This window comes from Mesoplodon densirostris, chromosome 2 (assembly GCF_025265405.1).
Source record: "Mesoplodon densirostris isolate mMesDen1 chromosome 2, mMesDen1 primary haplotype, whole genome shotgun sequence".
NCBI lineage: Eukaryota > Metazoa > Chordata > Mammalia > Artiodactyla > Ziphiidae > Mesoplodon > Mesoplodon densirostris.
The window spans coordinates 169949846-170020806 of record NC_082662.1 but is presented as its reverse complement, the minus strand read 5'-3'; the positions used below and the strand labels follow the sequence as shown (position 1 = coordinate 170020806).

The 70961-nt window shown below is 49.5% G+C and overlaps 1 protein-coding gene across 2 annotated transcripts; it reads left to right on the top strand.

Annotated features, from left to right (window-relative positions):
* Nucleotides 1–11554: 11554 nt before the first annotated feature.
* Nucleotides 11555–65268, top strand: STUM (stum, mechanosensory transduction mediator homolog). Of its 2 annotated transcripts, XM_060088623.1 has the most exons (4): nt 11555–11762; nt 60423–60602; nt 63946–63954; nt 65234–65268. In XM_060088623.1, the coding sequence occupies exons 1-4, from the start codon at nt 11555–11557 to the stop codon at nt 65266–65268; spliced, it is 432 nt and encodes a 143-aa protein (XP_059944606.1). The 2 variants fall into 2 exon arrangements, with proteins under 2 accessions (XP_059944606.1, XP_059944607.1); XM_060088624.1 differs by lacking the exon at nt 63946–63954.
* Nucleotides 65269–70961: the final 5693 nt, after the last annotated feature.

The window sequence follows — 70961 nt, the reverse complement described above, 5'->3', positions numbered from 1 at the left end:
TGGTAATTGAGCACTTGCCATGTGCCAGGCGTCATGCTCAGCACTCTCTATGCAGCCCTCAGGGCAACGTTATGAGGTGGACACTATTACTGGCCCCCTTTACAAGTGTGGGAACAGAGTCTCTGAGAGCCTGTCCCTTGCCCCAGCTTGCACAGCTGGTGAGTGACAGAAGTAGGATTGCACCCCCTGGAATGTCTGACCCCAGAGGCCACGCAACGGCCTCTCGAGAGCCCGAGTGTACACCCTTGTGTCCTGGGTACTGAGCATGCATGTGCACACCTCCCAGGGCGCGGCCCCCCTGGGGCTCTCTGAGGCTCCCCCGGGACCCTGGGCGAGTGGGGGTGGGGACGGGGTGCAGGCCTGAGAGGCCTCCTTCAATCCCTCTGACATCAGTGCTGGGTGGTTACCAGAGAGACAAACCAACCTACACCTGGGGACTAAGGGCCGACAGAGCCCAGTCTGTGGTGCCTGCCAGAGCAACAGAGCTTCGTGTCCCCATGTGTCATCACAGGAAGCAGGAGACCAGGCACCTGTGCAAAAGCAGGCTGGGACCCAGGGAGGGGCCCCCGGAAGGCGGACAGAGGGGCCAGGAAGCAAGAGCCAGCCAGCCAGGACGCTGGTGAGTGGCCGCAGGGCTAGGCCTCCCAGTTTAGGTCCAGAGGCAGTTCAGCTGACGGGCTCGGAACCAGGTCAGTAAGAAGACACTGGGTCTCAGCTCTGACCCACCTTCAGTGATTTGAGGGTGTCCAGGGCTGACAGTGCCTGCCTGCTAGGTTGGCTGGGCTTTGTGGTTGCCTTTCTCTGTTTTGTTTTCTAGTCTGTTAGTCTCTTAGTTAAATGCCAAGGTTGTGAGTGTAACGGCACACGATCCACCCTTGGGCCCTGGTTCAGATCACCTTTAAGGTGAAAGGCAAGCTCCCTCAGTCTGTCTCTGTCTCTGTCTCGCCGTTCCTCTCCCAAACCCTCCTCTCCCTTTCCTTCTCTCTCATCTTCGCTATTTCTCTTTTGATTCCTTCTGGTTTCTCTCATCCTCTAGCGAGTCATCAGTTCTAGGACTCCCACTGTTTCCGAAAAGACATCAGCGAATTGGGGGATGTCTGGGACAGCCGGATAATAAAAATTGCATGTGGAGATGTATGAATTGGTTGGCACCTGAATGAGTAGGCGAATTCAATTCCCATTGATCGAACACCCGGGATGAGCCAGCCGCTGTGCTCAGGCCGGTGTGGGAGGGTATTGCAGGGAAGAGGAGTTGCCGGTGTGGGCGTGAAGGCTACAGAATCCCAAGCCGGATGGTAAGGAATCTCCATAGGAGGGCAGGAAGGAAGGTCAGCATCCCGGCCTGGACGAGGCACACTTGCTTCAACCCCGCTTGGGTTCCTGGAGAGAAAGGAGAGGCAGGTTGATTTTCAGTTTCCAAGACATCTTCCCCAGCTGTCCTTCTTAGCATCCCTGCCCCCGTCTTTGGTCCCCAAAGTTTTCAGGGCATCTTCAGCCTCTGGCCTTCTTAGCACCCCTCTCCATCTTTGGTCCCCACCAAAGGCTCACTGCTGCCTGCCGTCCCCTTCTGTCTCTGTCAGAAACAGCCAAAATCAAGTGCAGAGTTTCCAGACTACTTAGGGGACTGACACTTCTCAGAAAGTCCCACTCCCTCCCACTTCTGTACCCCAGTGGAGGGAGAGAAACCCCAGGAAACCAAAGGAGGGAGAAAGTACCCAAGACCCAGAGGAGGAGGGGTATTTGTGAACGGGAGGATGAGAGCTCTGGAAGATTCTTGCCTATCTTGGAGACCCCCTTTTTCTGTGGCCTTCAGGATCTTGACCTCCAGCCTGAGGTCAGAGGTCTGGTCTGGCCCCCATATCCTCAGGTTTGGGGACAGGTGGGGAGGGGCACAGCAGCGAGCCAGGTCATCTGTGGTCAGGCCCTGGCCAGACAGGCCACAGGAGAGAAGACATAAGGTGTTTGAGGTCACCCCATTTTTTTCTGTCAGTCAGTTTGATTCATTGCTCAGCTCCTCAGCTGTAATTACAGGGAAACGCAAACCTAATCCCTACCAGGTTTTCTCAGGAGAGTTGATTTATAGGTTGATTATAACTTAATAGATTTATTAGAAGCTGAGTGAAAGCAGCGAGTAATCGGCTGAGTAAGGCCATCCTGTTACATTGGGAGTCAGAAAAGAAGAATAGAAGCCGAAAAACCGGGGAAGGAAGGGAGAGGGTTAGGATGTGAGGAGAGAGACAGGCAGTGGAGAGAATCCAAGGAGAAGGAGAGACGGGCCTGGGCCGGGGAGAGAGGAAGAAACAGGTGGAATTTAGTGAACGGGGGAGGAAGCTTTCGGGACTTATCTAGTGCAGCTCATCACTGAACTTCTCTGAGTCACACCGTCTTCATCTGTCAAAGAGGCACAATTACTACCTCCCTCACTAGGTGGCTGTGATGGTAAAATGAGACTGTGTATGTGAAATTGGGGAGCATGGGGCCTGCTGCATAGAAGGGGGTGCAGCGGGCAGTGGGGTAGAAGGAAGAGGGAGGAAATAGGAAAGTAGGAAGAGAGAGAACGGAGAGAAAGGTTACGAGAAAGAGAACTTGGCAGAAATGGATTCCAGGGCTACCCACATAACTGCCATGGAAGAGATTGCTGCATGCCCCCAACATCCACGCTCCCTTTCTCCCATAGGAATAAACTTTAAAAAAAAATTAATTAATCATTTATTTTTGGCTGCATTGGGTCTTCGTTGCTGCGCGTGGGCTTTCTCTAGTTGCGGTGAGAGGGGGCTACTCTTCGTTGCGGTGCACGGGCTTCTCATTGGGTGGATTCTCTTGTTGTGGAGCACAGGCTCTAGGCATGCGGGCTTCAGTAGTTGCAGCACGCGGGCTCAGTAGTTGTGGCTCGTGGGCTCTAGAGAGCAGGCTCAGTATCTGTGGTGCAGGGGCTTAGTTGCTCCACTGCATGTGGGATCTTCCCGGACCAGGGATCGAACCCATGTCCCCTGCATTGGCAGGCAGCTTCTTAACCACTGCACCACCAAGGAAATCCAGGAATAAACTTTTAATTTTTCACCAGAATAAAGTTTCCCAGCTTCCCTTGTAGTTAGGTGAGGCCATGAGACAAAATGGGGCCAATGAATGAAGTGGAAGGGATTGATGCAGGCCTAGGTGATGCCTTTAAAAGAAGCTGTGGGGCTTCCCTGGTGGTGCAGTGGTTGAGAGTCCGCCTGCCGATGCAGGGGACGTGAGTTCGTGCCCTGATCCGGGAAGATCCCACATGCCATGGAGCGGCTGGGCCCGTGAGCCGTGGCCACTGAGCCTGCGCGTCCGGAGCCTGTGCTCCGCAACGGGAGAGGCCACAACAGTGAGAGGTCCATATACCGCAAAAAAAAAAAAAAAAAAAAAAAGGAGCTGCGATGCTTCATCTTTCCCTCTTCCCTTGGCTGGGGCACCGTTGTCAACCATGTGGACCAGGAAACACCCTCACAGTGGCAGAGCATCAAGATGGAAGGAACCTGGGTCTCTGACTCTGTGGACACCACATGAGCATAACTGATCTTGATGACTTTGGGGAATCGAGCTACCTTACTGATGTCGAATTTTATAAAAGAGGGAAATAAACTAATATCTTGGCTAAGCCACTCAGTGTTGCATCTTTTTAACATGCAGCTCAATCCTGCTCTAGTTCAGTGCTGTCCAATCAAAGTTTCTACGATGAGGAAAATGTTCTCTAGTTGCACCATCCAATATGGTAGCCACAAGCCACAGGTGGACACTGAGCACTTGAAATGTGGCTAGTGCAGCTGAGGAACTGAAGTTTAAGTTTTGCTGAATTTTAATTAACTTTAGGTAGCCACAGGTAGCTACAGCTCACATGTTGAGCCACATGATAGCTGCTACGTGTCCCAGGCAGGCTCTAGGTTGCTCAGTCTCTCTGGAGACAACCCTTTTACCCTTTCAACTACTTCCCCATATAGAGAAGAGGTCCCTGGGGTAGGGTCCTCTCTGCCTCTGGTGGTTCTGAATTTGGCCCACGCTTTAGCGTGCCGGAGTCTAGGAGTGCTTGGTTCTTAAGAGACTGCAAATCTGCCTGCTTTTAGATCAGAAAGGGCTTTGCTAGCTCTCCTGGTCTCTCTCTTAACAGCACTCCATATTTTTCTTAGTAATTGCAGCCTGACCAACTTTAGAAAACTGTAAAACTGTTTGCACAAGAAGTAGGACTTGGCCAGATAAAGCTCTGGCTGAGTGTCTGCTGAGGACTCTTAAAGAGATGGCAGTCTCTCCCCACCAGATCTTGCTTGTCACCTTAACGTGTTTTTCTCAGGTCATCAAGACTCTAAATTCAGTGTGATAATAATTCTTCCCTTGATCCTTAAATACTGTGCAGGGCAAGGAGCAATATTGTTTAACAGTAACTCTGGGTCCCAGGCCCTTCTTCCCCTGGGGTGGAGATGCTATGTCCAAGCTCACCTTCCCACTTGGGGGATAGGTAACTTCTGCTAGGCTTCACCCTTCCATGTGAGAGGTGACTTCCTATGAGCACTAGGTTTCCAAATTCTGTAAACAGTTAGTGTCCAAATCTAGACAGCCTGGTCTGATTATGGCCAAGGTTTCTACCATGCTTACCTATTAAATAAAAAAAAGAATACCCACAAAGGGGAGCGCCCCTCCACTAGAACAGGGACCCACACTGAGTCCAGTAGAACACTCTGGCTCCGGCATGGGAAGATGGGAGAGTGGGGGGCCCAGGCCTCCATTTCTCCGTTTGATCTTGGCCTTATAAACATTCCTTTTCTCTCATTATGTTCCTCTGCAAACCTTATACTGTTATGGCTTTGGGGGAGGCGTAGGGAGGGCAAATGTCACTTTAGGAAGGAAGATGAGAAGTTCCATCCACAGAGGAAGCAGGGAGGTGATCCACCTGATCCCAAGACCTGAAATAATACTACTGTTCTAATTTATGATCTAAATCCACACTCCTGGTCTTTTAGTGTGAGAAGGTTGGGCATGAAAATTCCTATTCAACAAATGGATAAATGGAGGCACAGAGAGATGACTTGCTCTGACTGAGATCACACAGTTGGGTAGCAGAGCAGATGTGAAGAGAAGCCAGGTTGGGCTCTGTCTTTAAGACCACAATTCACATGAGTGTGTTGTGTCTGGGAAAGGCAACCAGAAGACGTGTCAGTGGAAGTCAGCATGTGGATGGACGTCTGAACACATGACTCGTGTAGATCAAGATCAGTGACTTAGAAGGCTCATCACCACGAAGCCCACTAACAGTCTTTGCAGTAGACTGTGGTCACTACAGCTATGTTTGTCTAGCATACATCCCCAGACACCTGTTCTGGTTACCATAGCACCTCTTTTTTGGGGGGTGGTTCTACCCACTCCTTGAGGTGTGATGGGGGCTGTCAATCACAGAATCCCACTCATGACAAGCCTGGTCAAACTTAACATAGTATTCTGGCAAAAGTGATTGATCCAAAATGTGGACCAGTCAGAATCCCTTGTCTGTGGGAAAGAAAGAAGTCTCTTTCTGCTTGGTTTGATTGGGAAGATGTGAACCTAGTGTTCAGAGGCCATCTTCCTCACCACATGGGGAGAACCAGTATACAGAATGAACAGAATGAAGCCACTACACAGAGAGGGAAGCAGAGCTGAGAGATGGAGAGAGAGAGAGAGAGAGAGAGAGAGAGAGAGAGAGAGAGAGAGAAGAAAAAAGAGAGAGGAATTGATTAGATGACTCATTGTTATAGTTTGAGCCCTTCTCTGGACTTCCCAGCCATGTGAGCCCATTGTATCAGTTGGGATTCAATCAGAGAAGTAGATCCAGCAGAATCACAGATGATTGACAGATAGATAAGGATACAGATATGGATTTATTACAAGGGATTGGCTTGCACCACTGTGGGGGTTGGCTAAGCAAATCTGAGGTCCAGGCAGATAGGGAGAGAAGACCACAAGCAAGCGGGAAGCCCCTGGTAAGAGTTGAAACTTGACGTTCACAGGCTTTGGTCACAAAGGAAGATCTAGAAGGAAGGGAAAGCAACTGCTGACCTAATAGTCTCTTGGAGTTGCTCCCTCAGAGAAGGCCAAAGCCTGCTTTTAAAAGCACTTCTAAATGATTAAGTCAGACCCAGCCAGGACACGCATAGATTAACATAAGGTTGACTGATTAAGGACTTCAATCACATATGCAGAGTTGCTTTGCCACAGCACCTAGATTAGTATTTGATTAAATGCCTCAGAGGAGGTGCACGTATGGTATAAAGTGGCCACCGCCTCCATCTGTCCTTCAGCTCTTGAGAGCGATCATCATCTGTAGCCCATGCTAAATGGAAACAAATTAGAAAGGGAATTCTGGGAACTGTAATTCAGCTTTGCCACATTCATACATCAAAAAGCCATCACATCCATAAATTCCTTTTTTCCCCTCTAAGCTACATTGGAGTTGGGTTTTTCTATCACTTGGGGTGAAAAGGCTCCTGACTCAGTTGCCATTTTTTGAGTATCTTGCACATATTTTCTCCCTTAATCCCGACACATACACAAATGAGATAAGTATTATTTACAGTTTTGGAAACTGAGGCTCAGAGAAGTTAAGAGATTGTTTAAATACAGGGAGCTCCAAATAAAGTCTGTCTTTCTACTGTCAAGGCTATGGTGTAGTCTTTTCCAAAAGGAGCCATCCTGGTTGATATATGAATTCCTTGTACAGTTTGGAAGCTGACTTAAGCAAAAAAAAAAAAATTTCAGCTAAAAAGAGTTTCAAAGCTGAGGGACTTTATTCAGCTGATGACAGAACAGCCCAAACAACAGATTTTATCTTCATGACCCAATGCATGGCCTAGATGTATTTGGCTGATGTAATCAACTGTTTGATTTGTTTCCTCTGCTGTATTTGTGTCTGATTTGGGGGGGAGATTATTTTTTAAGGTTTCAACTTTTTTGGAGACCTCTTACTACCTGAAATAGCTTAGATCTTAAACTCACCTTCAAACATCAGTCATGGTCACAATGTCAAATAGATATAAACCCCTTGCAAGAGGGATTAAGAAAAAAGAGAAAGCACAAATGACCAATATCAGGACTGAAAGAGGAGACATCATTACAGATTTCACAGATATTAAAAAGATAATAAAAGGATATTATGAATAACTTTATGCTAACAAATTCAACAATTTAGGTGAAATGGGACAAATTCCTTGAAAATGGGCACAGTAGGTGAGATTTTTGAGCTGGGATTCCAGTGAGCTGAACCTCCTAACAGCCAAATCCAATAGGCACTTACGGGGTCTTACTCGATCTTTCTATGGCATTTGACACGGCTGACCGCTCCTCCTTAAAAATCTTCCTCTTTGGCTCCCATGAAACACTCTTAGTGTTTCTCCTTTAAAACCTCCTTCTCCCTCCTCCTTTCTTTCTGCTTAGTTTCAGTAGCCTCTGGTGAGTTTCCTGGAAACTCTAGTCTTCTTATTCCACATTTGCGTTACTCCACAGGGCTTTAAGTATTATTTGTATGCTGAGGGCTCCAAAATCTGCAGCCCAAATAGCTTTACTGAGACTCACACTGACTAACCGACAGTCAAGACAGATGGTTATAAAATCAACAAGCGCCCACCACCCCTTGGCTGTCCTCAGTCCCTCAAACTCAACTTTTCCACTTTGTCTGCTAATAATATCATTATTATTTGTTCATTTGGGAACTATCCCTTCCCTATTCCCCATCCATGGAGGTCAGGAAGAGTCCTCCCTCTCATGAGCCCTAATTTTACACTGTCAACTGAAGAACAAAAACAAACAAACAAAAAACCCCACAAAAAATGCACAACCTAAAAGTTGTTGGTTATGTTTTATTAGGGGACCTTACTGATGACTATAGCCTGGGAAATAGCCTCTCAGATAGCTCTGAAGGACTCTTTTAAGTTTTTTTTTTTTTTGCGGTACGCAGACCTCTCACTGTTGTGGCCTCTCCCGTTGCGGAGCACAGGCTCCGACGCGCAGGCTCAGCGGCCATGGCTCACGGGTCCAGCCGCTCCACGGCACGTGGGATCTTCCCGGACTGGGGCACGAACCCCTGTCCCCTTCATCGGCAGGTGGACTCTCAACCACTGCGCCACCAGGGAAGCCCTCAAGTTAATAATTTTAGTGCTTTTCTATGTCTGGGAAGATGCAAGAGTCTGGGCTCATTGAAATTATACCTTTGATATACATCTTAACTACCTAGGGCCAGTATCCCGTTTCCCTCCATTCTGAATTCCCCTCAGCGCGCACCGTCAGGGTGGCTACAGTAACGATGGCTTGATGGAGGGCAACATTCGTTGTTTACTGATATAACGGCAACATTTTTTTTTTTTTGTCTACAACCCCCTCGAATCCATCCTCCACACTGTTGACTGAGTGGTCCTTCCCCCAAACCGTATCTCATTAGGGTAGTTTTAAAACCAGGGCTCAAATTCTTTGACATTACTCCATTGAGAGGTATGGTGTCCTCCATTTGAATCTAAGCAGGTTTGTGACTGCTTCGACCAACAGAGCCCGCAGAACTGACACTGTGTGACTTCTGAGGTTAGGGCAGAAGGTCCACACAGCTTCCACTGGTCCTGCGCTGCCCCCTCTGGGGAAGTTTCTCCCAGAACCCAGCCACCACATTGTGAAAAGTCCACGTCACGTGGAACAGCCATGTGTAGATGCTCTATGGAACAGTCCCAGCTGAGCCAGCTGTCAAGTTATCCCAGTCAAGGTATCAGAGTTGAGAATCCTTTTGGAAGTGGACCCTCTAGCCACAGCTCTTCCAGCTGCCACCGTTTGAGTCCTCTCAGCTCCAGACATAATAAAGCAAAGAAGACCTGTCTGAGCTGCGCTCTGTCCAATTTCCTGATCCACAGAATTTGTGATCATAACAAAATAGCTGTGTCTGGGGGTAGTTTGTTACATAGTAATAGTGACTGGAATATTCAAGTCATGCCACATGCCTGCTTAAAATGTTGCAGTGGGGCTTCCCTGGTGGCGCAGTGGTTGAGAATCTGCCTGCTAATGCAGGAGACACGGTTTCGAGCCCTGGGCTGGGAGGATCCCACATGCCGCAGAGCAACTAGGCCCGTGAGCTACAATTACTGAGCCTGCGCGTCTGGAGCCTGTGCTCCGCAACAAGAGAGGCCGCGATAGTGAGAGGCCCGCGCACTGCTATGAAGAGTGGCCCCTGCTTGCCACAAGTAGAGAAAGCCCTCGCACAGAAACGAAGACCCAACACAGCAAAAATAAATAAATTAATTAATAAACTCCTACCCCCAACCTCTTCTTTAAAAAAAAAAATGTTGCAGTGATTCCATATAATCCAAATTCCTTTGCCAGTCGTTACTTGGTTCCTGCCCACCCCACCAGAGCCATCTTTAGCCCCTGCCCATACCAGCTTTAGTCCTGCCGCACTTGAATTCCTGAAATGTTCCTACTTTTCTACGTTTCCATGCCTTCATACATGCTGTTGCTCTGCCTAGATGTCTTTCTGACATCCATTCTAGATATTAAGCAAATCCTCTAGAAAACTGGAGGATGTAAATCCATTTCCCTCCCTGAAACCGTTTTAGTGGCCCTAAAACCATTCAGGTGCTTTGAAAAAGAATGTTCAAAGAATATTTACTTAACCTCTCTATGCTCCAATTTTCCTATTGGTAAAATGGGGTAATAAATAATACTTACTTCACAGAGTGTGGTAAGGATTAAATGAGTTAAAATATGTAAAGTGCTTAGCGCCCAGCAGAGTGCTTGGATAAATAAATGTTTGTTTAAAATAAAATAAATCTCCTGCAAGTAGTTAACTGTAGTCTTTGCTCAAATCTCATCCACTATCACCTTCTTTGGGAAACCTCCTGACGCCTCCCCTCTGTAGCTGTTTTCACAGATGGTCCCACGTTTTCTCAGCACCTTCAGCTTACCCAGCTACAGAATTCATCACTGTCTGTAATTCTGTCCCTTGTAGTTGTTAGTATCTATCAGTTCATCTATTAGACTCTTGAAGTCAGGGGCTGGGTTTTACTCCTTTCCCTCTCCCCAGAATCCAAGTCATATTAGGTCTTCAATAAGTAAGTATTAAACTGAATATTGCTTTGATTTTACAATCACAGTAACTCAAGCCCATAAGAGGTTAAATGAGTTCTTTTAAGTCACACAGGAAATCAGCGGCCGAATAGAGACAAACATTTCGGTCCTGCTCACTTCTGACTGCCAGGCCTAACTAGTTACTGTGTGTGTGCGCACCAGTATCACCACTACCCCCTGCTGACCATCTGCTTTTAAAATTATTTTATTCAGATACCCATAAAATAATACCCATGGTTCTTTTTAGCATCCTTCCTCGGAGTCCCTGGGCTGTTTGGGGATTATTCAATCACCATTTTTCCTGGAGAAACAGGGTTACTGAAAAGGAAGGGGATTTATGCAGACAATTTGCTGAACATCTGGATCATTCTGATTCCTTGAATCCCTCCCTAACATAAGAGGCGGTTGCTTTCGTTCACTTTTTCCAGGTGTGGAGGTGAAGGTGGCGTTATTCAGGAAATCTGATTACATATGGGGCCTTCTGCTGCCGGCTTGGACACAGCCCGGCCACATCCTTCTGCTTCTACCAATTGCTGCATTATCAACACCAGACGGCGCTGTGTCTTCGCTGGCTTTTTAAACACCAGGTCCAGCTCACAAAAGCCCCAGGTTTCTCCCAGAACTGTTCAGGAGATGGTCCCCAACACCGGTCCCCCCCCAACACACACACCCAGTTCCGCGCAACAGGCTCATTTCTTTTAGCTTTTCGCATCTGTGTGTGTGTGTGTGTGTGTGTGTAAGGAAGGGTCCCATTTAAACTAGTCTCATGGAGACCTGTTTGAAAAGCTGCGTCTCCTGCTTTCAGCTCGTTTATCGATCCTAAAATCGCTTTTTCTCTGGCTCAAGTCCATTTAAATCAGAACGAATTTAAAGCGTACTAGACACCAGGCGCGGCGCGTTCCTTGCCTCCATCTCCCTAGCGTTAAATGCATCCTCCGGAGTAAAGGACTCAACCTCGAAGCCTTTCCCCGCCGTGCCAGCCGAGTGCACACGCCCAATTCGCGGTGTCCTTGGCTGAGGTTCCCTCCCGGTTCACCTGTCTGGGGAGTGAGACGTGTGTCCATTCCTCCCAATACCTGGACACCAGCTCCCTCTGCGTTCCTCTTCTACTTTCTTCCCTCCTCCCTGATTTGTAAGTGGTATTTTGGGGGGTGGGGGCAGCGGAGGGGAGGGCGGGGAAGGGGCCCCGCGGGGAGGGGCGTCGGAGCGCTGTCACCAAGTGTCACACCGCCCTCCCCGCCCCTCCGCCGGGGGTGTGGGAGCGCAGCGGAGCGCGCGGCAGAGGGCCGGGCGCTTGGGGACTCGGGAGCGCGGGGTTCTGGGCGAGCCGCGCGGCACACCGAGCACGCTGGACGCCTGAGCTCGGCGCGGAGCCCGGAGCCCGGAGCCGGCCGCCCCCCGCCTCTTGTGCACTGGGCGGCAGTCCCGGCCGCGGCAGCCCGGCTCCCGGGGAGCGCGCCCCACCATGGAGCCTTCGCACAAAGACGCCGAGACGGCGGCAGCGGCGGCGGCGGTGGCTGCGGTGGCGGCGGCGGACCGGGGGACGTCCTCGTCCAGCGGGGTGGTGGTGCAGGTCCGCGAGAAGAAGGGCCCCCTGCGCGCCGCCATCCCCTACATGCCCTTCCCCGTGGCCGTCATCTGTCTCTTCCTCAACACTTTCGTGCCTGGACTGGGTAAGACGCGGCGGCCGCGACCCCTGCGCCCCGGGCACCGGCACGGGAGGGCGGCAGGGGAGGCGCCGGGGAGGGACCCTCGGGCGGCGCCCACGGGCGGCATGTGCTGCGCCGGCGCTCCCAGCGCCCTCTGGCAGGTGGCAGAAGCGCCTGGAGTGGGCGCCCGGAGGGAGGCGCGGCGAAGGGCTCCTGACGCACCTTTCACCTTCTCCGACCTGGGAGCCAGGTGATCCGGGCCCAAAGAGCCAGAAACTTTGCCGGGAATGTTGGATCCCGCGGGCGGCGGCCCGGGCGGCTCTCTCGGCCCCGGCTAGGTTCCCCTCCAGGCGCCCGCAAATCCTGTCTTTTCCCTCCGCCGCGCGCGCCCCCCTACGAGCTCCTCTCTCGGAGGGGCGCGGGCCCCCAGCCGGAAGACCGTTGGGGCCGCGGGTGGGGTGTGACCAAGGTCCCGGGCATTCGAGAAGTCGGCCGAGCTGGGGAAAAGCGGGGCGAGCCCGGATAGAAGGCCCCCCGCAGCCCCGCCTGCGTTCGCGCGGTGCTGGGCGTGTGTGGGCGACAGCTCTTTAGCCAGAGTCTCCCCCACCTCCTTCCCGAGTGCCCGCGATTCCGCCGGCAGCCCCGCAGGACGCCGAGGGGAAGGCGGATGCTTTTGTTAGTTTAGATGCCTGTGGGTTTGAACCGCACTTGGCCAGAGGTGACCCCATAACTCCATCCCATCACTTCCGTTCCTGAGAAAGTGGAGAGAGCGCGGTTGTCATTCGGTGTCGGACTTTGGCTGCCTGCAGGGTCCTTGATGGCACCAGTGTCCCAAATTTTAAAACCGAGGCCCATCACAGAGATGGGAGTGCCGAAGAGGGCATAAAGGGAGGAAATGCTAGGTTTTCTTGACCCTCCCTCTCCTAACCACACCCCCAAATCTGTCTGCACGCCCTCCCCCCACTCACAGCTTGCCAGCTTGGCACCGGCTGTTCTTCCGTGCTAAGAGCACCCCACCCCCCAATTCCGTGCGGGACTGGAGAGGCAGGCACCTCTGTGCCCAGGAGAAAGCTTGCCGCTGTAAGGCTCCAAGTTCCCAAGAACAGAGGTCAGCTAGAAGTGGTTTTCTATTTTGCTTTGGCCTTTCTCACGGCCCCGCTCTCAGCCAGCTCTGCAGGGTCCTCTGCAGCGCTGATAGCGAAGATCACACCCACCCACGCAGGTCGCGTTCACTTTCCCCTTCGTGCTCACCTTTCTGCCCCCTGGGGGGAGGTGGGGGGCTGTGGCCAGAGCAGCGTATCTGTCTGAGCAGGAAGTTAGGTGGTACTTAGTTGGGCGTCTGCCTTGTTGGTGCCTTCAGCAGCCTGGTTGGTGTCATCAGGGCGGCTCTCTTAGTACATTTAGACACGGTGGGGACTCAACCGACGTTAATTTAAGTTGTCAGAAATACCCACCTGCTGGAGTAAAAACACCCTGCCTGTCCATCTCTCCGGGGATGTGAAGATCATGAGCAGGGATGTGTCTCGATTCCACTTTTCTTAAAGTGGTGAAGTAAATGCCATCTTATGGTCTTTGAGGAAAGAAGCACATTGGGGCCTGGTGGGAGGAGCTACGTCGAGTCTCTGCTGGCTGAGGCCACAGCCTCTGTGCACCTGCGCCCGCCCTCCTGGGTCTGCCTCACTAGGTCCCTTTCCCACCCTTAGCCCTGCTGCCGCGCCCCCTGCCCTGGGCAACCAGCTCTTCCCTCTTCACACTTCCCTTTGTTAGATCAGAATCCTATGGGATTTTTGTAAGAAACCTTTCTAAGAACCCAGAAGAAAATAAAGAGGAAAAAAAAGCAAACTACAAAAGTAATAAAACAGGCTGAGATGAGCCATGGGTATACAGACTTAGGAATTTTCAATGACGAAATCCAGGCATTTTATCGTTTCGTTTTGACTGTCATTGTACAATGGACTGAGTGTACAGGCCCCTGCCCCTCTCCACCCTGAAGGGGTTCCAGATCCTTGTTGGTGTTTCATATCTGTGAGTCAGGGATGCCTGTCTCTCCAGGTTGCTGGGAGGATGAAATGAGATTACGTAAAGCTCAGGGTCTGGCCATTAGAGAGTGTTCCAGAGACCGTGGGTCCCTGTTGCTCTTTGTCCTTCTACAGAGCTGAGCGCTGCTCCCATCTCTGGTATGTGGGGCCGCCCCCGGGACCTTTCTTCTGAGTACTTATTGATCTATCTGTTCCCCTCGACCTGCAGTAGAGTCCTGGATGGCAAAGCAGCCCAGGCAAAACTTGCAGGCTTTTTTTTTTTTTTTTTTTTGCACTGCCCCCTCCCCAGTGGTTTGAATGGTTCCAGCTCTCAGAAATTTTCCCCTCAACCTAGATCCACCTCTCCAGGTCCTCCTGGCTTATCTGATGCTCCTGCAAAAACTGAGTATTCATGTCTGGCTCTGCCCTTTGAGGAAGCGAAGCTTCTTTTAATGCATTCAGTCATTCATTCGACAAACACAGAGCACCCACCACATGGCCGGCACTGGGGATGTGATGATGAATAAATCAGTCAAGATGTCGTAGATAGTTGAGGGAAATTGATGCAAACTTTGTTTAAGTTTGAAAGTGCTATGATGGCAGCAGGAAGAGTATTTGAGCAGTAATTGATTCTTCCAGGGTTGGTGTGGGTGTTCAGAGAAAGCCTCCCAGAAGGAGTAGTATTGGGTTAGACTTTGCTGAGTGTATCCATCACGAGGCCCCAAGCCTCCTCTTGCCATCCTCACTTCACTCCCACTCTCTGGAAACTGGTCACAGCATTGGCCCAAAGAGCTCTTCTTTTTTCTGGAAGCTTCCTTACCTGCAAGTCCTCTCCTCATTTGCAAATTGGATGAGAGTGCCCGTGTTGGGCTGAATGAAGGCATGGTTTTTCTCTGGTAGAGTGTCTCAGGTCCATCCAGTCTGCAGGACCTGCCATGGAGAAGCCCAGTCCTTACAGTTCCCTGGTGCCTTCTCCACCCAAGCAACAGTGCTGTGGGGATAACATACATAAGAGGGATGTTTCCTTTCCTGGGGAGTGGATGGGAAGGAGAAGTCATTTATGATCGCTCTGACACCTCATTGGAACAATGCAAAATAAATTTGAAAAATGGATGATGGTAATTTCCTATTCATGAAGACCATGGACCTTCATAGTCCAACTGGTAGGGCATTTATAAGTACACACAATTACTCATACATGTAATGGAAGTTCACTGTTATGCCCCCAAATGGCCAGAGGGTTTTATCTATTGGTTAGGATCCAAATTATACTTTCATATTTGAAAACTGTTATTTATCTTGATTGACTTGGTGAAATGAAAATGTTGATAACTCAGATAGTGGCAGGGAAAGTTGGACAGAGGAGAACTTCCAGTGACTGTTAACCATTCCATCAGATTAATGTTGGATATTAATCTACTGTTGAATATTCATAAATATTTAATCTGTCCCTAATATATTGCCTACTCTTTGACACTCAGCTAAGGTCTTGCTTCCCTGGTCAGAGCAGCACAGCCTGGCTCAGCTTCTCTCTCTCTTTCCTTTAAGCCCGAGCCTCTAGTTGATGACGAACCATGCCCTACCCTGTGGCATCTTTTGTATTGTTGCCTTTTTATTATTGTTTCAAGAGTATATTATTTGTCTATCTAGATAGATTGTAAGTTCCTTGAGAGCAGGAACCATTTAAAGTTTCTCCTTGATATATTATCAACATGCTATTTATGGAATGCACACTGACCAGAATTTTACTCCTTGAATAGGCATTAGAGATCATCTCGCCCAATGCCTTTATTTTATATAGAAGTGAGGCAGGCTGGAGGATGAAAGGACCAAGGAAGTTTACATCCTACTCAACCTTTTTTTTTTTTTTTTTTTTTTTGCGGTACCCAGGCCTCTCACTGCTGTGGCCTCTCCCGTTGCGGAGCACAGGCTCCGGACGCGCAGGCTCAGCGGCCATGGCTCACGGGCCCAGCCGCTCCACGGCATGTGGGATCCTCCCGGACCGGGGCACGAACCCGTGTCCCCTGCGTCGGCAGGCGGACTCTCAACCACTGCGCCACCAGGGAAGCCCCTGTTCATAGATTTTATGATGATGGTCATTCTGACTGGTGTGAGGTGATTCCTCATTGTGGTGTTGATTTGCATCTCTCTAATAATTAGTGATGCTGAGCATCTTTTCATGCATTTGTTGGCCATCTGTATGTCTTCTTTGGAGAAATGTCTATTTAGGTCTTTTGCCCATTTTGGACTGGGCTGTTTGTTTTTGTGATATTGAGCTGCATGAGCTGCTTGTATATTTTGGAGATTAATCATTTGTCAGCTGCTTCACTTGCAAATATTTTCTCCCATTCTGAGTGTTGTCTTTTCATCTTGTTTATGGTTTCCCTTGCTGTGCAAAAGCTTTTAAGTTTCATTAGGTCCCATTTGTTTATTTTTGTTTTTATTTCCCTTACTCTAGGAGGTGGGTCAAAAAGGATCTTACTGTGACTTATGTCATAGAATGTTCTGCCTATGGTTTCCTCTAAGAGTTTTATAGTGTCTAGCCTTACACTTAGGTCTTTAATCCATTTTGAGTTTATTTTTGTGTATGGTGTTAGGGTGTGTTCTAATTTCATTCTTTTACATGTAGCTGTCCATTTTTCCCAGCACCACTTATTGAAGAGGCTGTCTTTTCTCCATTATATATTCTTGCCTCCTTTATCAAAGATAAGGTGACCATATGTGCGTGGGTTTATGTCTAGGCTTTCTATCTTGTTCCATTGATCTATATTTCTGTTTTTGTGCCAATACCATACTGTCTTGATTACTGTAGTTTTGTAGTATAGCCTGAAGTCAGGGAGCCTGATTCCTCCAGCTTTTTCTTTCTCAAGATTGCTTTGGCTATTCGGGGTCTTTTGTGCTTTCATACAAATTGTAAAATTTCTTTTTTTTTAAAATTAATTAATTTTTATTTTTATTTATTTTTGGCTGTTTTGGGTCTTCATCGCCGTGTGCGGGCTTTCTCTAGTTGCAGCGAGTGGGGACTACTCTTCGTTGTGGTGCGTGGGCTTCTCATCTTGGTGGCTTCTCTTGTTGTGGAGCATGGGCTCTAGGCACGCGGGCTTCAGTAGTTGTAGCATGTGGGCTCAGTAGTTGTGGCTCACAGGCTCTAGAGCACAGGCTCAGTAGTTGTGGTGCACGGGCCTAGTTGCTCCACGGCATGTGGGATCTTCCCGGACCAGAGCTCGAACCTGTGTCCCCTGTATTGGCAGGCGGATTCTTAATCACTGTGCCACCAGGGAAGCCCACAAATTGTAAAATTTCTTGTTCTAGTTCTGTGAAAAATGGCTTTGGTAATTTGATGGGGATTGCCTTGAACCTGTAGATTGCTTTGGGTAGTATAGTCATTTTCACAATATTGATTCTTCAAGTCCAGGAGCATGGTCTATCTCTCCCTCTGTTTATGTTAGCTTTGAGTTCTTTCATCAGTGTTTTATAGTTTTCTGTGTACAGGTCTTTTGCCTCCTTGGGTAGATTTATTCCTAGGTATTTTATTCTTTTTGTTGTGATGGTAAATGGGATTGTTTCCTTAATTTCTCTTTCTGATCTTTCATTGTTAGTGTATAGGAATGCAAGAGATTTCTGTTCATTAATTTTGTATCCTGCAATGTTACCAAATTCATTGATTAGTTCTAGTAGTTTTCTGGTGGCATCTTTAGGATTTTCTGTGTATAGTATCATGTCATTGGCAAACAGTGACAGTTTTACTTCTTCTTTTCCAATTTGTATTCCTTTTATTTCTTTTTCTTCTCTGATTGCTGTGGCTAGGACTTCCAATACTATGTTGAATAACAGTGGTGAGAGTGGACATCCTTGTCTTGTTCCTGATCTTAGAGGAAATGCTTTCAATTTTTCACCATTGAGAATGATGTTTGGTGTGGGTTTGTCGTATATGGCTTTTATTATGTTGAGGTAGGTTCCCTCTATGCCCACTTTCTGGAGAGTTTTTATCATAAATGGGTGTTGAATTTTGTCAAAAGCTTTTTCTGCATCTGTTGAGATGACATATGGTTTTTATTCTTTAATTTGTTAATATGGTGTATCACATTGATTGTTTTGCATATATTGAAGAATCCTTGCATTCCTGGGATAAATCCCACTTGGTCATGGTGTGTCATCCTTTTAATGTGTTGTTGGATTCTGTTTGCTAGTATTCTGTTGAGGATTTTTGCATCTGTGTTTATCAGTGATATTGGTCTATCATTTTCTTTTTTTTTTTTTTTTTTTTTTTTTTTCCTTTTGCGGTATGCGGGCCTCTCACTGTTGTGGCCTCCCCCGTCGCGGAGCACAGGCTCCGGACGCGCAGGCTCCGGACGCGCAGGCTCAGCGGCCATGGCTCACGGGCCCAGCCGCTCCGCGGCATATGGGATCCTCCCAGACCGGGGCACGAACCCGTATCCCCTGCATCGGCAGGCGGACTCTCAACCACTTGCGCCACCAGGGAGGCCCTCATTTTCTTTTTTTGTGATATCTTTGTCTGGTGTTGGTATCAGGGTGATGGTAGCCTCATAGAACGACTTTGGGAGTGTTCCTCCCTCCACAATTTTTTGGAAGAGTTTGAGAAGGGTAAGTGTCACTCTCCTCTAAAAGTTTGATAGGATTCACCTGTGAAGCCATCTGGTCCTGGACTTTTGTTTGTTGGAAGATTTTTAATTACAGTTTCAATTTCATTACCTGTGATTGGTCTGTTTATATTTTCTAATTATTCCTGGTTCAATTTTGGAAAGCTTTACTTTTCCTAGAATTTGTCCATTTCTTTCAGGTTGTCCATTTTATTGGTGTATAGTTGCTTGTAGTAGTCTCTTATGATCTTTTGTATTTCTGTGGTGTCAGTTGTAATCTCTCCTTTTTCATTTCTAATTTTATTGATTTGCGTCCTCTCCCTCTTTTTTTTTTTTTTTTTTGATGATTCTGGCTAAAGGTTTATCAATTCTGTTTATCTTCTCAAAGAACCAGCTTTTAGTTTTACTGATCTTTGCTGTTTTCTTTGTTTCTATTTCATTTATTTCTACTCTGATCTTTATGTTTTCTTTCCTTCCACTAATTTTGGGTTTTCTTTGTTCTTCTTTTTCTAGTTGCTTTAGGTGTAAGGTTAGATTGTTTATTTGAGATTTTTCTTGTTTCTTGAGGTGAGCTTGAATTGCTATGAACTTCCCTCTTAGAACTGCTTTTGCTGCGTCCCATAGGTTTTGGATCATCGTGTTTTTGTTATCATTTGTTTCTAGGTATTTTTTGATTTCCTCTTTGATTTCTTCAGTGATCTCTTGGTTATTTAGCAGTGCACTGTTTAGCCTCCATGTATTTGTGTTTTTTCCTGTTTTTTTCCTGCAATTGATTTCTAATCACATAGCGTTGTGGTCGGAAAAGATGCCTGATACAATTTCAATTTTCTTAAATTTTCCAAGGTTTGATTTGTGACCCAAAATGTGATCTATTCTGGAGAACTTTCTGTGTGCACTTGAGAAGAAAGTGTATTCTTCCACTTTCGGGTGGAATGTCCTAAAAATATCAATTAAGTCTATCTGGTCTATTGTGTCATTTAAAGCTTGTGTTTCCTTATTTATTTTCTGTCTAGATGACCTGTCTATTGGTGTAAGTGAGGTGTTAAAGTCCCCCACTATTATTGTCTTACTGTCAATTTCTCCTTTTACGGCTGTTAGCATTTGCCTTATGTATTGAGGTGGTCCTATGTTAGGTGCATAAACATTTGTAATTGTTATGTTTTCTTCTTGGATAGATCCCTTGGTCATTATGTAGTGTTCTTCCTTATCTCTTGTAACAGTCTTTATTCTAAAGTCTATTTTATCTGATATGAGTATTGCTACTCCAGCTTTCTTGTGATTTTGATTTGCATGGATATCTTTTTCCATCCCCTCACTTTCAGTCTGTATGCGTCCCTAGGTCTGAATTGCGTCTCTTGTAGACAGCATATATAAGGGTCTTGTTTTTGTATCCATTCAGCCAGTCTATGTCTTTTGGTTGGAGCATTTAATCCATTGACATTCAAGGTGATTATCAATATGTATGTTCTTATTACCATTTTCTTAATTGATTTGGGTTTGTTTTTGTGGGTCCTTTTCCTCTCTGGTGTTTCTTGCTTAGAGAAGTTCCTTTAGCATTTGCTGTAAAGCTGGTTTGGTGGTGCTGAATTCTCATAGCTTTTGCTTTTCTGTAAAGATTTGATTTCTCCATTGAATCTAAATGAGATCCTTGCTGGGTAATCTTGGTTGTAGGTTTTTGCCTTTTATCACTTTAAGTATGTCCTGCCACTCCCTTCTGGCTTGCAGAGTTTCTGCTGAAAGATCAGCTGTTAACCTTATGGGGATTCCCTTGTGTGTTGTTTGTTACTTTTCCCTTGCTGCTTTTAATATTTCTTCTTTGTATTTAATTTTTGATAGTTTGATTAATATGTGTATCAGCATGTTTCTCTTTGGGTTTATCCTGTATGGGACTCTTTGAGCTTCCTGTATTTGATTGACTATTTCCTTTCCCATGTTAGGGAAGTTTTTGACTATAATCTCTTCAAATATTTTCTCAGTCCCTTTCTTTTTCTCTTCTTCTTCTGGGACCACTGTAATTTGAATGTTGGTGTGTTTAATGTTGTCCCAGAGGGCTCTGAGACTGTCCTCAATTCTTTTCAATTTTTTTTCTTTATTCTGCTCACTGGCAGTTATTTCCACCATTTTACCTTCCAGCTCACTTATCCGTTCTTCTGCCTCGGTTTCTGCTATTGATTCCTTCCAGAGTATTTTTAATTTCAGTTATTGTGTTGTTCCTCACTCTTTGTTTGCTCTTTAGTTCTTCTAGATCGGTGTTGAATGTTTCTTGTATTTTCTCTATTCTGTTTCTGAGATTTTGGATCATCTTTACTATCATTACTCTGAATTCTTTTTTTTTTTTTTTTTCTTTTTGCGGTATGCGGGCCTCTCACTGTTGTGGCCCCTCCCGTTGCGGAGCACAGGCTCCGGATGCGCAGGCCCAGCGGCCATGGCTCACGGGCCCAGCCGCTCCGCGGCATATGGGATCCTCCCAGACCGGGGCACGAACCCGTATCCCCTGCATCGGCAGGCAGACTCTCAACCACTGCGCCACCAGGGAGGCCCACTCTGAATTCTTTTTCAGGTAGTTTTCCTATTTCATCTTCATTTATTTGGTCTTGTAGGTTTTAACCTTGCTTCTTCATCTGTAACATTTTTTTGTCGTTTCTATGTTTTTTGTTTTTGTTTTTTTGATGGGTGCGGCTGTATTCCTGTTTTACTGGTTGTTTAGCCTGAGACTTCCAGCACTGAAGTTTGCAGGCAGTTGGATAGAGCTGGGTCTTGGTGCTGAGATGAGGACCTCCAGGAGGCCTCACTCTGATTAATATTCCCTGGAGTCCGAGGTTCTCTGTTAGTCCAGTGGTTTGGACTTGGAGCTCCCACCACAGGAGTTCAGGCCTGACCTCCGGCCTGGGAACCAAATCCCGCAAGCTGTGTGGCATGGCAAAAAAAAAAAAAAAAAAAAAAAAGGAGCAATACAATAACAAAGAATAAAAAACAAAATAAAATTAGAAAGATAAAAAAATATATTAGGAAAAATAAAAATATAATTGAAACAACTGCAACAAGGTAAAATAAAACCACAACAGAAAAAAAAAAAAGCCTTGGCTGTGGAGGCGGAGTTTAGGCAGGGGTGGAACTTAGGCAGGGGCGGGGTTAAGGGTGGGGCGGGACCTAGGCAGAGGTGGGGGGTGACGTTTGAGTGTGGGGCGGGGCATCTGCTTAGGACCTGCCTGGAAGGGGAGAGGCAGCACTGGAAAGGAGGGTCTCTGGAGTGTGGAGTTCTGGAGTTTGGAGGTAAGGCCCTGGGTGAGGGTGTGTGGGTGGGGTTTAGGCCCAGCACAATGGAGGGTGTCTCCAAGTGTAGAGGTGGGGCCCTGGGTGGGGGTGTAGCGGTGGGGCTTGGCCCCTGCACGGGAGGAGGGAGGCTCCGAGTGCAGAGGATTGGCCTGGGACCCCAACAGGCTCCCTGGTGCCCAAGTGGACAGGGAAAGCACTGGCCGCTTTCCCTTCTGTTCCTCCATGCCCCCCCAATGGTCTGCCCCAGGGTCTCCTCTGTCCCTGCTTGACCTCTAATGGTGGGTGGGTCCCACTGGGTGTAGGAACTCCTCCCCTCCCCCAGCCACCCCTCGGGGTGCTGGTCCTGTAGGTCTGGCCTGTACTTTTGCTCCCCCTTCCCTCCCTCCCACTCCCTCAGGACCCACACAGCTGGAGGGGGTCCTAGGTGGGCAGAGGATCAGGCCCGGGATCTCAGCAGGTTCCTGGGGGTCCAAGTGGGCAGGGGAAACCTGGCCACGCTCCCTTTTGATCCTTCACCCTCCCAATGGTCCCACAATGTTCCCTTCGGATGTGGGATCCCTTCCCCTCCCCCAGCCATCCCTCGGGGCACCAGTTCTGTCTGGCCTCCACTACTCCTCCCCCTTCACTCCCCCCATGCCCCACGGCCTACCGGGTCACTGGGGGTTCCTCCCGTCCCCTTAGGTATCTATGGTCCCCCACAGGTGCCTGGTAGGTGCCCTAGTTGTGCGGAGACGCGAATTCCACGTTCTCCTAGTCCGCCATCTTGACTCCGCCCTCCTCAGTTGTTTTCAACTTTTAAAACCAACCACAGGCAAAACACTGAAGAGTACTTAGTAATAGCTATAAAGGAGTGTGAAAGATTTTTTTACCTTGGCAATATAAATTTTTTTAAAAAAACAGCTTGTAGAAGTTGGCAGGTAGATTGTGACAGATTAAATTATTGTTCCCACTTATCCACTGAAAGATGATGGCGCATCTTCACTTAAAGCCCTATGGCTTGCCACGATTCCTGTGGGAGGGGACTACTTCGTTTCCTGCCCATCGATATCAGGCTTGGCCATGTGACTTGCTTTGGCCAGTTGAGTGAGTGGAAGTGACATATGCCACGCCTGAGCAGACGTTTTCAGAGGTATTGTGAGGTTCTACCCTTGTTCTTTTCCCTCTCTCATGAGAATGGCAGGTCTCAGATGGGGGCTGCTCTTTAACCTGGCTCCCAGAATAAAGAGGATATCAGAAGCAGGGCATGACATGTCACATGAGTGAGTAATAAGCCTGAGTTACTGAGATTTTTCTGTTGTTGTGTTAGTGTTGTTATTGTCTCAGCACAACCTACCAAAGCTGACTAATGTGTGGAGGGTAGAGTAGAGATGTGAATACCCTCCTCGTGTGGAGTGGGTGATCAAGACATACTGTCTGTAGTTGCTAGACCAAGAAATAAAGACTACCAAGGAAATCAACAGATGCACTGAAATACAGTAGCGATGTTTTGGGACAATGGGATAATGTGGGAACAAGAGTAAAAGGGAGATGAGGAATGGTTAAGTAAGCTAACTCTTATGTATCATAGCAGAAAGTCAATAAATGATGTCTGAAGTTGATAAAACAGAAAAAGCAATATAAGCATACTCTGGAGATTAGGAAAACACCAGGAGAATTCCCACTCTTTAAGACATCAATTTTCCTTTGTCTAGTGACTCATTATTAGCACATATACATACTGAAATTGTCTCCCATCATTTTGAAATAGGATTTCTTGATCCCACACCCACCTCTGCCCATTGCCCGTCTCTCTGTTCCCCTTTGTGGCTCAGTTCCCTGAAAGAGTTGTCTAGATTTGTTGTCATCAATCCCTCTTCCCTCATTTTCTCTTGAACCCACGCTAAGCATGTTTTTACCTCCATCAGTCACCTAAATTGTACTTATCAGTATCACCAGTCTCCTCCAGATTTTCTGAATCCAGTGGTCAATTCTGCCTTCATCTTCCTGGACCTCTCCGTCACATTGGACACAATTGCTCACTCCCTCCTCCCAACACTGTCTTCACTCGGCTTCTGGAACACCACCCTCTCCTAGTTTTCTTTATACCTCGTGACTCTTTCTCTGTTTCCTTTGCTCATCTCATCAACTTCTAAACTTGGGAGTTCCCCAGGGCACTTGATCTTGATCTTCTCTTTGATCTTGATCTCTTTTCTGCCTATACTCACCCCCTGATGTTCATGCTGAGTCTCCTGGCTTTACATTGCATCCTTGTGATGATGACTCCCAGATCCAGATCTCCAGCTCAGACCTCTCCCCTGACCTCCGGAGTTTTATATCCAACTGACTTCTCAATATCTCCCCTTGGAAAACAAAAGGCATCATAGACTTCACTTATCCAAAACCAAACTTCTGATTTTCTTCCCCAAACTTACTTCTCCCTCGTCTTTCCCCATCTCACCAAATGGCATCCTTCCAGTAGCTCAGGCCAAAAGCTGGGATTCATCCTTGACTCCTCTTTTTCTCACACCCCACGCCCAGTCTGTCAGGAAACACTTGGCTCTGCTTTCATAATGTAATCAGTATCTGACCACTTCTCACCATCTTGCGTCTACTTCACTGGTCCAAGCCTCCATCTTCTCCAGAGTGCAGTGGCCTCTTAATGGGCTGCTTGCCCTTACTGACCTCCCGTATAGTCTGTCCTCAACGTGGCAATAAGAGGGATCCTTTTAAAACACAAGTGAATCAGATAATGTTACTTTTGGGCTGGAAACCCTCCAATGGCTCTCATGTCACTCAAGTAAAAGCTCAAGTCCTCATGATGACCCACGTGGCCCTAGGCCAGAACTGTTAAAAAGAAATATAACATGAGCCACAGGTGTAATCTTAAAATTTCTGGTACCTATATTATAAAAAAAAGTACAAAGGAACAGGTGAAATTAACTTTATTAGTATATTGTACTTAACCCAGTATATCGAAAATTTCATCATTCAATGCATTTTTTTTCTTTTTTTTTGCTGCGTTGGGTCTTCATGCGGGCTTTCTCTAGTTGCGGCGAGCAGAGGCTACTCTTGTTTGCGGTGCGTGGGCTTCTCGTTGCAGCGGCTTCTCTTGAGAGCCTAGAGCATAGGTTCTAGGTGCACGGGCTTCAGTAGGTGTGGTATGTGGGCTCAGTAGTTGTGGCTCGCGGGCTTAGTTGCTCTGTGGCATGTAGGATCTTCCCGGACCAGGGCTCGAACCCGTGTCCCTTGCATTGGCAGGTGGATTCTTAACCACTGCACCACCAGGAAAGCCCTCAATGCATTTCAATCTGAGAAATTTATTTTCTCACAGTTCTGGAGGCTGGAAGCCCAAGGTCAAGGTATTAGCAGGGTTGGTTTCTCCTGAGTTCTCTCTCCTTGGCTTGTAGACAACCACTTTCCCCCATGTGTCTTTACATGGTCTTCTGTCTGTGTGTCCAGATTTCCTCTTCTTATAAGGACACCAGTCATGTGGGGTTAGGGCCCATCCTCAAGTCCTCATTTTAAGTTATTTACCTCTTTAAAGACCTTATCTCCAAACACGGTCACATTCTGAAGCACTGGGAGTTAGGACTTCAACATAGGAGTTCTGAGGGGACACAGTTCAGCCCATAACACCTTCCAGACGATCTTACTTAAAATTGTGGCTCTCCTCCTCCTCCCCAGACTCCCTATCTTTCCCTAGTTCATTTTCCTTAAGAGCACTCTCACTATCAAACATACGGTATACTGCAGAGACCCTGTCCCCTTTGACCTTGCCTCTCAGCAGGAGCACAGTGCACATCTGGGGAGTGATGTGCTGTGTAGTAGGCCCTCAGTCAACTGTCCTCTGCTCAGCACGCCCCTGGGTCTACACTTGATTGCAGCACAAACTTCCTTAGTATCACCTGCTGACTGACCACGTCCACTCCCCACAGCAGCTCCATTTCTTGCAACATCTGGGAAGAAATGTGGATGCTATTTACATTATTGAACCTGACCTGGTCACCTCTCAAAGTATCGCTGCCCAGGCTGTGACCCAACTCACTACGGGATACGTCCCATGGGAGACTCACTGAGCGAGTGTCGCTTGGCACAGTGACATTTATACATTGGTTTTTAAGTGATGCTGCAATATATAGGTAGGCAGGTAGGGTAAATACAGTGGGGTGACCTGGAGGGCACTGGACTAAATCACATCTCCAGTTGCGCATCAGATTCGTGAAGCCACGAGGTGTCGTGGAAAGGGGGTGAACTAGAAGTTAGGAGGCCCCAGAGCTAGTTCTGACTTTTCAGATGCGTGCGGCCCTGAGCCCCTTCACCTCTCTGAGCCCATTTCCCCATCTGTGAAATGGAAATAATCCCCGGTCTGCCACCTCGCAGGGTCGTTTATGTTCTGTTTAACCGCGAAGCACTCCATGGTCAGAAAGGGGTTATCACTACCAGTTAACATTAACAAAATGTCCTTTGCTCCCAAGCTCATCCTGGGCTTTTCCTCACAGTAGCATGAGGGTGAGAGGGAGAGCTGTAAGCAGGGCAGCTTTTTCAGCATCTGGTCCCATGTGGCTCAGAGCCGAGACCTGGGACCTCCTACTGGGCACTGCTGGGACCTCCCAGACCCAACACGCTGGGGGCAAGGGGGCAACAGCGCACATTCTCTAGGGCTTGGTTTACCATTTACCAGAAGGTTCTGCCATTATAACCCCCAAACCCTGGGCCTCTGAGGGGGACGTGTCTCTGAGGCCAACTCTACCATTTGGTAAAAGGCTGTGGGAGCATCAAACTGGAGAATGAACATGTGCGTGTGTATTTGGACATGCAGGCACATGCACAAATGCTCCACAAGCTTTACCTGTAGTTATCTTACTGTAAAAGTTAGACAGGTCCTAGGTCCGTGTTTGAACTTCCCAGCTTACGAGTCCAGGGAAACCGTTTATTCATCCTGGAGGCCATGTAGGTGGTTTGTAGCCCTGAAGCCCTATCACCTGGGCAAGGGGCAGAGGTCGGCCTTGGGAGGATGTATTTTTACTGAAGTTTAGTAGATTTACAATATTACATAAGTTTCAGGTGTACAACATAGTGATTCAGTGTTTTTATAGATTTAAAGTTATTACAAAGTTTTGGCTATATTCCCTGTGCTGTATAATATAGCCTTGTTGCTTATTGATTCTATACATAGTAGTTTGTATCTCTAACAGACTTGCCCCTAACTTGCCCCTCCGCCTTTCCCTCTCTCCAGTGGTAACCACTAGTTTGTTCTCTCTGTGTTTCTGCTTTGTTATATTCATTCATTTGTTTTATTTTTTTAGATTCCACATATGTGATATCATATAGTATTTGTCTTTGTCTGACATATTTCACTAAGCATAATACCCTCCAGGTCCACCCACATTGTTGCAAATAGCAGAATTTCATTTTTTAAAATTTATTTTATTGAAGTATAGTTGATTTACAGTGTTGTGTTAATTTCTGCTGTACAGCGAAGTGATTCAGTTATACATAAATATATATTCTTTTCCATTATGGTTTATCACAGGATATTGAATGTAGCTCCCTGTGCTATACAGTAAGACTTTGTTGTTTATCCATCCTATATATAGTAGTTTGCCTCTGCTAATCCCAAACTCCCAATCCTTCCCTCTCCCCCCTTCCCCCTCCTTGGCAACCACAATGCTGTTCTCTATTTCTGTGAGCCTATTTTTGTTCTGTAGATAGGTTCATTGTATCATATTTTAGATTCATATAAGTGATATCATATGGTCTTTGTCTTTCTCTTTCTGACTTACTTCACTTAGTATGATCATCTCTAGGTCCATCCATGTTGCTGCAAATGGCATTATTTCATTCTTTCTTATGGCTGAGTAATATTCCATTGTGTATATATACCACATCATCCATTTGTCTATTGATGGATACTTATAAGCATTTATTTTATGAAAGGCCTTAAATTCATTGAAGAAGTCATTTTTCTTGAAAAGAATAAAATGACATGAGACCAGGGCTGTCCTAGAACCTGGACTGTGTAGGGGCCACGGCCAGGTCTTCTGTAGGCTTTGGTCTTCACCGACTGAGAAGTTTGACCCCAAAGCCAAGCATAATTTGGTGTTTGTGGACAAGAGCCTGTCACCTGTCCTAAAACCCCAACAAAGAAAAATGGTCCCCTTTTCCCAGGGCCAGACAGCTTTAGGGCCGTCCAACCCATTCACTTTACAGAGAAGAGGTCTCCTCCCGGACCGAAGGCTCTTACCCACAGTCTCATGTCACTTACCCCAGCCCAAGGTTTTTCTTCCCACTCCAGTGCCTGCCTTGTACTGGAGGGTTAATTACTATTTGTCGAATTAAATGAGTGTGTGGCTATTATAAAGACCTGATGAGGGCTGCAGGGGACAGTACATGACTTGTCAGTGATCACATCCGATCCCACCACCTGGACCTTCTTTTTCTCACTGCCCCAGCCTTTTCCCCTTCATAACAGCTTTATTGAGATATAGCTACATAAAATAAACGTCACTCTTTCAATGTGTACAACTCAGTGGTTTTTAGCCGATTCAGAGCCTTTTGCTCCTCCGCCTGCCCTGCTTTCCAATTTCACCATTTGGCCCGTCTCCTTTGAGAACCTCAGAAGCTTAATGTGACAAGAACACCTTCAGGCAGGTGGTTTTGAGGAAGAGTGATTGTCTGGGTACCTTTTTCTCAGAGTTCTGCTAGTCAGCAATCCGCATCTCAGAAGGCGAGGCCCAGATGGGCGAGCCGCGAGCCGCTGGGAGGCTTTCGGAAAAAACATTTTTTGTGAGGTTGTCATGTTTTATTTTCTGTTTTGTTTTCAAAAGAAGCATCTCACCAAGAGGGAAAACTTTCTCAATGAAACACGTAAAAGCATGGCACCAGTAGCATAAGTTGAAACGTGGGCCATTTCCGAGGTGGAGTGAACCCCTCCCTCTGGAGACAGATGGGCTCTGGCCCTGGCTGTGGGTGTTGCATTGGCCCGAGAAGAGTCCCCCTTAGGCCAGGCGGCAGAAGGGAGTGCCCACAGCACCTCAGGCGGACGTGGGTCTTCCTGGGCCACAGCTCAGTGCACCTATGGTTTTAGTAGAATTTCTGTGCTAGCAGATTAAGCCCGTGTCTGCCCGTGGCTCAGCTCTGCCCATTTCATTCTTCTGCTCTGAAACCTTCAAGAGCTCCCTGTTGTCCACGGACCAAGTTAACGTTCCACATTAGACCCACCAGGTTTCAATGAACTTCACCTATTCTTTCCCTCCCTTTTACTGAATCAAACCGGACGACTTGCTTTTATGGCTCTGCCCATGCCTTTCTTCTCCTCTGTACCCCCGCCTGGAACACCCTTCTCCACCATCGTGTCCGAATCCTGCCCAGCTTCCAGGCCCACCTCCAGCGCCCTGCCGCTCCAAGTTTTTCTTGACCGTTTCCATGTGGGGAGCTCCTCCTTCCTGGGGCTGTCAGGCCACTTAGGACATTTCTCTTGCTCCCCTTAAATTCTATTCTGCTGTTAGTGTCTTCATCTTCTCATATGAATCATCTCCTTGAGGGTAGGGGCCGTGCTTTATCACTTCAACCACCCACAGCACCTAGCACGGCCCAGTAGGCATTTGTTGAAGGAAAGATGTGTGTGCAGACTGACTTCCGGTTGTGAAGGTGGAGTCAGGAGCAAATCCTGGCCCCGTTAGCCTAGTGAGTGTGTCTCTTACCCAAGGGACATAGGCTCTCATGTCACTTCTCAGCCTTCCCGGCTCAGAGGGAAGGATGGGATCCAGTTCTCAGGGCTGAGGCAGGACTGGAGGAGTGTGGTACACGCTGTACCGCAACATGTGTGTCTCTGGTGGGTCCTTGGTGTTCCAGCCACTCAGGGGAGGGACGTGGGGCAGGGGAGGGATGTTGGCCGCCCCCGTAGCTGGGCCAGAGGGCTTGCTCTGTGGGGAATTCACTGAGGACGGTCACCATGTGACTGGGAAGAGCTGGGTCAGAATCCATCCTTTCAAGTTGCTCAGCCAACAACTGATAAGTGTGGGCGGGGAGGGGGAGGGCGGAGCAGCGGAGGCGATCAATCTTCGTAAACCATTTTAATAAAGATTGGTTTGGGCAATAGCCATCAAATGAAATCTAAGGGGACATTTTGATGAGAAGCAGGATATCCGCATGATCTTCAAGTGTCTGTCCACAGAATGCTTATTGCTTGCGAGGGGAAAAAAATCATACAGCAGAGAAAGCAGACTGCATCTTGACTGGGTGAACAAAATAACATTACCTGGACCTTGAAAACATCATGCTAGGTGAAAGAAGCCAGTCACAAAGGACCCTATATTGTATGATTCCATTTATATGAAATGTCCAGAATGGGCGAATCTGCAGACAGAAAATAGCTGTCGGGGGAGGAGTGGCATGGTTGGCAGGACGTGGGGAATGATTGCTAATGAGTACGGGGTTTCTCTTTCAGGTGAGAAAAAATGTCCTGAAATTGATTGCGGTGATAGTGGCACAACCTGAATATACTAAAAGCCACTGAATGATTAAATGGGTGAATGCTATGGTATATGAATTATATCTCAATAAAGCTGTTAAAAAAATTAGCATCACCAAGGAGGAACAGACATCGCATGCCTCCTGATGTGACATCCTGAGAGGGACACAACATCACTTTTGTGGTATTCTAGCCAGGGGTGCATAATCTGAATCTATTCATGAGGAAATATCAGAAAAGCCCCAAATCGAGGGGCATTCTACAAAATACCTGGCCTGTATTCTTGAAAAATATCATCGTTCTGAAAGATTACAGGAGACAGAAAACCATGACCACTAAATACAAAGCATAATCTTCGGGGTATTGGATTCTGTACTGGAGGGAAAAAGAATACCAATAAGGACATTATTGAGACAATTGATAAAATCGAAATATGGACAGTAGATTAGAAAGAATATTGTATCCATATTATGTTTCCTAAAATCAGTAACTGTGCTGGGGATACCTAAGAGAATACCTTTGTCTTTGGAAACACACTGAAGTATTAAGGGATAAAAAGCCATGATGTATGCAGCCTTGTTTACAAATAGTTCAGAAAAAAAGATAACACTATGTAAAGAGAAAGAGAGAGAAAAACAAAACAAATATAGTCAAGTGTTAAAATCTGGTAATCTGGGCAAAGGGTAGACACGATTTTTCTATATTATTCTTGAAACTTTTCTGTAAGTTTGAAAGTATTTTCTAATAGGTTAAAAATTATATGGTTAAAAGCCGAACGTTCTGAACTCACATAGTTCAGATATAGCAATTGCACCTAAATTTAAATTACTGTACCCTATGTAAGTGCTCTCCTATCACTTAAAGTCTACCAGCTCTAATTCACTCAGGGGCTGCCTGGGGCCATGGGAACAAAGTCATGGTACAAGGTGGCATTGGCTTGCAGGGTCCAGACCCCCAAAAGAGATTCTCTCAGGGATGCCAACCATTAAAACCTCAAGGAGGCACAGAAGCTTATTGCAGACATTTGGGAGTGTGAACTGTTCCTCTGTTCCATCAGCACATCAATCAAGTACAACAGGCTTGATTATAACTAAAGTGAGTTTCCGGGGAGGCTGGGGCCCGTGGGCAGTGCACACAGCTAGCCCGCCTTGCAGTGGCGTTGGGACTGACCCGGCTGCATTCCCAACCTTCCTTTGGGGCCGGTCAAGCATCTGAACGCTTCAGCCAGAGCTGGAGCAGGTCCCGATGCTGCAGAGCTATTTTGGAGAAGTCTTCCTTGTCTTGGTAATTCCTCTTTTTGACATCTCAGTGAGGAGTCCAAGAATCATTTGTGGACCTCAAAGAAACCAGCCTCAAGGCAACAACCAATGACGACACCATGCCGGGAGGGCATGGGAGAGCCTACCCTTGGCCTCAGCCACTCTGAAGCGTCATGTGGATAGAACATACAAGTGGAATCTTTTCAGGGATCATCCTGTGGCCTGACTCAGGAAGGAGAAAAATAAACATAACCATCTTAGGCCCTAAAGCTGGGGTTCTGAGGCTCAAGGCAGAAGGGGGGTGGGTAGTGGCTGATGCACCAAAGCTCACAAGTTGGGCGTGGCCAGGTTTCTGAAGTCTAGGACCTCAGTGTCTGTGGCTGGACTCTGAGTCCATCCTGAGGAGAGGGGCCTCACTCTGGGGCTTGGGAATTGATTTGGGATAAAGGAAAGCAGAGAAAAGCAATGGCCTGGGCAAGATCCCCAACTGCTTGGGCCCACAGTTGGGTAGGATTGCTGTGTGTCTTGTTTTTGGTTTTCTTGTACACTTTTTTTTTGGCCACACAGCTTGTGGGAACTTAGTTCACCGACCAGGGCTGGAACCCACGCCCCGTTCATTGGAAGTGTGAAGTCTTAACCACTGGACCACCAGGGAAGTCCCATGGCTGTGTGTTTTATTTTCCCTGCCGGCACCTCTGAGCCCAATGTAGAACCTGCCACAGGGTGCCGTCAATGATCCTGCGTGGGTTCCCTTGAGGACAAGAGCTGGTCTACCCCATGTCAGGATGTAGGTACTTGGAGATGGACCCACGCACTCCTTAAAGGTAGACCTAGGAAGGAAGGAGTGAGCAGTTACGTCTCCCCTGTGCTGTTTGCATCCCATCATTTCATATTCTGCATGGGGTTCCTCACCCACCACCCCCAGGCATCAGGGGATCAGCACTACCACCAACCATGGGAGAAATGCACGTGGTTCTTAGCATAAGTCTGAAGACAATGAAAACTGACTGGTGGTAGGGGATAGGGTGATGGGTAGAGTATGCCTTAAAACTGAGCATTTATTTACTCTTTTGGATTATCTGGCCTACCTGCTGCTCTAACTTCGGGTTTTCTAATCTATCACATGGGTTCGACTTGTCCCTTCAACTACACCTCTTTTGTGTCGTCCCCTAGAGTGTGGTCCAGCGCGGAGCACTGAGCAGGATCCCAGCCACACTTGCTGACTGGTAATAAGCTGGGAAGGAGTGTGGCCCCCGCTGGGCTGACTGGCATCCCAGCTTCTCATTCCAGATCTGTCGCTAACAGTACCCTCGGCCCGATGGTGCTCACCTCCCTGATGGGCCCTACTTTGTACTCCTCCGAAGCAGTAGTGATTATTATTCTTGCCTCCTTGTTTGCGCTGAGATAGTTAATGAAATAAGATCAAGGTCACATGCACCATGTCCCTTTAAGTCAGGAAGTGAATGGGGCTTCTGCTCCAGCAGCTTGTCTGGCCCGTCCCACCCGCGCAGTCCGGCTGATCTCCTGCTGTCATGCTCTGAGGGCACGAGGCTTGCCCTTGCCGAGGTGGGCAGGAGTGGAGGCTTCCACATCCTTCTCCTGTCCCCCATCCATTCTCAACTCATCTCTGGCCTCGAGGCTGACCTCTACGTGACCTCACCTGCTCCAGGCGCGTTGGCCAATGGGAGGCACCAGCAGGGGATGGAGTAAAGGAACAGAGAGGTTGGATGTTGCCCCTCGGGCTCCCTCCGGCTTGTGTATGGACCATGGTTTCTATCCTGCACCCCGCTTCCTCCACCCAGCCCTCTGGAGACTCAGACAGCACCCCCGTTCCCTACCCTTCTGCTACTAAACATCAGCATTTCACTGGTTGGTTCTCCTGGTCCTGCCCAGACCTCTGTCAATAGTCACTGCCTTAAGACCCTGACCTGGGGGTCAGAGAGACCTGTGTTTCTAGCGCCCCCAGCTGGGCTGTGGGATCCTGAACCACCAGCTTGGCACCATTTCCGCCGCCCGGCCCGCCAACCCGGCAGTCACGCCCCTCCCCGACCCAGCCCGGTTTTCCTAAAAAAGTTGGTTTCCAACAGTCTTCCTCCTGGAAGCTCTGGAACAACCAGTACACAGAGCCAGAAAAGCGTGGGCGTCCAGCTTCCAAATGGCTCTCGTGCTCGTGAGATGCCACATTCCCAAGAGTGCCCGGGGGAGGGGGCGGCGCAGGGAAGGGGGGGCCTGACACGGTGCTGAGTGGCGCCCCCGGGTCCCAGGGATCTTCTTTCTGTGTTTTCCTTTATGGTTTTTCACGTTCTTGTTTAACGGCAGGCACCAGCCCCAGCTCCTCCCTAGGCAGTTCTGGCCCCTGGCGCCTGGCTCAGAGATCTGTGCGCCGCCCCTCTTTCCCCAGCGGCAGAAGCCAGGTTCTACCCTCCCATCCCGCCCGCCCTGCAGATTTGGGTCGCCGGAAGCATGGCTGCCCCAGGAGGCGCTGCTCCTTCACCCTGGAGCCCTCGTCTTGACTTGCCCATTGGCCGCTCGGCCCCCTCTCCCCCTCTTCCCCTGACATGAGTCCGAGCACCGTCCACCTTTTCAGAACTAACTCACCATTCACAAGCAACTTTTTGCTTGTGATCTTTATGATCATTTTGGAAGATGCAGCATCAGCCCAGGCTGTTGTACTTGTAACAGCTATTCCTCTTCACGCTTCCTGCTATAAATGGAAGACGCTGAAAGCAAATCACCACCTCCATCCAGCGTGTGTTCCTCTCTGGAGGACCCATTATTTTGCATTTCGCCCCCCATTTCCTTTGGTTGTACCCACCACCAGCCCTCCCCGTTGTGGAGACGGAGACCAGTTAGAGAATGAAGTCGTCAGGTGCATGGTTTGATTTTTCTCCCTCTACTCTCAAAAAGAGCCCCTACTGTTTGAGTTGTTAAAACCCTCAAAGGTTCCTTGTTATGAGAAGAGTCATCAAAATACGCCTATTACGTTTTAAGTCTTTACAAAAGACACCAAAAATGAGTGCATCATCTACTTAAAAGGATCCCCTTTGATAGCCATACCAATTAACATTTTTAAAAAGCAAAAAGGTTCTGGTTGGGTATCTCTGATCTGTTTTTTTCCTCCTCCTGTGTGATTTGTGTGCAGACTTCTGAGAAGCAGATTTTATAATAGAGATTCAGCCAGGCTAAATCACAGCAGCAGAAGCTTATGCAACTGTTAAAAACCTATGAGTTAAAAATGGAATAGTCTTACAGAGTGGGGAAGGTAATAATATCAGTGATGTGAAAATAGAAAGTAAGAAATTAGTATTTCAGCAATTCAGGTCTCTTATCCACATTTTTCTGCACTAGGAGATCTTGGTGTCATTTTCCAGAATAAATCCAAGGTGCAACCTCTTATTAGAAAAAGGAAACTTTGCTGTCACAAATTCAGCCCTCTGTCCCCAGTTAATCTAGGGTCAGGAGCCCTTTTTACTGACTTTTGGGCAACATGTCATGAAACATATTTTGTATTTGTTCGAATCTGTGTGTTCACTAATGCCCATAAAGGAACAGATTTTAGATTTTTATAAGTGGGTTTTGTTAATTTGCTATTTTAAAAATACTTGTGAGACCTTTACAGTTGCCATGGTGATATAATTTCCATAAACATGATTTTTGTCGAGATTTTTGCACATTGAAGGCTGAGGTTGATATGGTTGGGGGAAAGTAGGTGGTAAATTTGTCAGCCACCAATTGCTGCTTCCTCAAGTGCTAGAAATCTGATTCCAAGAATCCATGTTATGACAGAGACCTGGATCTCGAAACAATGCAATCGACACGAGAGGCTTCTGGGAAGTGGACTTGGTCACGGGAGAAGGAGTCCAGCCTGCTCTCCGGATGAAACCAATGGGTGGTGGACTGTGGGCGCGGTCTCAGCTAATCAATGATCCTGTCCAGGTCTCAGTGACCTGCAGTCTCTTTAAACCTGGGTTTCAGAAAGCCTTTGAGGACCAGACACCCTGGAGCTACCCAAGGTGTGGTGAAGAGCCTGAGGGCTCTTTTATTCCTTTTAACCAGATGTGTCAAAAATAAAAAAATCCCATTTAATGCACAATACTGCTAAAATGCTGAAATCTATAATGGAAAATAACAGGAGATCAAAATGTAACAATATTAACTGTTAAACAAAACAAGAAGACATTGAATCACAAAGAGTTTTATAGTCATCTTGAAGGCCAGCAGTTAAGGAAAAGCAGATTTAATTAGAAGGAGGTAGATGGTCCCAGTGGCACCAGACTTTGTATCAATGATGCTAGATATTTCTTTGGCTCATAAACAGAGGGGCTTCACAGTGAAACTTCATTTCCCAGAAAATGGAATATACAAAGCCATCGAGGGAGAAGCAGAACGCATAAGAGAGAGGATTTTCTAGTAACTAAAATTGTTTTGGAAAAGAAATGACCCGTAAAAGGAGTTAAAAGAGTTAAGTGTGTCAGCATGAGATAAATTCCACCGAGGGCTCTCTAGTGAGCAGGGCAGGCATTCAGTGCCAGGAGTTGCTAATTGAGCACCTGGGCCCAGCCGAGGGGTTTGAATCATACAGAATAATGAATCATAAGGAATTATGAATTACTAGAAAGCCATTGTGTTGACTGTTATTATTTATGTAGTGCTGGAAATTTGAACAGGGCCACCCAGAGGATGTGCCAGACTCCCTGTGTGGCGGACTGCTGATCTCTGTTCCTTGAAAGCCAAACTGCGATGCCCGGGAGACGCTGTATGTGCACACCCGGTGTGTGCACGTGTGAGCCTGCACACTGGTGCCCCCGGTGTGCACAGGACAAGGGCGTGTTCAGAGTTTGCACAAGTTAGAAAGGTGCAGGGCCCCAGCCCTACTACCCACAGTCTCACCCTCACACAGTGGACTGTCCAGTCTACAGACTCTGGAGACAGCAGCTGCTGCTGACGTGTTACTTGTTAAGTGAGTTTATTGAGAAAGAAAAAGAGTGTGAAGGAGAGGCGTGAGGCTCCCTTCTAGAGTAGGTGAGGCTTGGGGCAAGGCTCATTGTGGGGGTGACGTGGGCTGGGTCCCACTGTGGATGCCCGGTGGAGAGTCGGCACCTGTGCTGCTGGGGCTTCCCTGCCTGGGGCATGGGATGTTCCTGGCTGTCAACCCTGGGTGGAGTGACTTGATTATGACCCGGTGACCAGTTTGCAGTGATGCCTTCCAGGGCTGCTCAGGGCTTCCCAGACATTTTTATTTGCCCTGAAATAGCCCAGAGGAATTTGGCACAGAGAGCTGCTGGAAGGTGGCTCCCTGCCCCGTCCAGAGCGGGAATCAGAACCAGAACAGTGCCCGGAGCACTGCTCCAGCCACTTCCCTGAATACATATTTAATTTAGAGGGTTTTTTAAAAATAATGCATCAGTAGCAGGCAGCATGGCTGTGGCTGTCGGGCAGCTGGGAGAGGGAAGGAGCCTGGAGCCTTTTTTCCTGTTGCCCCCTCTGGCAGCCACTGCCCTGCTGCAGGGTGGAGGCCCAGGCGTGCACTGCAGTGGAGAGCTTTGCCCTGAGGCGTTGCCTTCTGAGATGCTCCTCAATGCTCAGGGTGCAGGAAGGCCAGGCTGGCCCTTGCTCCCCCTGCCAGGAATGGGAAGATTTCATTCTCAGGGTGGGAAAAATTAGTAGAAGCAGAACCACCTGTTACACTGCCCAGAGATGGGGGCATGGGAGGGAGAGGCCCCCTGTGGGCTCGGGAGCAAAGGGGCATTTGATGTGGGGAGTCAGGGATCCCCAATTTTCTGTATGTGCTTCAATGAATCCTGGTGATCCTTTTCTGGGTATAACTTCTCTATTTTGCTGAGGGCCTGGATTCTACTCTACCATGTGATAGCTGTGTGATTTAACCTCTTGTGCCTCAGTTTCTTCATCTGCAAAATGGGGATAATAATAGTACCCACTTCATAGGACTCTTTTGAAGAGGAAATGAGCTATTACACATAAAGTGCTTAAATAGTGCTTGGAACACAAACAATGAGGACTACATTTTTCCCCAAGCTCTAAAGAAATTTATTTTTTTACTTCTTCTTTTCCCTTACACCCCAGCCTTTGCTAACCACCATTCTACTCTCTGTTACTAGGAATTTGGCTTTTTTTTTTTTTTTAAAGATTCCACTCGTAAGTGAGATCATGCAATATTTGCCATTCTGTGTATGGCTTATTTCATTTAGTATAATGCCTTTAAGTTCCATCCATGTTGTCACAAATGGCAGGATTTCCTTCTTTTTTAAAGGCTGAATAACATTCATATATATGTGTGTGTGTGTGTATATATATATATATATATATATATATATATATATACACGGCAGTTTTTTCATCTATTCATCCATTGACAGACATTTAGGCTGTTTCCATATCTTGATGATAATGCTGTGATGAATATGAAAGTGCAAATATCTCATCAAGATAATGATTTTATTTCCTTCAGATAAATACCCAGAAGTGGAATTGCTGGGTCATATTATAGTTCTATTTTTAATGTTTTGAGGAACCTCCATACTGTTTTCCACAGTGGCTGCACCAATTTACATTCCTACCAAGAGTTCTCGAAGGTTTCCTTTTCTCCACACCCTCTCCAACACTTGTTAGCTCTTGTCTTTTTGATAATAGACATTCTGACAGGTGTGAGGTGATAGCTCATTGATTTGCATTTTCCTGATGATTAAGGATGGTGAGCATTTTTTCCTGTACCTGTTGGCCATTTGTCTTCTTTGGAAAAATGTCTATTCAGGTTTTTTGCCTATTTTTAAACTGCTTTTTTGAAAAATGAAATATTATTCTTATCACCCTTGGAATTTGTATTGGGGTGAAGCTAGCCCTCCCATTCCAGCGCTGAGAGCACGGATGCTGTATAAACCAGCAGGGCCTCTAGACTATGGGCCTGTTGAGCACAGGACCAGTCCTCACACTCAACTCTGCCCCTCCAAGGCTGGTACAATGCCTGGCTCATAGCAGATCCTCAGTAATTTGGGATCAGAATAGCCAGTTGGGGACATGGCTGATGTGTGGTCCTGCACTGTGGTTCTTCAACCTCAGGGTGTATTAGAATCCCCTGGGAAGCTTGTTAAATGTCAAATCCCAGCTTTCATCCTCTGAGAGTTTGGTTTAGTATTAGTAGGAGTGGGGTGGGGCAGAGCCTTAGCCTGTGGCACTCCGTGGTGTCCCCAGAGCCAGGCCTGGAGGAGAAGGGAACCAGGGGTGACTGCTACCAGCAGGGCCTGCCCCAGGAGTTTCTCAAATGGGGTTCTTTTTTTAAAAATGCAAGTTCCTCAGCCCCACCTCACTCCTACTAATAGGAGTAAGAGTGGGATAGGGCTGCGAGGGGAAGGTGGTGTTCTTCACAGGAGCCCTTGCTCTGTGCTGTCTGGCGGACACACCAAGGAAGACTGGAGCCTTCTGGGGAAAGAAGTTGTGGTTGAATTCAGTCTAAAGCATGATTAACTTGGAACCGCTCTACAGGGAATGGTGAGGTCAGTGGTTCCTAGAAACCCTCAAAGGATCCCCCAGGATGGGGTGGGGGGGTCCCTTGAGGCATCTCTGCACATCAGGGCCCTGCTCGTCCCCTCAGCCTGCAGTGGTCCCTCCTAGGAGGCCCTCCTTCACCAGCCACCTTCTCAGAGCCTGCAGACAACTTTGGCCAGGGTGGTGCCCTTCTTTCTGTCCAAGGCCACCACCCCAAGCTCTGAAAGTAGCTCCCCTGTTTGCATCATTGGAGCAGTTCATTGGATTTTCCTCCAGGCTCAAACTGAGGCCTTTGGAAAACAGCTATTAGTTGAACCTAAGCAGCCAGAGAAAAGACACGCTGGAGTTGAGTGAGGAGGAATGTGCTTTTATGGAGCTGTGTGTTTAAAGATACCTCTGGGATTTGTTTCTTAGCAACAGGGCTCATCCAGAGCACGCTGGCAGCGTCGGAACATCCAATGATGCCCGCAAGCACCATTGCAAATACAATAAAAATCTGTAGAGTACGAGAGAAAAGTCTGAGCATAGTGCCTCCAACAGGCAGAAAAACTCAGAACCCTGAACAGATGCAGCAGCTGTTGGTTTAGATTAGAGAGCTCCGCGGGAGAAAAATTCCTACCCAGGGACGCCAAGCCACTTCCCTCCACGAGGCTTCCTTCTGGCCGGTGGAAAAAGCATCACTTGGAAGACTTTCCTCTCCTCACGGCTCCCTCCTTCCCCGGCACCTGGAGACCCAGCGTCCAATCAAATGGCCTTCCATGGTCTGTAATTGAAGAGTGGCAGGTTTGAGCCCTCGAGGAGATATTAGACCCAGATCCAGGGGTTCTGAAACTTGTTTGGTGCCATTGGACCCTTTAACAGTCTAGTAAAGCCTTGGATCCCCTTTCAAAATAATTTTAATGAATTTTTAATGCATTTACTACATAGACTTATAAAGAAAATGAATGATTTTTAAAAACAGTTATCAGGGCTTCCCTGGTGACACAGTGGTTGAGAGTCCGCCTGCCGATGCAGGGGACACGAGTTCGTGCCCCGGTCCGGGAAGATCCCACATGCCACGGAGCGGCTGGGCCCGTGAGCCATGGCCGCTGAGCCTGCGCGTCCGGAGCCTGTGCTCCGCAACGGGAGAGGCCACAACAGTGAGAGGCCCGCGTACCGCAAAAAAAAAAAAAAAAAAAATGGCATTCAAGTCAGAGAAGAAAAAAGGATTCTTTCCATATGCTAAAAGCCGTAATGAAATTAAATAGAGACATGGCGAGATTACACAGGATCAAGGCTCCCAAGTGGCTGCTGTGCGGGGTGTGTATGTTCCCGGTAAAGGCTCACCTCTCACTGAGGCTGCCGACTAGTGAGTTAGTAGAGATCCAAAAGTTACTTTTGTTATTGTGGTAAAATATACATCACATAGAATTGACCATATTAACTATTTTTAAGTGTACAACTCCGTGGTGTTAAGTATATTCACATTGTTGTGCAACCGTCACCACTCTCCAGAGCTTTATCATCTGAAACGGAAACTCTGTAGCCATTAAACGGTAACTCCTCACTCCCCCTCACTTAGGCACTGGTAACCTCAATTCTACTTTCTGTCTCTATGTGGAATCATACCGTATTTGTCCTTCTGTGACTGGCTTATTCAACTTAGCATAATGTCTTCAAGTTTTATCCATGTCGTATCACGTGTCAGAATTTCCTTCCTTGTTAAGACTGAATAATATTCCATTGTTTCTATTCCACATTTTGTGTATCCATTCATCAGTGATGCACACTTGGGTAGGGCATTTTTGAAATGCAGTGATTGTGCTGAGGGACCCTCTAGATGTCTAGCTGTGACATCTCACCGTAGTAGTCTCTGGGATTGATTTGCTTGCCCGGGAAGAGGTGTGCCCAGGAGGAGAAAGGAGAGAGGCCCACTGCTCCCAGGTAAAGGCTGTGTGTGATGGGCAGGGAGGTTGACTCCCAGCATCCTTTCCACCAAGATGACTAGTCCAAGCCAGTCTTATAATGCCAACTCTCTTATGGGTGACTGGCTCAGAAACTGACAGGTGACTCAATGATCATTAATCAGGGAAATGTTTCCTCAAGCGTGAAACAGGGCCACAGGAAGAGGTTATCTTTATTCTTGCAAACATTGTCATGTCTGGATTGAGATCTCTGGAAAGGCCACAGCCATCTGTGTACAGACGGAGGTTGAAGCCAGCTCTCAGAGTGGCCGTGCAGGTACGGAAAGAGCCTGGGCCCTTGGGGACACAGTTGAGCTGCTTTAGACTTCCTATCATTTGAGATGACACACACTTCATATCATTCAAGCTCGTTTGAGTTGGCTTTGTGTCACATTCAGCCCAAAGCATACCAAGAGATACCATCTCCAAGTAGCTATGTTCCTCGATTAGACCCTCGAAGTGCTTTGGAAACAAAGCATAACAGCAGGGCAATTTACCAGCCTCAAGAATGACATGAGGCTGCCATTAACTGTACATATAGCTATAATGTAACAAATCCAGTTGCCCTATCCATGCACCCTGACTAGCCCCAGGACCTTGGCTGGTGTGCCTGCCATTCCACCAGGGCGTCTGCAGAAGTGCCGATGACTCTCTCCATCTGCACCTACTTCTTCCAGCCCTGTGGAGGTGGCCTGCAGCACTTAAGCAGGTGATGTGCTGAGTCTAGGAGTGCAGGGTAGGCCTGACTCTGCTCTAATCTCACCTCTAGAGATGAGGCTGGTGATGCTGAAGGTGGCAACTGTCCTCCAGCATCCAAACCTCCCGTTGCCCGTCCCCACGGGTGAAGCACCGGAAAGGGACATAAGGGAACAGGCTTTTGTTTTTAACTAACGCCTGTGTGCTCTGCCTTTGGACGCCATCGCCTTTGAGGGGGTAACTGGGACATGAAATAAGTTCTCACCTACAAGACACACATTTATGGGTGATCCTCTTGTCCTGCGTGTCATCGGTCTTAGCAGGGCTGCCGCTGCTCAGAAAAAGCTCATGCCCCGGGGATCTGCTCTCAAGGTCGGCAGCACATTTTTTGGAAAATTCTAAATCATTCCCAGAAAGCGCACCCAAGGAGGGTGAAATTAATTTCTGGAAAGAGCCAATGTGCAGCCAAGTGAGGTGAATAAAGTGAGCGATTGAGCCGAGTATTCTGACTTCCATCAGGGTGAACTGTGACCGGGACCCATGAGTCTGAATCCTGGTGTGGGTTCTGAGGGGCTGCTGCAGTGTTCCTGTCCTCACAGCGTGGGTGCAAAGCAGTCACAGCATCACAGGGAATGAAGCGTGTACTTTGGGGCGACTATCTGTGTGGAATAATAGTTCACATATCTTGAAATGTTCCTGCCATTTCATTGCGGGGGAGGGGGCTATGGTCCCCCAAACTGTTTAAGGATATTTTCCTTGACATGTGCTTGGGTCTGTTTGTGTCCACTTTTAGGGTGTGGGACGCTCTGGGACATAAAGTCCTTATGCTGTTCATGTAGCTCCTTCTCAACAGGGCTTTGGTCTCTTGTTGTCAGGCTGTCCCCCGAGGGCTTCTGTCCCTTTCCTGTCCCCTTCTCGGACCCTGCCAGGCCTGAGGGGAGAGTGGGGAGCTACCTCCTGGACAGCACAGCCCCCAAGAAGCTGGGTCATTTCCATTTCAGAAGGCAAAGTGGTGCCCATATCAAACATCCTGGGGACTGAATCCTGCTGGGTGCCGATAATAATAACATCAGTAGGGCTTCCCTGGTGGCGCAGTGGTTGAGAGTCCGCCTGCCGATGCGGGGGACACGGGTTCATGCCCCGGTCCAGGAGGATCCCACATGCTGCGGAGCAGCTGGGCCCGTGAGCCATGGCCGCTGAGCCTGCGCGTCCGGAGCCTGTGCTCCGCAACGGGAGAGGCCACAACAGTGAGAGGTCCGTGTACTGCAAAAACAAAAAAAAAACCCCAAAACCCCACAAAACATCAGTAATAATAACCATCCTGGGAGTAGGAGGATGCTTAGAGAGGGGAAGTGATGGCCGAAGTCCTGCAGTGAGCGATGAGTGTCCAAGTAGGGCTGGAGGCCGCGATGTGACCCTGCTCTCCTTTACCGTGCAGCCTTTCCTAAACAGCCCAAGGGTTCAGAGCATGTGCAGGCAGTCGGTTTGTCTTCCCAGGACCTCAGGCCATCTCTCATCTGTAGGGATCAGAAAGAGCGGATCCGGGTCCTCAGCTTGCATAACCTTCAGCTTCTCAGCGAAGAGGGTCCCGCGAGGGCACTGCTCTAATGTGAGCTGTGTGCCGACCACAGAAGCGGGTCAGGGCGTGAGATGGGAACCCAGTGGAGATGTAGAAACCCACAAACACATCTTGCCCAGTTCTGTAGACACACAGATCTTCAGGCCTTAGCTGATGCCTCTGTGGAGATCTATTCATTTAATAAACCCTTACTAAAGGTCTGCCACGTGCCAGGCATTGCACCAGTGCCTGGAAGATAAAGGGGAGATAAAATGCAAACCCTATTTCTAGTGTTCTAATAGTTAAAGCACGCACTTCCATTGCACTTATTGGGTGCCCTGTACTGTTCTAAGCACCAAACACCTCTTATAATGTTGATGACAACACAGAGCAGTAGAGATGATTGCTCTCATTCTCAGATGAGGAAACGGAGGCCCAGAGAGGTTAAGTGACTTGTCCAAGGTCACCCAGGTGGTAAGGGGCGGAGCCAGGACTCAGACCCAAGTAGGCTGGGTTCAGAGTCAGCTTTCTTACCTTTTGGCTGCACCCCTCGAAGGGCTTGTAGCTTGTGTGGGGGGCAGAGTGTAACTTCTTGGGACCACTCTCCAGCCAGGAGTTGTCCCCATTGTGCTCCATTCAGATTCATTAGACACTTGAGTACCTTCTATGTGCCAATTATGCTGCTAGGCAATGTAGGAGCCTCAAAGGTGGACCAGACAAGGCCAGGGCCCTCGAAGGCCTTGCACCGTGGTGAGCGACCTACCTGCAAATAGTACAAAGCGGCGATCGGAGGTCCGTGGTGCCCGGGTGGAGCATGGGCTGCTTGTGGCACCACCTGGGCTCCGAGCTGGAGCATTCAGGTGGGTTGTACAGTGGGAGGGAGTATAAGCGGAGAAGATGGTGGGGGAGGACGGACGGACTGCCAGCTTGTGGGCGGGGAGAAGAATAGGAAACTAGCAAAACTGGCTGAGAAGAGGTGGCTGGTGGGTAGGAGGCCGGGCGCTCGGGGAGGAGCTGGTGCTGGGAGACTTACCACCCGTTAGTGAGTTCCCTCCTGAGCCCAGCCTGGCGCCCTCGGGTCACCGAGAAGCAGCAGTGGCTCGGGCAGAGCCATCCTCTGGACTGACCGTGGCCAGTCTCCTTGGGTAGTGATGTAGATGTCCCCTTCGCAACTGGGATTCCACTGAAATCTTCTTTTCTTCCATTTCCAACCGCAGACCACCCAGCTTCTGCCTTCCCCTCCCTCCCCACTCCTGTATCTGCCCCGTTGAGCATCACAGCTTCCGCGTCCCTCCCATGTGGGCCCCTCGGCTGAGTCACCCTGCAGCCACAGTGGAAGTTCCCAGCCTCCTCCTGGAAGCTCTCGTCCCAGGGGTGCTGCCCCGGCTCCACCAATACCGAGGCTGGAGCTGGGACAGCTGTACGGCCCCTGTCCTATAGAGATCAAGTCCCAGCCTTCCGGACCTGAGGGAAGGCCTCCATCAGGACAGCTGGTTTTAATTCTTGGTCCTTGCCTCAAATAAGTAGGTTTATCAAATCCATTCTGCTCTTGGCCCCTGTAAGAAATCAGCAAGTAGATGCTTCCCCAGAGGTGGTCCCTCTAGAGGGCAATCCATGGGGAGCCAGACCAATTTTGTTTGGCTCCTATTTTCTGAAAAGGCTTTCTTGGGCCCCAGGATAGGTTCTGCAGCCAAAGCCTGAGTCCACCCCTCCCTCCTGTTCTCTTGATGGAGCTGAGGGCCTCCAGTCTTCCGGCCTCTCGTTCCCCTTTCCTGGCGGCCACTGGGTTCTGAAAACAGACACAGTTGGTGCTTAGTTAGCTTTGGCTGCATAGCAAACCTCCCCAAGATGTAGTGGCTTAAAACAGCAGCCATTTACTTAGTCCGTGGGTTGCGATGTGGGCTTGGCTTAGGAGGGCTAGGCGTGGTTGTTCTCAGCCAGGATGGCCGGGTGGCTGGATTCTCCTCCATGTGGCCTCATCCCCCAGCGGACAGGCTGGACTCGTTCACACGGCGGCTGGCCGGAGCTCCACGAGAGCAGGTGAAGGAACGCGTTGCCCTGTGGCCTCGGCCCAGAACTGGCACGATGCCACTTCTAGCACATGTATCGGCCCATGAAAGTCACGAGGCCAGTCTGGATTCAAAGGGTGGGGAAACAGATCCTTTTCATGGGAGGAGGTGCAGAGTCACGTGGCGAAGGACGTGGGTACAGGGAATAGAGAATTGGGGCCACTTCTGCAATTGACTACGGTTAGTTAATGCACCTTTTATTCCAGGTCTTGTCTGTTAAATGAGGAAAAAGACGTGGCTTGTTGTGGGAACTGGGTGAGGTAATATAGTAAAATGTCAACCTCTAACGAATGCTCGATACCTTATAGATCCGTAATCAGAATCGTAATAACGGTTATACACGTGGCCGTTGGAAGGGCAGGAAAGGACCTTTCTGTAGACATCAGGCACACGTATCTGGCAGAAGGGACGGTAGAAGCAGTTCCCTCTTCTTCCTTCTCAGTGAATTATGAGTCTGTCCCTGTCTACCTGGCACGGTCCTCAGGGACCCCCTCCTCACTGGCCCCTTCCTCTCTCTTTCCCCATAGCCCCGGGGTCCACTGTAGTGCTCCTCGATGGAGTGGGGTGGGGTTGGAGGGGGAGGCGAGGGCATCAGTTCACTGTCCAGGAGACACAGAAGTCAGAGTGGCCCAGCTACAGGGCAAATGAGCCTCTCTTGTCCCCGGCTGCCGCCTCCAGTTGTGTGGGTCCAAGGTCATACCATACGTGGCCAGCAGCCCTATGTTTTGACGGTATTGAGTACTTCTAGTAACATTGCTCCAGTGTGGTGCTGTCCTGACTGAATCCCTGACCGTCGGCGGCTGTCCTAGCTCGGTGTGGAGGATGGGAGTAGGCGCCCAGTGCCCAGGGGACAAGCAGAACTGGCCCTCTAGGATTGGAGTCAGGTGGTAAATGAGCACTGTAAGAACCAAACAGCCTGGCCCACTTCCTGATACCCTTCCTTCCCCACCACTGACATGTTGCTCAGTGACACCCCTGTTCCAATGATCTATTGCTGTCCAGCAAAACTTCCCAACATTTAGTGGTGTGAAAAAGCCTTGTGGCAGGCTCATCAGTTCTGTGGGTCAGGAATTTGGACAGGACACACTGGGGATATTTTATCTTTGCTCCATGATGTCTGGAGCTTCAGCTGCGAAGACTCAAAGACCAAGGTGACTTGATGGCTGGGGATTGGACTTATCTGGAAGCATCTTCACTCACATGTCTGGTGGCTGATACTGACCATCAGCTGAGATCTCACCTGGGCTGTTGGCTGGACACCTACACACCTCTCCACGTGGCTTCTTGAGGAGGCTAGTTTGGGCTTCCTTACAGCATGCCCGCTGGGTTTAAGAGTGCGAAGGTAGAGATCCAGGAAGTGGAAGTACCGGTTTGTTCCGGCCTGACCTGGGAAACTAGCACAGTGTTACTTCTCTTACATCCTGTTGGCCAGCCACAGAGCACAGTGTAAGAGGAAGGAATTTAGACCCCACCTCTTGATGGAAGAGTGTCAAAGAATTTGGGGCCATCTTTTAAAATCGCCACACCTCCATGTAGAAAATGATGGTCCAATGTGTCATTTCTCTGCTGGATTTTGCAACACATTTCTGTTAGCAAACATCACAGACCACTTACCAGCCTCATTTAACCCTCTTCTCACTTCCCCCCCCAAACTAAGATTTTCACTCAGGAATCGACACCTCCTTCACGCAATCTGGGCATTGTAGGGAAATCTGACCCTATTTCTCACTCCAGGGGTGGGCCCAATTGCTTAAGCCAGTAAGTACCCTCCACTTTCTTTGCCAAATCATTGGTTCAAGGGTGGGTATGTGACCTACACAGTCCGATCTAGGTAGATCTCAGGACTCCTGCTTGGAACACTGGGACAGAAATGTTCTGTCTTCTCTGGACAAGTGGTATGTAGATGTGAAAACTGGAGTTGCTGCAATCATTTTGTCACCGTGAGGGAAGTAGGTCTTGCGATACAGTTGATACCATGGAAGACACAGCAGAGATGGCAGATGTTGGGTCCCTGTTGAATCACTGAGTCATGGAATCAAACCAATCCTGAATTCTTATTAATAATAAGATAGCATACAGCAGTTAAGGACTTAGTATGTTCCAAGCACTTTAAATGCGTGATCTCTTTTAAGCCTTACAAAGAGCCCTGGATAAGGGTATTATTATAACTCCTACTTTACAGATGAGGAAGTAGGTCTACAAATGTTTGATGAGGGGACAGGCCTCCAGAGGCAGAGTGATTTGCCCACGTTCCCACAGCCAGTAAATGATAGTCAGGAATCACCCTCAGCAGTCTGACCCTCAAGCCTACATGCCTAACCACTGCCCCACACCGCCTTCCTGGACTTTTCCAATTATGTGAACCAACAAATCCCTGTGTTGTTTGAGCCTGTTTGAGTTGCTTACTTCCAAAATAAAGACCACAGCTGACAACCCCTCTCTGCCAGCGTGGCATGCTCCTGTGCCATGAGCTGCAACGTCAGCCCTGCTTGGAGAGAGCCAACCTGAGCCTAGTCCCAGGAGCCCTGGCAGGAAGTTGTCCCTGTCACGGAAGCACACACACAGGCCACCCTGCAGGGCACGGCTCCAGGAAGGAGCAGGTGTGTCTGCTGGGCCAGCAGGGAGTCCCCAGCCAGACAGGGAGCATCTGAGCACAAGCCCCACACAGGCCTCCTGCCGCCCTCCCTCCTTCCTCCCCAGTCCTCTGGGAGGCTGGGGTACCTGCTCAGCCCAGCCACCTCCTTTCCTGCCCTTGCTGTCGTGTGGCCTCCTAAATGAACCCACCATGGCTCCTCCAGGTCTCTTGGGACTGGAGTCCTTTCCTGGCTTCCAGACAGGAACCTGGAGCATCCTCCCTCTCATCCCACCTCCAGCAGGTGAGCCCAAGCCTCCCAGTTAGCTTGATAGCCTGGCTTTGCCTGCTTAAGTGGGAAAGACGCCGTAGGACTGGGGGCTGCATTCCAGAGGTGTTCCTGGAAGTTCAGGGGATTTTGTCACAGCCCTTACGTGGTCACATGGCATCATTTATTTTCTGTGTCAGGTGTCTGCATGCCATCTGTCCCCTAGTTTGCTTGACCGCCCCATGGTTTTCTCTGTCACCAGTAAGATGCTGTTTGGCGGACAGCAGAGTTGGATCTTGACAGGTGCCTGAAACTTTTTTTAACTGAAAAGAGAATTTGTTTTTGAAAAAAGAGAAAAAGCCACCTCTAATTCTGCCATGGCAAAACAATTCTCAGGCTTCCCTGGTGGCGCAGTGGTTGAGAGTCCGCCTGCCGATGCAGGGGACACAGGTTTGTGCCCCGGTCCGGGAAGATCCCACATGCCGCGGAGCGGCTGGGCCCGTGATCCATGGCTGCTGGGCCTGCGCGTCTGGAGCCTGTGCTCCACAACGGGAGAGGCCACAGCAGTGGGAGGCCCGTATACCGCAAAAAAAAAAAAAACAAACAACAAAAATACCCCAACAATTCTCATTTTGCTTTAATACACTCCAGTCCTTGTCCACAGTGTAAATATTTTTTAAATAGTCCTCTGCACAGTATACGTACTGTTTTTGTAATTTCACTTAAAGCACTGGCCTGGCTTGCTGCACAGTTATCATAACTATAATTTTTACTGGCTGCATGGTACCGTGGCACATGGATGCGTGCCGAGCCTCCGGCTCCATGAGGCTGACAGTGAACTCGGCAATTGTAGTAAACTTTGTTTTAAGGTGGAGTGAAGAGTAGAACCATTGGCTACAAGCCGCTAGGAGAGCAGGATTCATGGACATCTTCCGTTTCACTCATGTTCACTGAGACTAACTCCTTATTCTTCAGGGTTCTGCTCCAACATTGCCTCCTGGGGAAGACTCTGGGTCTCCCTGGTCGGGGTGAGGGCCCTCCCCTTGCTCCCATGAGGGTGTTCCAAGTACTTTACATACACGGATTCAGTCCTCACATCCCTATGAGGCAGGCTACTATCATTACCTTAACTCCATAGATGGGGAAACTGAGGTCTAGAGAGGTTAGGTCACTTGTCTAGGCTTCTGGGGGGGCAGCCGGAATTCTGACGCCAGAGCCCCCCTTTGTAACATGGGGTCACCCTGCCTCTGCCCTGTCCCCCAGGACTGACCACACGGGTTGTGTTCCGTGGCTTCTTCTCTCTCACCATCCTGTGAGATTCTTGAGGGCCGGGACACTCCTAGCCCTGGTCATTACATAGCCGCCCTCCTGGTCCTATCCCCACTTCCTCAGTTTACCCTCTGCCGTTTAAGCCAGAATCTGTCCTGACAAGTCTCAGAACTGGGGAACTGAGAAATTCCACGTGGTTACATTTCTGCTCAAGCTTAAGATCCCGGGGAGATCTTGGGGCCTCTCTGGGGTCCCCGAGAGGCCTAAGGTGTCCAGTTCTGTCCTGCAACTCGTCTAGGGCTGGGGGCACATCTTGGAGCGCATCAAGGATGTGGCAGGGGAGGCTGAGGGCAGAGGAGATGTGCTGACAACCGCAGGGAGGCTGATGCAATGCCCAGTGCCATTAAAATTAATTATCTGCTCCAGTCAACCTGCCCCTCCGTGGGACAATCATTCTGATGTCACGGTGGAGGCAGTAAGAGGGACGGAGGAGGGAGCTGGTCTCATTTTCTCTGCCCTCCAAGGCAGGATGCAGATTTATGAGTGGCAGCCAAAGGGGCTCCTGTCCTCCTTCTTTTAAGCCACGGAGCCTTTTCAGTTGGAAAATCTAAGGCCCCTCCATGGCTGTGATCTCGACCCAGGACTGTTACCTGCCGAGGTCTCCCTTGCAAGCCCCCTTATCCATCTGAAGGTTCCTTCCTGCCTGCCTTTCTCCGAGCTCCTCCATTCTCGGGTCCCCATGTGACTCCTCAGCATTTGCCTGAGGGCCAGGGAGGAATACAGAGAGGGTACCCCGAGCTGGTACTTTCTGACTAAGGAGAGGGGAGAGGAGAGGGGGCACCGGGTGTGGGGTAGCAGCGGGGGCTAATGGTGAAGTGGTCCTGGGTACCTTACACCTTCTCTTTACTGGGGGCACAGAAGGCCCATCTCTCCACCCTTCATTATTTTTCTTCCATGAAATTGATGCTTGGAAAGGTTTAAGTCGTAATAAATTCAATTTCTTGTCTCTAATTGATCAGAGGTGGATAGAGCAGCCCCTAGGAGATGCTAACAGCAGGAGAGACCCCCAGTTACTGCACTAAAATGATGAGCTTCCAACCAAACACTTCTGAGCCACCTTCTGATGGGCTGTTGTGACCTCATTAGGGATCTCTGCGCTGTTTGGAATGAAGAGAACAGTTCACAAACCCTGTTGCCACCGGTCCAGGATCTATGGGGCAAAGACACTAGCAGATTTTTTAAATATATTTTTATTCCAGTTTTATTGAGATATAATTGGCATACAGTACTATATAAGTTTAAGGTGTACAGCATAATGGTTTGACTTATACACATCATAAAATGATCGCCTCGGTAGGTTTGGTGATCATCCGTCATCTCATGTAGATACAAAATTAAAGAAATAGAAAAAGGGGCTTCCCTGGTGGCGCAGTGGTTGAGAGTCCGCCTGCCGATGCAGGGGACACGGGTTCGTGCCCCCGTCTGGGGGGATCCCACATGCCGCGGAGCGGCTGGGCCCGTGAGCCATGGCCGCTGAGCCTGCGCGTCCAGAGCCTGTGCTCCGCAACGGGAGAGGCCACAACAGTGAGAGGCCCGCGTACCGCAAAAAAAAAAAAAAAAAGAAGTAGAAAAAAATGTTTCCCTTGTGATGAGAACTCTTAGGATTTACTCTCTTAACAGCTTTCATATATAACATAGAGCAGAGTTTATCATATTTATCATGTTGTACATTACATTACATAAGTAGTACTTATTTATCTTATAACTAACCTCAAGTTGGTACATTTTGACCCCTTTCATCCAGTTGCCCTTCCCTGTATCCCCTGACTCTGGTAACCACAAATCTGATCTCTTTTTCTGCAACTGTGTTTGTTTATTTGTTTTTAAAGTATAATAGTCCTATGACACTATTTTAGTTACTGTTACACCACGTAGTGATTCGATATTTCTGTATCTTTCAAAATGATCATCATGATAAATCTAGTTACCATCTGTCACCATACAAAGATATTACATAATTATCGACTGTATTACCCACACTGTACATTTCATACCCATGACTCATGTATTTTGTAACTGGAAGTTTGTACCTCTTAATCTCCCTCACCTATTTCTTTCCTCTCCCACCCCTTCCCCTCCGGCAACCACCAGACTCTGTTTTATGTGTTTATGACTCTGTTTCTGTTTTGTTATGTTTGTTCATTTGTTTGTTTTTCTTTTAGATTCTACGTATAAGTGAAATCATACGGTATTTGTCTTTCTCTGTCTGACTTATTTCACTTAGCATAATTCCCTCTAGGTTTATCCATGTTGTTGCAAATGGCATACTTCATTCTTTTTTTATAGCTGAGTACTATTCCACTGTGTGTGTGTGTGTGTATATACATATATATATATATATATATATATATATATATATATATATATATACACATACACATACCACATCTTCTTTATCCTTTTATCTATTGATGGACACATGTTGCTTCTCTACCTTGGCTACTGAAAATAATGCTGCAATGAACATAGCATATACATTTTCAAATTAGTGTTTTCGTTTTCTTCAGATAAATACCCAGAAGTAGGATTGCTGGATCGTATGGTAGTTCTGTTTTTAATTTTTTGAGGAACCTCCATACTGTTTTTCACAGTGGCTGCATTTACATTCCCATCAATAGTGCATGAGGGTTTCCTTTTCTCCACATCCTCGCCCACACTTGTTATTTGTTGCCTTTTACTGATGGCCATTCTGACAGATGTGAGGTGATACCTCATTGTGGCTTTGATTTGCATTTCCCTGATGATTATTGATGTTGAGCATCTTTTCATGTGTCATCTGTATGTCATCTTCGGAAAATTGTCATCTGTGTATCTTCTTTGGAAAAATGTCTATTCAGTTCCTCTGTGCAATTTTAAATCGGGTCTTTTGTGTTCTTATTTTTGTTTTTGTTTTGATGTAGAATTGTATGAGTTCTTTGTATATTTTGGATATTAACCCCTTATCGGATATATCATTTGCAAATATCTTCTCCCATTAAGTATGTGGCCCTTTTGTTTTGTTCTTGAGGAATGCAGTTAGCTTTGTTTTGCAGAAACAAGGCAGATTTGTTTTGAAGATGTTGAGGGTGGTGAGGATGACAAAAGTACTAGAACTGTCCATGTTTTGCCTGCACTCTTCTTCTTGGTTTTATAATTTGTCTCCTCTTTGCAAGTTCCTTGCGGGCCAGGACATGAGAAGCATGGTGTTGGGTCTACGAAACACTTTCTGGATGAGGACACAGTCGTCCTCACAGACCTCCACAGCCTTGGACCTTGGGCTGACTGTCCTTTGGCTCACAGCGATACCCCTCGTTCTCTGAGACTCACGAGGTCCCGCTTGTAGTGGTCTGGTGTGCCTTCCTTGCCCACCTAGCACAGCCTTCTCAGACTCTGTTCGAGTTATCAAGCTGAAAAAACAGACAGTGCCTTCCCACAAGCACATGTGAACACACAATGTCCAAAAGCCTCTCCACTTTCTGCCCCGTCTGTTAAGAAATCAGAACCCCAGGAGCCGGGATGACAGAAGGAGCATGCAGAACCACATCCAGGACCAAGACCTTATCTTCTGCAGATCGACCCTGGCTTACTTAGGCCACAGGCACTTTTATTTTATTTTTAATTAATTTTTACTGGAGTATAAAAATTTTTACTGGAGTATAATTTTTATTGGAGTATTGCTTTGCAATGTTGTGTTAGTTTCCACTGTACAGCAAAGTGCATCAGCTATATGTATACATATATCCCTTATTTGGGGATTTCCTTCTCATTTAGGTACCACAGAGCACTGAGTACAGTTCCCCGAGCTATACAGTAGGTTTTCATTAGTTATCTATTTTATATGTAGCGTCAGTAGTGTATATATGTCAATCCCAATCTCGCAATTCATCCCACCCCCTCCCCTTTCCCCTGTTGGTGTCCATACGTTTGTTCTCTACATCTGTGTCTCTATTTCTGCTTTGCAAATAAGATCATCTATACCATTTATTCTAGATTCCACATATATTTGTTAATATACAACTTCTATTTTTCTCTTTCTGACTTACTTCACTCTGTATGACAGTCTCTAAGTCCATCCAAGTCTCTAAAAATGACCCAATTTCGTTCCTTTTTATGGCTGAGTCATATTCCATTGTATATATGTACCACATCTTCTTTATCCATTCCTCTGTTGATGGACATTTAGGTTGCTTCCATGTCCTGGCCACTGTAAATAGTGCTGCAATGAACATTGGGGTGCATGTGTCTTTTAGAATTATGATTTTCTCTGGGTATGTGCCCAGTAGTGGGATTGCTGGGTCATATGGTAGTTCTATTTGTAGTTTTTTAAGGAACCTCCATACTGTTCTCCATAGTTGTGTTACATCTTCTTTATCCATTCCTCTGTTGATGGACATTTAGGTTGCTTCCATGTCCTGGCCATTGTAAATAGTGTTGCAATGAACATTGGGGTGCATGTGTCTTTTAGAATTATGATTTTCTCTGGGTATAAGACCAGTAGTGGGATTGCTGGGTCATATGTTAGTTCTATTTTTATTTTTTTAAGTAACCTCCATACTGTTCTCCATAGTGGCTGTCACGGGCACTTTTAAACCCTCCTGATTCTGTCTTCCTAGGGCTTTTGTCCAGAATCATTTGTGAACTTGTAGTCGCTTTTTTTCCTTTCCTTTTCCATTTCCCATTGAAATGATTGCACAATGATGAAAAGATGATAACCAGACCCACTGAATTACAATCTCAGGTTGGTGTAGCCCAGGAAGGTATATTTTTAGCACAATCTCCATTGCTTCTTATGCCCCCACCTCCAGGTTTGAGAATTGAAATCTCACAGGGCTGAGTTTGACCCTGAACGTGATCTCCCATTTATCTTATTCTGGCTGTGAACTGGAACACACAGTCAGCAGTGGGACGTGTTTTGAATGGTGTGGCTCGTCCTTGCATATCGGCTGTGAAGTCCGGGCCAAGCCTTCCCTTACATTTTCTTCCCGTCCCCCGAAGCTCACGTTCAAGGTTGTGCTGGTAGGAGAACTGTGCTCAGCCAACCCTCCCTGGAGGAATGATGGAGGGGGTCCAGGTATAAGTCTCGGCCACTGACGAGTAGCACATCTTAATGACCGCAGAACCAGCTGCAGGTGATGGCTGGGATCCAACTGGACTTACTGGTCTCCGTCCCAGGGGAGTGCATTTTCTGGGGAGCAGCTTCTTCAGGGAACAGCTCTGCCCTTCTCCCCCTGAGTTCAAGAGGCCTTGAGAGGCCCCCTCGAGCCCAGAACCTTCTACTTCTCTCACGTGAGTCATGTGACAAGCTGAACCTGACGGGGCTCATGAAGGACAATTTCAGCCCCCAGGCTCCATCCTATAGAGCAGAGCCAGCCCCTCTCCTGATGGGAAACTGCCAGCCCACTTTGCGCTGCTTCTCTTCTGGCGCCTGACAGAAGGGTGGGGGAGGGGGAGCGGCGGGAACCAGGAGCCCTCCCCCAGGAAGCTTTGGGATATCCAGGATGGGAGTGGAGGGATGCTTTCCCCTCCCCACCGCCTGCGCCTGGGGCCTGAGCCCTGAGCTCCTCGGGGAAGCCAGTGATCTCGGCAGATCCATGGTGGCCAGAGAGGGCTATGGCTGCAAAGTCCTTGGGGGTCTTTGCTGTAAATCTCTGTGCGGTGAGGGTGGGGTCCTCCTCAGGCTTCTCCCACCCTCCTCTCTCCCTCAGGATCCTGTAGGACACGCAAAGCACACGTCCATGCCTAAGTTGCAGGTGTCTTACAGCACACTGATTTGGGTGGTCGACAGTTCAGTTCATTACCATCCTTTTCCTTTGTACCAATTAGTGGTGGCCGGGCCTTGACACCCCCAGAAACATAATGGCCCGGCCCCTGCCTCTGCTGCAGAGGGTAACCTCCCTGACTCAGCGCCGGGTCACGTGGCGGATGCTGTGGGACAGTGAAAGGCCGGAATCACGGACTAATTTCCTACAAGGTTCTGTGGTGTTCCGGTTCTGTATCCAGGAAGCCAGTCTCTCCGCCCCTCGGAGAAGGATTCTCAAACCTGATTGTGAGTTAGAATCAGCTGGGGGACTCTTTCTTTCATCCTTTCAAACAAGCAATCCCTGCACCCATCCCTGGATGCGCCACTGTGCCTTTGGTGGTCCGGAGGTGCAGCTCTGCGACCTGCATTTGCATGAACTTCAGTTGGAGAATTCTAATGCACAAACCGGTTTGGGGAATCTGCTGTAGACACCCCCCTCACCCCTCACCTTCTCACCTTGTCGAGAACCTCACCACCCACTTACTCTCTATCTGGTTATGGCCTCATCCTCTCCCCTCTCTGGCGGCTTCGCCTCAGCAGACAGACAAGCTGAAGTTTCTCCCAAGGACTTCTTTTTTTTTCTTCGGTACGCGGGCCTCTCACTGCTGTGGCCTCTCCCATTGCGGAGCACAGGCTCCGGACGCGCAGGCTCACCGGCCATGGCTCACGGGCCCAGCCGCTCCGCGGCATGTGGGATCTTCCCGGACTGGGGCACGAACCCGCGTCCCCTGCATCGGCAGGCGGACTCTCAACCGCTGCGCCACCAGGGAAGCCCTCTCCCAAGGACTTCTGAGAGAGTGGTCGTCGCCTGTGTTCTGAAACCCTCACCTCATTCTCCCGTCAAACCTCTGACCTCCTGCTCCCTCCTCTGCATCCTCTCAGCCCCCCTCTGAGGCTGCTTGTGACCTAATCAGACCCGGGACCCACCTGTCCCTTCTCCGTCTCTGCGGTGAGTGACCCTGTCCACCAGCTTCTCTTCCCTGAGACTCCTCTGTTTCTGGGACACTCTCCCTCACCTCCCGGATAGGCCCTGCTCTGTCCCCTTTGTGGTCGTAATGTCCCCCTGGGTCTTTCAGTGATCTTTCCTTGAACTCCATGCCCTCCCGGGTGACATCACTCGCTTTGGTGACTTGTGCTACCCGCAGCCTCTGTCTCCAGCTTGGCTCTGCTCAGCCCATGGGCACAGCCCTTGCTGGGCTCCAAACCTGGTTCGTGGCTCCACCCTCATCACATAGTGTGGGAAACCAGACACCCAGACCCACCTGTGCCCCCTTCTCCCTTCCCCGACATGCAGCAGGTCCCCCAGTCCCTGGGACACCATCCCCCACTGGAGGTCCTTCTCCGCCTCCCCTCCCCGCTGCCACGCCTCCCTGCCCCCCTCACCTCATCTCATCTCCTAGCCTCGGCCTCACCCCTTCTGCCCCATCCTCCCCTTGGGTGTCAAAACCCTGGTCTGTGATTCCCCAGTGAAACCCTTCCCGGGGCCGCGTGTTGCCTAGAAGAGGAAGTCAGGCCCCAGAGCAAGTCCCTCAGGGCCCTCTGCAGTCTGACCCCTGCCCGCCTCCAGCCCCGTTTTTCATCCCTGCCCCTAATGCCGCACCCTATGCTCAGCTCCCTGTACCCTCAAAGTCCCCTGCCACCCTCTGAGCTACCGGACAGATACACTGGGTCATCTCTTGGATGCTCTTCCCGTCCTCCTCCCCTTGAATGTTTCCCGTCAGCTTTCCAGACCTCTCCCCACTTCATGGTCTCTTCTGTGAAGTCTTTTCTGATAAACTAAACAAGATTCATCACTGTTCCTTTTGTGACCCAGTGTCCCCACCAGAATGTGAGCTCCCGGAGTGGGACCTGGCCGAGCCCCACCTCCTGCTGCACTCTGTATTCCCAGGGCCCAGCACGGGCTCATGGTTGGTGCTCATGCAATAAGTTAGAACTAACCCGTCGCTGTTGGAGAGGGTTCGTTCTTTAGCAGGGACTCATTTAAAGTAATTAACACCTCTTCATATGAAAGGGTGCTAAAATCATTAAAAAAAACTTCCGGTTGAATAGGTTAAAACGTTTTTATATTATAAATCCATTCACGGGACTTCCATGGGGGTGCAGTGGTTAGGAATCCGCCTGTAAATGCAGGGGACACGGGTTCGAGCCCTGGTCCGGGAAGATCCCACATGCCGTGAAGCATTAAGCCCATGCGCCACAACTACTGAGCCTGCGTTCTAGAGCCCGCGAGCCACAATTGCTGAGCCCGCATGCCACAACTACTGAGCCCGCACACCTAGAGCCCGAGCTCTGCAACAAGAGAAGCCCCCGCACTGCAGCGAAGAGTAGCCCCTGCTCTCCGCAACTAGAGAAAGCCTGTGCGCAGCAACAAAGACCCAACACAGCCAAAAATAAATAAATAAATAAAATTTTAGAAACCAGAAAAAAAATGGACTGTCCATTTGGTGAGAGTGGAAGAACAGCATTTGCCTCCCCAAATCTCCCAGAGGGCCACCCCCGGCGCTGTGTCAGGAACACAGAGGGGCTGTTTAGACTTGAATCTTGATCTTGAACCTGTTTGGTTGATCTTGAACCCTTGGTAATTACACTTTAGTGAGCATTATCATTATTTGAGTGGAAGGAGAAACTTGCTTAGAAATGCAGATTCCTGGGCCACCCCTTAGACATCCAGCTCTCAGACGGACCCCCAGGCATCTGCATTTTAAACAAATACTGAAGATGATGATGCAGGTGGTCTGAGGACGAACTTCACACTGGTTGCATTTCTTTGGGTGTCCGTATCCCACCTGCTATTCACCAGGCGCTGTGCTGGGCTGGGGGCAGAAAGGTGGATGGGATGCCACCTGGGACCTCAGAGGAGTTCTCAGTAACTCAGGAGGCAGAAACACTCACAAGTAGTGGCAGTTGTTCGAATGAGGAGGAGGACAGGGCAGGGTTGGGATCAGAAATCAGCCTGGTGGACTCAGGGGTCGGCCTTGGATCTGAGGCACGAGTGTGTGGGCTGAGGGAAAGGCCACATTAGGAAGCCAGTAGGAGCCACCAAGTTGGGGCAAAGAAGGGCCAGCAGCCAGGGTGCAGAGAGGGAGGGAAATCAAGGCTCCCCCAACTCCGTCCACCCCAATCCCCGCCTGCTGAGCAGCTTCCTCAAGGAGCAGGAAGTATGAGAAGTAGGAACATGAGAATCATGGGCTGATTTCCCACGTGGCTTGCATTCTCGTCTGGACCTGCTTTCCCAGGTCACTCCACCTGTGAGGTCAGGATGACAGAGCATGGCCATCAGCATCAGACAGCAGTGGGGTCAATGCCCACCGGTGTGTGACCTTGGACAAGATACTTAATTCTTGATTGTGTGTGTGTGCGTGCTTGAAAATGTAGATTTTATTATGAGTTAGGTAGGGTGAGGCTAACAGATCAGGAAATTATGGCCACTGAAAAGATAGTCTTTTTCTCTTTAACATTCCTCTTTTAAAAAAAGTGTTATTGAAGTATAGTTGATGTACAATGTTGTATTAATTTCTGGTGTACAGCAAAGTGATTCAGTCATACATATATATGTTCTTTTTCACAGTCTTTTCCATTATAGTTTATCACAGGATACTGAATACAGTTTTCTGTGCTCTACAGTAGGACCTTGTTGTTTATCCGTTCTATATATAATAGCTTGCAGGAAAGATGGTTTGTTACTCACAGTTCCTAAGAGGAGGGGGCACCCTGCACTTTGGGGGTGGCAAATGAGGAAGGCACAGTTAGGAGGCAGAGGGAGTGAGGGGAAAACATGGGGAGGAACCTTTACTGTGGTTTCCATGGGAAGGAACGGCAAGACAGGGTAAGCAGGTTTAGGATTGGCTGGTTTGAATCATTTCAGTGGTCTCTGGGGTGTAGGGGCTTCCCTAGTGGTCTGGTACCTGGCTCTGGGTGATTAGGGTAGGGGGGAGTGACCCAGAATGTGAAAAGTCTATAAAGGAGGAGTCTGGGTGTGGGCTCTGGATTGCTTGGCTTGTGTAAGAAAGTCATTTAGTATCTCTAGGACTTGGCTAGCTCTGGGAGTGGGGTCTCTCCAGGGTCAGCAAGGCCCCAGATATCAAAGCATCAGAAACACCTGGTTAATACAATATGTAAGATAGTGTGGTGGGCAGAAGGATCCCCCCCCACCGCCACCAAAGATGTCCATACCCTGGTCCCCAGAACCTGCAAAGATGGTGCCTTACATGGTAAAAAGGACTTTGCAGATGTGACCAAATTAAGGATCTTAAAATGTGGGAATTACCCTGGATTATCCGGTGGGCCCAATGTAATCACAAGGGTCCTTATAAGAGGGAGACAGGAGGATCAGAGTCAGACAGAGAAGATGTAAGGATGGAAGCTGAGGTCAGAGAGGAGAGAAGTGCAGCTCCTGGCTTTGATGACACAGCCACGAGCCAAGGAATGCAGGCAGCCTCAAGAAGCTGGAAAAGGCCAGGAAACCAACTGTCCCCCAGAGACTCCAGAAAGGACCCAGCCCTGAGGACCCATTTCAGACTTCTTACCTCCAGAATTGTGTTGCTTTAAGCCACTAAGTTTGTGGTAACTTGTTACAACAGCCATAGGAAGCTCATACAAATAGAAGGAAGGCCAGCTGCCTTGCAGGGTCATTGAGGGGCTCAGAGCCTGTGTAGAAAAAAACCTGGCTGGAGAGAAATGTCAGTAAATGTAGCAATATTACCCACAGGGCTCTGGGGAGTTTGGGACGAGGTAAAGACCATGGACACACCCACCACGTTGCTCTGTGCCTTGTGGCTGCTCAGTAAATCTCGGGCTCTCTGTCCTTCCCCTTTCAGGTCTGGGGTGCTTGGGGGAGCCCCCTCAGGGAAGGGTTCCGGGAGATATGCCCTGGCCTGTGCTCTCTCCCCTCTGCTGGCACCCCCAATCAGCGTGTGTGCTGGGGGTCATTTCCTGAATCTACCCTGTGGGTGGCTTCCATGTCACCTCAGCGGCAGCAGCTCCTACCTCTGAACTCTTAGGCCCTAAGGATCTTTGCCCCACGAGGTCGGTGCCCTTTCCACCCGCTGTCTGTTGTCCTTGCAAGTGGCTGCACCGTTGTTCCTGAATGGCAGGGACCAATTGTCATGTGACATCTGTGTTCCCCCAGAGGCCTCAGGACTGTGCTGGGTCCTTGGCATCTCCAGGCCATGCCTCCTCCAGGCTGGTACGTTGGCATCTCTAGTATGGGCAGCAGAGGTGGCCTGAGCCGGAAGGTGCCACACAGGCCGCTCTCTCGGAGCTCCCGGAGGGCGAACCGCTGGGCCCCAGGCTAGTGATGAGCCCACGGGCCGCCGTGTCTCCCAGCGCCCTCAGAAGGCTGTCCCCTCCGACCTCTCACAGGGACGTTCGTCTCGGCCTTCACCGTGCTGTGTGGTGCCCGCACTGACCTCCCGGACAGGCACGTGTGCTGCGTCTTCTGGCTGAACATCGCCGCGGCCCTCATCCAGATGCTCACGGCCATCGTCATGGTGGGCTGGATCATGAGCATCTTCTGGGGCATGGACATGGTCATCCTCGCCAGTGAGTAACCGCGGGCGCCACACCGCCCTGAGGGGCTGGAGCGGGCCGGCATGCGGGCATCAGGGCTGGAGGAGGGGCGGGGCCAGGGTGGTCTGGGTGTTTGCGATGCTTCGGGGCATGAGGGCTTGGCAGGGCGATCTGCCTCCGGGACCCTCCCCGCAGGCCCAGCCGGGAGGCCTGCATGGAATCTGAGTAACCTGAGCCGGAGGGGAAGGGCGTGAATAAGGGAGGGAGGGAGCCCCCGTTCAGCTCAGAAACTGCCCGGCTGACAACCGGGGTAGCAGGGGTGTGGCCCGCCTGAGCTCAGGTCCCCTGTGCCTCCATCATGCCGTTTCCAGAAAGAAGGAAAAGGCCACGGGGTATGTTTGCCCTCAGGAAACACTGTAACTTTTTTTACAACTAGAACAGCATAATTTCAATTTCTTTTAAACTAAGCTCTTTGTTCCTTGATGCTAAAGCCTTACTCTTCCTAATTTGTATGCAATGGACCTTCACCAGACACTTAACACAAACTTGATCCTGACACAAAACTACCAGAGAATACTTGATTAACATTTTAAGAATAACCTAGTGAGATCTTAAAACAGACACCTATTTTAAGCAGCCGTGCTCGTCACCCTATGCCCCTGTGCATATCCCTGTATTGTCACACGTTCCTCGCTAGCAAGGACCACGTCTCCCCGGGCACTTTGCCCTTCTCCCCACACCCCACGCTCCTACTGTGTCCTACACCTGACAAAACCATTGACAGGTGGAATGTCAATGCCAGAGGTGAGCTGTGCCAGGTAAGGACAGCAGAAGCAGGAGCAGAAGCCCAGGGGTCAGGGGCTCCAGAACGATCTAGAATGATTCCTAGTTGACTCAGTCTGAGTTCAGGATCCTGTGAGGATCCAAGATTCAGGGCACACACAGATGCCAGGGCCCAGCAAGGCTCAGGTCAATGACCAATTAAGCCACCAGGCCGGAGGAAATGCAGCTCCCTAAGCCTGAGCGAGCTCGGCAGAGCCCGTAGATTGGTCAGACAGGCTGCTTGGAAGCAGCTCCTCCCCTGCCTGGGATGCTGGACTGCCAGGGAATCCCAAAGTTAGAGCTGGGAGACAGGAGCAGCCAGAGAAGAGGGAGGGGGACACTGGGCAGGGAGAAGCTGAGGAGCCGTCAGAAGACAGTCCTTCCTTGCTGGGGAGAGCCGCTCTCAGGGCAGGGGCTGCTGTCAGGGAGGACGTCGGAGAGTGAGCCGAGCAGGCAGAGGCCAAGGCAGGCCCCTCATGGGAGCCTCGCCCCATGGGCCTGTCCACGGACCACTTGCATTTGTGGGGAGCGGTGCAGAACATCGCTAATTGGACAGAAGTGCTGCCTGTCATCCTGTGAGTCCTGAGAAGCCAAGTCTGACAATTTCCCAAGGGGAGTTGGGTGCTTCCCGAGAGGCCTGTGTAAGCTCCTGACCTTGGTCCCAGTTGGAAACTGGAAGGGGCCTCTGCTCTCAGAGGCTTCCTCAGCGGCACGTGGAAAGCCTGTGACGGCTGCCCCATCTCCACCCAATATGAGCCCCGACCCCTCTTACTACATCATCTCCTCATCACACAACTGTCTGGCCAGGCACTGGGGCATGCTAGTAAGGAAATTTCCTGTTACAGCGGCACAAGCCTGTGTCACAGGGTGGGTCTCAATAAATGTGTTGATGCCTAATCTGATCCCTAGAGATTTCTGGTTTTCTTTTTCTCGTCATGCTTGATACCAGGGCCCACAGGATCTGGATCTTAGAGATAGCTTCAAGAACTCCCCTTATCACCTCCTAGAGGAGGAAACAGAGACCCGAGAAGGGCAGATGGGGATCTGTCACTTCCTCACCTTCCACCACCTTAGCTGTTGATTCAGCAGAAATCCCTCTTCTGTGGCTGGTGTCGGGGCCGTATTTGGGATGCAGGCTAATCAAGTGCTGGAACCCACCTCCCCACCCTTCCTACCCTCTTCCCGCCTGATCCAAGCTTTCACTGTGGGTCACCTCCTTGGTTCCAGGAATGCTGTCTTTGTGTCAGACTTTTTAGAACACTGTTTGGGAGATGGACTTGATGGCTGCACCAGAAAACTCAACACACCTCACCGCTACCCACTTACCCCGCCTGGCCACCAGACTTGCTCACCCATCTCAGCAAGGGGTGCCTTTGCCCTTTCTCCAAAAAGTAAGCCCACCCTCAAAGGATGAGTAATTGCCACTGTTGAGATGGTGCTGTGGGCTGGAACTGCCCCGAGCAACAATGCAGTGTGTGTATCCCAGGATGACTACATAGAAGAGAATAGCCACAATTGACTTATTTGTCCTGGTAGATAGTTGGATAAGGGGCTGTTCTTTCCGGTGTCACTCCAGCCCCGTCCTGTGAAAATGAAGGGAACTTTTCAACTATAACAATACAAGGTGATTTTTTTTTTACCTGGCATTGCCTGGGGTGTCATCAAGAAATGTACCATCAAGAAAAACCTCCTAAGAGGGGAATCAGAGAAATATAGACCAAAGTAGAAGTTAAAATCAGGAACTTACAAGGCCGCTGCTCTATTTCTATTAATAATAACAAATAACAGTCAACAACAGCCTGTACTGGTTGTGGGTCAATAAATATTTGGTAGTTGTACGAGAGCCTCTCTCTACTGCCATACCCATGACAGACATTGCTAATCAATCATGACACTTTCTGCTGAATAGTCTTACATGTTCTTAACACAGGGCTTCAGGCAGTCACTATCAATGGATCCAAGATGTCTGCAAGATAAAGTCTGTTTGCCATCCCCCACCTGGGTCTTTCCCAAAGCAATAGGTTTTATATATGTGGCTCCTGTCCACATAAAAGGCGAACCCCGTGGCTCAGACAGAGCTGGGCTGGGGCCAGGATGGGTCACTTCAACATCTTTAGGTTGTCACAGTTAAACCTGTCCTGTACCCGTCCCTCTTGGGGTCCATCCAGAATTCATCTCAAGACAAACATGGGTTGGGGGTGGAAGAAGAGTTAGGGGCAGGAGATGAGCAGAAGGGTGGCCTTGGCTGAGATACGAGGGAAGGGGAGAGAGCTTCTTGGCAGTGTCTCACCCAGTGTGACCCCCAGGGAGGGGAGGACGCTCTCTGTGCGCTCCTGCAGCCAAGTCCACATGCCTGCTGGGCTTGGCCACTGGCCGCAGTGGCTGGTCACTGCGAATACTGGCCACAGCCCGCTTCCATCTCCTGGGCCCCACTGTGCATCCTCCCTCTTTTTATATTTCAGGCAGTCCCTCTGGCCTCTGTTTTCAGACTGTCTTCTCTTTCTCTTTTTCTCCTCTTCCTCATGCTGACTCGTACCCCTGTGTTGCTCCAAAGTTTCCCAAGGTGAGTCTGTTGGGGGATGACAGGCCTCATGCCTGGGCTGCCTTGGGCCCCCCCTTCACTGTCCTGCCCTGCACCCCCAATGCACACAAACACCCCCTCTCCCAGTTGGTCAACAAGCTTCTATTTTCAGAAGCTTCTTTATTTTTTTTTTGGAAAATGTTTAAACACTGACACAAGTAGAAGGCCTAGTACAATGAGTCCCTAAACACACATATTGGCTTTAACCATTATCCACTCGTGGCCACTCTGGTTTCATCCATTACTGCCTACATCTTCCTCTACCCCGAACACCTAAATTTGATGAATATCTGGTAAATAAAGAGAAAAATTACATGTAAGTCCACTGATGCTCCTCTGTGGGCTGAGTTACCAGCTAATGGGGGTAACCACTCAGCAAATTCCAGACTTATAATTTCACCCTTAAATATTTCAGTAGATGTCTTTTTTTTTTTTTTTGTGATGCGCAGGCCCCTCACAGCTGTGGCCCCTTCCGTTGCGGAGCACAGGCTCCAGACGTGCAGGCTCAGCGTCCGTGGCTCATGGGCCCAGCCGCTCCGTGGCATGTGGGATCTTCCCGGACCGGGGCACGAACCCGCATCCCCTGCATCGGCAGGCGGACTCTCAACCGCTGTGCCACCAGGGAAGCCCAGTAGATGTCTCTTTTAAAAAAAAAAACACAATACCCTTTCATGCTCAAATAAACTAGCATCAGTTCCTTAATATCAACAGCGGTCAATTTTTTCCCATGTCCTCATAATCATCACCAAGGCTTTAAAGGCTCGAAGCCATCCGTCGCCTTGGCCTGTGTCAGAGGCGTCCAGTTGATGGAGCACGCACGCTCGGCTCCTGCCTTCTGTACGCTGTCTTCCTTTTTAATTCTTTCCTCCTCTCGGTCCACGTGTACCAGATGCCCATCACTTGGGGAAGCCTGCCTGGTACCTTCTCCCAAGGCTTCGCATTGGGAAATCACAGCAGGCCAGTCTGCTGGGGCCACTTTTGTGCAGTAGCTTCAGGGGTGTGGATTCAGGAGCACAGTGGTAACCTTCCAAGCCCCACCAGATCTGCAGCAGACACCCTCCTCTCATATATCCCCCACTAAACCCAAAGATCCACTGTTCTCCATTCATCCCTTTGTTTCCCATTAAAAGCCAATGACCTTGGCGGTCATTTACACCTCTGTGTGAATAAGTTCTAGCATATTCTAGTCTGGGGGCACCGCCTGGAGAAGTGCTGAGGGAAGCGGGTGTCTGACCATCTCTCCTCTGCTTCTTCCTTACAGGCTACAAGGAGCAGGGCATCCCACAGCAGCTGTGAGCCCGGGCGAGCCACTGAGAAGCCCGGTGTCGCGGAGGGCCACGTCAGGCAGAGGCGGGCACGGGGTCTTCACATATTCTCTTCTGCCGCTTCCCGGGTTCGGAGTGGAAAGAGGGGACTTAAAAATATTATTTATTTTGAAAACGCATCTGCTTCTCTCAGCAGCTTCTAAGGGCTACCAGCTCCTCCCGCTGCTCCAGAGAGCCCTGTAGTGCAGACACCCAGAGCATCTGGGTTGGGTGGGGAGTGGGATGGAGATGGGAATGCCTAGAGAGAGGCAGGAGCGCCCCGGCTCGGCCCGCTTCGCGTCACCCGCCGCCCACTGCGAGGGCGCGAGGGGCCGCCAGTCCAGGCAGCAGTGGCCCCGTCCAGACGAGCAGGGCTCGTCAAGGGGCAGGACTGCAGTGGACACCTCCTCCGGGTCCCCAGCCCCTGCCAGATTGGTCTCCTGGGGGCAGCGGGAGTGAGGATGGACAGACTCCAGCCCAGTGTGGAAAGGCCTGCTGTGCCCTCAGCTGTCAGGGGGACAGATCTCCGCAGGTGTCTGCTGACCCTAATCGCAGCCCTCACCTCCTCGCCCCTGAAATCTCCAGGCCTGGGTGTGTTTGACCTTTGTTTCCCTGGGAAGGAGGGCAGTGGCTCCATTCCCGGGGCAAAACTGCTGGAATTGCCAGATGTTCATACACAAATTTACCAACCCAGGTTTGCATGGGCAGCCTTTCCCATTATACTTAACACCATCTGGGGTCCACACTCCCTTTTCTGAAATCCTTGGGGCCGAATGGGTCTCTGACATGACAAATTTTGGATCTGAGGAGGAGAATAAGAGATATTTGTCATACATTTCCTTACAGCCCGGCAGAGTCTGGAACAGCTCACCACCATCAAACACGTGACCATTTCTGCAGAGAAACATGTGAATAGTCAGACTAATTAGGATCAATAAAACTGTAAATAGCCTTACCTCAGTACAGGTCAGATTTTGCCACTTAATAAGCTATGGGAGAAAACTCACCATTTGAGAGCTTTGGCGGTTTTAGGATTGCAAAAAAAAAAAAAAAAAAAAATTGTATGGGGTGCTGGCCCTCTCTCTGAAAATCCTTCTTGCAGACAGATGCATTCAGGTGTTGCTGTTGGTGTTACACGGGGATTTCTCCTGTTGCAAAGGGACTGTCAGGCCCTTTAAGACACCTCTGTAAGTGATTGTTACAGAGCCGGAGCCAAAAGAAGCTGTCTGATTCAAGATCAATCAGAAATTAAGAGAACGGAGATCTACATGACAGTGACAAGATGGACATTTATATGTCTGTTTTCTTTTCATTTTCATTCTAATGTAGGAATCACTAAAATGTGGGACTGGCCCAAAGCCAAGTGTTTGGCCTGACTGGACTTTGTGCCATTGGGTGTGTTTCTCTCCAAGGGGCATTTCCTATCCATCAGGGGCTCAGTCAGAATTTGGCCAGGGCTGGAGGAGTGGCCTGTCCAGACTTTTTCCCCGTGCTAGATGGGAAGGCTTGGGGAGCCGGCCACAGGACAGGTCCCTCGCTCCACCTTGAGCCCCTTTGCGAGCCGCTGCTTGCATAGTCTCTGTTCCTACAACTCTCCACCTGGGGCAGTGGCCCACCTACCCCATCCACTGGGCTTTCTAATTACAGTCCTGCTGGGAAGTGGGCCTCAGGGTCCCTGTGGCCCGGAGAGCAACCCGGCATCCTGGGAGAGACAGAATTCCTTCCAGCCACTTGCTCCCCTAGCCCACCCTGGCCCTGACTCAAGGGTGGGTTCTCTCCTCCTTGGCCTGATCCTACCCCGCTGTCCACTCCTTAGTTCTGATGAGCTGCCTGGGGCCGGGTTGCACTTTCTGGACACCTGGCAGTGTCTATCTCTTCCCCTTCCTTTCTTCCTGGCCCCAACCTGGGCCTTTGCTGCTTCTTTCACGTTTGGAAGCCTCTGTGTTTTCAAGGTGTGGGCTCAGATCTGGTTTTATCCAGAAAGTCAGAACCTTCTGCTGTGTGAAGACAGCATCCTCCAGGTCAAGAGCAGAGCAGGCTGGCGGCTGGCTGCTATCGAGGAAGCGGCGTCAGAGCACGGAGCCTCCCCTAGAATCAGATAAAAACAGCTCCGGCTGAGGGAAGTAACTCCAGCCCACGGCCTGTCACCCCAAAAAGCTCCCCGAGTTTGCTTGACTCCCCGGAGAGATGACAGGTGTCAGGAGGGGACTGCCCCCACAGGGAGAGGGTGGATCTTATTTTCCTGGCGTGGCCGGGGGTGGCTGCTAAGGAGGTAGAGAAGAGAGAGCAATTTATGTCTCGTGTTTAGTGACACATTCAGACACGGGTGGAGTTTTCTTGAGTGACAAGTGTCACCATGTGTCCCAGCGTGGGATGGCTTCATGCCAGGGTTTGTGTGCTTGGAAGGACAGCTGCCCTCCTATCCCCCCCGTTCCCCGGATCCTCCCCTCACCTGCGGCTGCTTCTCCAAACTTGAGAAGACACCAGCCTCAAGAGGCAGCCCCTTTCCAGGTAACTGACGTGCAGAAGAAACCAAGAGGACCCCAGCCCGTCTTCTGAACAATGAGTCTATGAGGATTGCCAGGCGGGTGGATCAGCTCAAAATAGCTTCTCTCTGAGTGAGACCATGGTCTCAGCATCATCATCATCGTTAGATAAGGAGCAATGGCTGGTGTACTGCTAGTCCTCTGAGATGGCCACTCAGGCTTTTAGATGGCCAAAGTTAACTTATGAAACACCAGCCAGCTGAAAAGCATGGTTCTCTGGCCAGCAAGAGCTTGGTTGACACACAGCCCTCTGCTGACAGATCTGGGCTTACCTCAGTGGTACAGCGGTGATGGTCCAGAAACCCCAGGGTGCATTTCAGGTCCAGCCATTTATCAGTCAGAATTCCGTAGGGCATTCCTAGGCCACGGGTGTTCAGGGCAGGGATCCCAGGCACACAGAGAACTTCACAGTGAATGAGATACTCCCAGAACCTAATTATGACACTTGGAACACAGTGGCAATTCCCTTGGGCCAGAGCAGGATCCTGGAGCAAGAATGAGCCACCTGGCCGCCTGGGAGTGTCTTATGGACAGTGGACACAGCTGACCTGGATCTTAAGATCTGAGCCCGAGCCAAGACTTCGGGCCGGGAAGGCCGGGGTCCCCGTGGGGAGCAACAGGGGCGGATGGCTCCCGGCTCCGGTCCGGCACCCCTCCTGCCTGCTGTGGCGCTGAGGCTGCAAGCAGGAGCCCTCCCGCAGCCCCTGCCTGACGAGCAGCAGGCCTGGCCTCGGAGCCAGCCTCTGGCTGCGCTTGAGGGAACACAAGGAAGGGACACGAGGCCCTCTCTCTGCTGCCTCGGACGCACGTGTCAGCCCCAATGACAAGGGCAACCTCTAGATGCTGGGCCCTTGCCAGGCACTGTGGGGTGCATTTCATCTCCTGTGACCCTTACCGATAGCCTGCGGGGAATCAGAGTGGGGAATATCAGTGTGCGGGGATGGGAAGGGGTGGGGTGTTTTTCAGATGTCAGAACGGAGGCGACAAGAGAGGGTCCTCTGGGGGGCAGTGCCCGGCCCACTCAGAAGTAATAGGGTGCCACCCTGCCGCCGCCATCCTGGGCGGCCCTCAAACCTGCGCTCCCTCGATGAAGGCAGGCAAACCTGCCTGGTCCCAATACGCAGGACTCCGCCCAGGGGCTCCAGTCCCTGACCCACCGTGTCTCAGAGGCACGGCAGTGATTTCAACCTCGTCTGGGCGCCACCAGGGCTAAGGAGCTGTAGGGGGTACGCAAACAGGAAGGAGAGAAAGAAAGAAAGCCACAGGGCAACGTTTCCCCCTGGAAGAATGGGACCCAGATCTCAGAAACAAAAACCCAGCCCCGAGGCCAGCGAAAGGAGGGACCGAATCCACAGGGCCAGGAGGATGGCTCCCAAAGGCCAGGGGCTCCTGAGGAGGAAAGCAAGGGACTGGCTGACAGTCATCTTTCTGGGCCATCTTGGCTCTTTAAAATTAAAAAAACAAAAAAGACCTGACATGTTTTCTTTAGTGAGCCCCCATCCCTACCCAGACAGATGAGTTTGTAAGGGTCACTTCAGTTCTGGCTAGATCCACCTCCTCTGGGCCACTGGGCCCCAGCCAGGGCGGATCCTACCGGGGAGAAGCGCTGGGCCATGGGCTCCAGGCCCACCTCAGGATTTAATGACACCGGCTGTTTTTATCCTGTTAGTGATGTTGACAGAGAAAGCCTCCTCCGTTGTGTGAACAGCCTGGGGATATGTAACTGAGATGTAAATCCTCCAGTTGTTGGCTGCAGGGGCTGTTCACTGATACTGCTACTCCCTCTGGGCGGCTTGCTTAAAGGGCTTTCAACAGGGGCATCGGAGGTGGATGAACACTTTTAAAGCACCAACTGCCACTTCAGCCACACTGACCCTCCCCAGGGACCATGACCTTGTCTGTGGGACGAGCAGTTTGAAGCAGCTGCTGACCCTCGGCTGACACACACTCCCCCATGGAACCTGGCCTTTGTCTCTATGGGCTCCCTGTGCTGGCCTCTAGCAGTCCCACCAGTGGAGGCTCCCTGTTTGGCTTTTATGCATTCAGCAAGCGCTCAGTGGGCACTGAGTGGGCCAAGCAGGTCCTGGGCGTGGCCTCGGAGAAGCAGCTCAAAGATACCACTTCCCTTGTGAGCAGCATCGCTAGCATCCCCACCTCCACAGGTGGAATAGCAAGGTGAGTGGAGGTCCAAGAGGGGAGATGCTCTCCAAGGCCTGGGGCTGGAGCCTCTCCCCTGCAGAGAGCTCTGTGTGTATTGGAGGAGTCCAGGCTGTCAGGGGAAGGGAGGCTGAGGTCAGCCTGAGCAGGTGGCGATGCCCGGGGTCCTGTATTTTTCATCACTTTTCTTCCTGTTGGATTCTTAGAACTTCAGACCGCTCTTGGGCTCAACAGAGGTGTGGAGGCTCATGCTCAGATTCTCATGGATCCGCCCCAGATCCCACGTGGAGACAGGATGAACCACTCTGGTGAAGGATGGGGGAAACCCCAACCAGAGTGACCCCGAATGTCCCCCGAGCCCGGGGGGTGACTTCCAGCCTCAGCGCTATTCGTCTCTCCCAGTGTCTTGTGCCTCAGTTTAAAATCTATAGCTTGGGTACGAGGAGGGGCTTGGGCAACCGTCATTCTTCCCACTTCTCTCAGAGCAAAGGGCTTAGACGATGAGCCTTGTCAGGCGAGGGACAGGGCCAGGGACAGGGCCAGGGCCAGGGAGTAGCCAGCCCCATGGACTTAGAGGCCAGGACTCTTCCTAGTAAAACAGAAACACTGGCCCCCCACTTCCGCTCTCCCTTCCTGATCCTGCCCCAGAGAGGGGAGGTTGACCACAGGGTCCCACTTGTGTGTCCTAATTTATGGTACAAGTTGTCTCTCGCTTTTGATTTAGCTGTGGAATCTCTGTTCCTAACCCCTCTTCCTCCCTGTCTGGATTTGCCAAAATGCCAACCACCCAGGCTGGTCCGGACTCCACGGTCATCCCCGACCCCGGACTTTCACCCTGGAGTGAGCAGAAGCACAGACACATGCACACTCCCGCCTGTGCACACACTCACACCCACACACAGCGTGCATGTGCACGCTCACAGCCCCTTTGATGCTGGGAGAAGTCAGGCCAGGGTCTGTCTGGAGACTCAGGATTGGGACT

Excerpts from the sequence above, each read along its gene's own strand:
- STUM (XM_060088623.1), top strand. The coding sequence starts at position 11,555 with ATGGAGCCTTCGCACAAAGACGCCGAGACGGCGGCAGCGGCGGCGGCG. Across the intron at positions 11,763-60,422 it reads CACTTTCGTGCCTGGACTGG|GGACGTTCGTCTCGGCCTTC; the intron begins GTAAGACGCGGC and ends GACCTCTCACAG.